General features: G+C 31.8%; 2 protein-coding genes across 2 annotated transcripts; both read left to right on the top strand.

Annotated features, from left to right (window-relative positions):
- The first annotated feature begins 12,325 nt into the window (after positions 1–12,325).
- On the top strand, positions 12,326–31,062 carry LOC123668718 (LIM/homeobox protein Lhx2-like). The gene is made up of 6 exons (XM_045602416.1): positions 12,326–12,408; positions 13,399–13,533; positions 14,974–15,210; positions 18,602–18,753; positions 28,818–29,053; positions 30,807–31,062. The coding sequence occupies exons 1-6, from the start codon at positions 12,326–12,328 to the stop codon at positions 31,044–31,046; spliced, it is 1,083 nt and encodes a 360-aa protein (XP_045458372.1). The 3' UTR covers positions 31,047–31,062.
- A 3,236-nt stretch (positions 31,063–34,298) lies between these two features.
- Positions 34,299–60,421, top strand: LOC123668825 (fer-1-like protein 6). The gene is made up of 32 exons (XM_045602518.1): positions 34,299–34,406; positions 34,787–34,927; positions 35,342–35,483; positions 36,017–36,143; positions 38,311–38,467; positions 38,565–38,751; positions 38,998–39,188; positions 39,257–39,365; positions 40,056–40,228; positions 40,438–40,668; positions 42,131–42,283; positions 42,567–42,746; positions 43,704–43,820; positions 44,826–44,957; positions 46,514–46,663; positions 47,345–47,484; positions 47,630–47,993; positions 48,691–48,936; positions 49,090–49,134; positions 49,270–49,481; positions 50,823–51,014; positions 52,047–52,217; positions 52,578–52,723; positions 52,911–53,065; positions 55,584–55,768; positions 55,934–56,051; positions 56,126–56,231; positions 56,342–56,514; positions 57,371–57,471; positions 58,198–58,249; positions 59,921–60,107; positions 60,279–60,421. Exons 1-32 carry the CDS (start codon positions 34,299–34,301, stop codon positions 60,419–60,421), a joined length of 5,034 nt encoding a protein of 1,677 aa, XP_045458474.1.
- Positions 60,422–72,089: the final 11,668 nt, after the last annotated feature.

The following is a 72,089-nucleotide window of genomic DNA, read 5'->3' as shown; positions in this document are numbered from 1 at the left end:
AAATGCTATGTGAGCTTGTGTTCCGAAGGGAGTGGCGAAGGGTGGTAGGGAGGCTGAGAGAAGCCGCCCCTCTGGGCGGCTCGGAGCGTACTTTTACCCTCATTCGCGATTTCGAATGCATTGCAGTTGCATATTTCGTCTTCAGATATTGTGTCCACAACTAAATATTATCGTTTTATGTACAAAGTAGTAGCGAAGTGGTTTATGTGGTTAGAAGTGATACCTAGTTGATACGCTCTTGAAATAACTCTTCACTTCTGTACGGTACCCGTATTGGAATTACGAGCAGGTATTCTGAAGTTAGTTTACGTGTTTATGTATCAATTTTTACATTTGACCTTACAACGATATTTAAAATTTAAATCATACATATTTATTTACACTGTGCGTATTGTAACTGACCAACTTAATAACTCTTTTTCGTAACTATAAAACAAGAGTTTAATCTAACAGGTGGATAATATCTTAAGTCTGTTTTAATAATAAAATAAAAAATAAAATTTAACTTACGTCGCATTTTAATTCCTATAATATATTACGCGAACATGTAAAGTTTTAATACCAGTCGTAATAATCTTAATTTAAAGTTGATTGTTTCAATTTAAATATTTATTTATGTAAATAAATTGATTAACTGTTTCAGCAAATTAAATGCTTTAATTACAATTTAAACGTATATATTATTTTCTTTAAGTAAATGGAAATAAATTAAAAAGAGCGGTTGTTACTAACTAGTTAAGGCCGTAATATCGAGTGAGCATATAAGCAGTAGATCACGCTGTTATCACTTAATAATAAATAATGTTTAATAAGTATATTAATTATTATTATGGAGCTTCATTCGCTTCATGTGACTAGAGATTAAAAAAATTACTTGGGCGTATTTTTTGTACACTTAGAACCTGATAGGCACTAGATATTAAATACAAAGCTGTGCCTCCTGTGACAAGTGATACAAGTCGAAAATCATCATTTTGCAGTAAAAAAAAAATAAGCTTTCAAGCAATTCTTGTTTGTTGACTAAGTGGCTTGAATAAAATCGAGTATTTTTTTTTGAGTATAACTTTCCGTTCCTATGTATATTTGAGTTATTATTTTTCTGCTAAATATTCATACTTGTACAGCTAAATTACTTTGCCCCTTAAAATGTCTGCGTAAACTCTAGAATAATGATCCTAGGGGAATGTTCCTCAAATAAAAGAAAAAGAGATTTAATTTTTTTTTTGTTACCACTATCTTATTTGCATATAATATAATTTACCTGAATTTTACCAGTTTACCAAAGTTTTTAGTTCAAAACGATATAACTCTAGATACATTCACGAAAAATGTACTGAAAATCAATATAGGCCTCCACATGTTTAACTGAGGTAAGGCACAGCAGGAATTTCCTGCTCAAAATACGGAGCAGCCCGACTGGGGTAGTACCTCGACCTTACAGAAGATCACAGCAAAATAATACTGTTTTCAAGCAGTATTGTGTTCCTGTTGGTGAGTAAGGTGACCAGAGCTCCTGGGGGGATTGGGGATTGGGTCGGCAACGCGCTTGCGATGCTTCTGGTGTTGCAGGTGTCTATAGGCTACGGTAATCGCTTACCATCAGGTGAGCCGTAAGCTTGTTTGCCGACCTAGTGACATATAAAAAAAAAAAAAAAAAAAAACATGTTCGAGCCAAAAATGGCGAGAACTCATGTGTGTTGCCCATAGTCACCACGCTGGGCAGGGGTTGGTGATCGCAGGGCTGGCTTTGTTGCACCGAAGACGCTGCTGCCACCCAGCGGATAATTTTTATCTTACTGAGCTCCTCGCATGCCTAGCGTAGTGACTATTGGCAACACACATTAGTTCACGCCATTTTTGGTGCAAATTAGTGAAGGCCTACGAGTGTGTGTGTATGTGTGTCATGTGTGTGTGTGTGTGTGTGTGTGTGCGTGTGTGAGCCCTCTGAAATGTGAAGCATTCGTTAATTTTTACGTTTTATATGTACGTGAGTACAAGTGTAATGCTGAAAGCTATATAACTATGAACAGGTATCATTGTTATTCCCTAGTGGAGTTGCATAGTATTAAGCTCGAACGCTACTACTTCATACAAGTGTATTTCCCGAGGTATTATGGCTAAAATTATCTGTACCTTACAGTAATTTGATAAACTGAATATTTACATAAAATTGTATATAATAACAACAAAGTCAATACCTAAAAAAGTATGAACAATACAATTATTTTCCGTACTTTGTTTTTTTTTTTTTTTAATATGAGAACATATTTTAAGTATGAAAAGAAAAAGAAATAAAAAGAATCGATTAAAATAAAATGTTACGACTATAAAACTGCGCCGACTCTCAATATTGGATAGCTACCTACTTGGGCAGCATAATTGCGCTGTAACAATTAATGTTAACTTTATTACTCTTAATTTTAAAACCTCCGTTTTAGAACACCCTTATCACAAACTAACAGCCACCATAAAACTATTTACAGTTTTAGGTTAATAAACGCAAAGGCTGATAAAAATTTTAGGAGCCATTTTGTTTCTGATTAGATTAGGATACAAATGACCATTTGCGCCAAACGTATCTGAAATAATAAAAAGTGTAACACTAAAAATAAATATCGATATTACTTCTAGATTGTAGCTTTATTGTTTTGTTATTTAAATAATGTTCACAGTAGCAAGATTTATGATTACTACATGATAAGTATTAATAAAAAAAAAATAATAAAATATTTTTAAATATCATTGTAGGAATTTGTTGAAAAGTTAATTGTTACCAGAGTATTTGTACGTCATGTTATACGTAATTATTTTCAGGCTCTGTCAGTTCGTCATGCATTCTGCTTTAAAGACTGTGAGTTATCACAATTGCGATATAAATTATAACTTAAATGTTAAACGTGAATTAAATCTTCTTTTTTATGAAGCCTCGAGAGAAAATGAATACTCATTTATACATTTTAAAAATTTAAAATAATTATCATAGAAGAACTTTGATATAACGATGATTTCTTAGGAATTTATATTTAAATATTTTAAACAAAAACGCGTAATTTTTGTTTCACGGCAGCAGATAAACGTAAGAGATAAGAAATGTTACGGTAGAACATTATTTCAACTAGTTTTATTTAAAATATTATTAAAAATAGCAGTTGTTTTAATAAAACAAAAAAATTATAAAGATAAATATAAACTATGACACTCACAAGATAACGGACACTAAGTCATTTAATATATATTTTTTTTCATTTCTAATTTAATCTGAAAAATTTAAATTGATAACGATTTAAATTCCACACATTTGTACTTTCATGTTGTTGCGTAGATATAAAATAGTTATGTAGCTTTTTTTAAATAGAGTTTTAATAATAGAAAAACCAGAAAGTTAATTCATAACGAATGAATATTTATTTAGTTTTACAGTTCTCAAAGGTGCGAATAAAGTTCGGATGATTTGATGTGTCACGTTCGCGAAATTGCTGGACAAACATTATTTTTTTAACTGCGTGGTCCAAGATCCCGTGAGAATATTGGGATACAAGGTATATGTTGCTATGTGATCACCTTTACCTTATTTTGGGATTTTAGTTGTTATTGCTCGCAAAAATTGTCGTTTTTAATGGTATTTTTTTGGCTATTTCTAACTATTTGGGCTATTGGTACTTACTTGCGCGCAGTAAATGCGCTATTCCGCGTAACTATTGATTAAGCGGGAATATCGGGACAAAAAGTAGCTTATATGATGCTCCACAGCCTCTTCTATCCAAGTTAAGGGGACCCGGTGGTCCAGAAATTTCGAAAAATGTTTTTTTTTTCATATTTCAAAAGTATAGTATATAAAAAATTACATTTGGTGACGATATTTTCAGTATTTCATGTTGTAAAACCTATTTTAAGGTCAGTGCCAAAGCAGGTAGTCGAGCCGGTCGGCCCAGTGAGTATTTCTTTGTTTGGCGGAACGCGTCTGCTTCGGATTTTTTTTACCTGAATAGGTATAATAAGTAAAGGGAAGTATTTTAGTTTCGAGAGCTGAAAAATCTAAAGAAATTGAAGAGTTTGAAGGGACTGAGGGTATACTATATGGTGCTGGAATAGCTGATTAATCGTAAGTATACGATCAAATTTAATTTTCTTCGGAAATTTCTTGACTAAAATATCCCACCAAAAACATTTTCATGTAAAATGTTGCCAAGACGAGATCATATGGCTCGCACTCTCAAAAAGTTATCAGATCTCATGTAGAGCCAAGCTTCTAACTCTACACGTCCTAACTCTACAAGCCCTAACTTCACAAACTCTACACCTTAGTCAAAATATGTGGCTTGGCCGTTTCGCTACCTTCACGTGGGCTTAAGGTGAAAAATTTATTAACTGTTTATTACTTTTCTGTTATACAATAGTTCTATTAACGAAAAAATAAAAAGAAGAAGAATAATTGATACACATATAATACAAATAAAAATAAAAAGAGAAAATATATATATATAAATGAGACAGGAAAGTCGTCAGCCGGTAGTAACGAAACGGCCAAGCCACATATTTTGACTAAGGTGTAGAGTTTGTGAAGTTAGGGCTTGTAGAGTTAGGATGTGTAGAGTTAGAAGCTTGGCTCTACATGAGATCTGATAACTTTTTGAGAGTGCGAGCCATATGATCTCGTCTTGGCAACATTTTACATGAAAATGTTTTTGGTGGGATTTCACTTCTTTTTGTAAGTTGCTTATGACAATATTATAGCTGCATTTTACCTCCGACACATTTTATACCATAAATATCATCCAATCTTCACCATATTCGGTTTAAGCACGCTGTTTTTGATTTTATGTTGAACTGATAGGCAAACGGACCTCCGCCAAAACTTAAATACCAAAATTACACAATGTAAATTTTCGACCTAAACTAATAACCGATTTTTATTTTTTATGTATTTTATTATTATTATTTATAACAAGGAGTAACTAGGAGTCCCTATATCAATTTTCAGACCTCTAGCATCAAAATTTGCGGAAGTCTCATACAAACTTCCATCCCCTAGTTTAAGGGGTTGGGGGGTAAAAGTTCCAAGTTTTGGAATTTTTTTCTTGTTTGTGTACTAATACTAGCTTACACACCAAATTTCAGCTTTCTGGGACTTCAGGAAGTACTCTAAGAATTTTGATGATCATCAGTGAGTGACGAAATCGGGGTTTTTTAGATATCAATAAAATCTAAAGTATAAGAGCTATGCAATTAAAACTTTATATGATTAATAAGTCTACTATTGACATCATATCCTGAGAATTTTGTTTATCCGGTATAATCCAAACCCAAGTTATGATGGTTCAAAAAAACGACGAAGCACTTCGAGAAAAGATAGGTAGTGCTTTTCGTTTTTTTTTTTTTTTTGTTTCGTCTTGGCGGGGGCACTACCGTGCCCCCAGATTAAACGCGGTTATCACGAAACAACTTTTTTCTGCCTGGCGCTAGGCAAAAAAAAAAAAACTATCCAGGCGATTCGTTTCAAATTTTAATATGTTATTTAATATACTAACAGCTATCACAAGACGAAAAATAAAAAAAAATTGCGTTGAATATTTTTATTTTTTTACATGGAAAACATGATTTAAAAAAAAATTTCACGCGCCATTTTTTCAATTTTTTTTATCGTTTTACGTCCTACGATAGATTTATTTATAATGATTAAAAATCCGTTTTGTTTTTTTATTTCAGACCCATAGAAGAACTAAATCATCGTGCGCGGCCCAGTTCATTTTTATAAGGTGACTGACTTCAACGTCGTCTTTAAAATAGTTCAAATATATTTTTTTTCTTTGTAATAATGATTTTGTTATCCTTGAATAGAAATAAAATAGTTCTTAAAAAGTTTCAAAAGTTTTGTTTTTCTTCAGTATAAAAAAAATGTTAAAACTCATGTCATTCTCAGCTTCTAGACCACTGGGTCCGGGTCCGGGTCCCTTAAGTCGAGTATTTTGTTCGAATAGGGCGAATGTTTCAGTCTTTTTAAACGGTTTTATTTAGCTCACCCCGTTTGTTTTTTTATTTTTTCTTTATTTATTCTTGGGTCAAATTTAGTAATTCAAATTTCACCCTCTTCCTGTCAACCGATTAATCTGAAATTTTGTATACACTTTGGATTTTGGTGACAATACAATTATGTTTATTCTTTATCATTATAAATTCAAGATGGCCGCCGCTACAAAATGGCGGATAATTTATGTTTTATTAATCCCATCAATATGGGTATCAAATGAAAGGGCTCAACAAGCAGAATACAATATACTATAAAAAATTGAAATCCAAGATGGCGGCCGCTACAAAATGGCGGATAACGTAGGTTTTATCGATTCCATCAATATGGGTATCAAATGAAAGGGCTCAACAAGCAGAATACAATATACTATAAAAAATTGAAATACAAGATGGCGGCCACTACAAAATGGCGGATAAGGTAGGTTTTATCGATCCCATCAATATGGGTATCAAATGAAAGTGCTCAACCAGTATAATCAATGTACTATATAAAATTAAAATCCAAGATGGCGGCCTCTACAAAATGGCGGATAACTTAGGTTTTATCAATCCCATCAACATGGGTATCAAATGAAAGGTCTCAACAAGTAGAATACAATTTACTATGCAAAATTGAAATATAAGCTGGCCGACGCTACCAAATGTCTGATAACAATTTTTTATCAATCCCACCAATATGGGTATCAAATAAAAGGGCTTGACAAGAAGAATACAGTGCACTATACAACCTAAATATTTAAGATGGGCCTTGCAATAATGAAGCACTAAATGAATTAAACAGAATGCGAAATAAAAACTAAAAACTAGAAAATAAAAATAGGTAAAAAAACTTTTTAAGTTAAACGGTTTTATGTTCAACATACATTGCAATGTTTAAGATAAATGTACTAAAAACCAAAAAAATAGGTAAAAAAACTTTTTAAGTTAAACGGTTTTATGTTAAACATACATTGCAATGTTTAAGATAAATGTACTAAAAACCAAAAAATAATAAAATAGATACAGTCGTGGGAATTATAAACATATGCATAGACTAGACTAAAATAAAACCGTGGGGCACGTCAATTGTCTACAATCGTTGATTAAAATGTTTGTTTTGTAATGTTACACTATAATTAGGCAGTTGTTCAACCGACAAAGATGGACGTGTGATAAGTAGGGCTAGAATGTGGAAACAAGCTAGCAAGCTCGATTATAAGCGAGTTTTAGGGTTTCATAGTGGTGAGCGAGTAGTACTTTTATCATATGTTTTGTCGATTAAAGACAAACTACGAGCAGTGAAACGATTCCTCGCCAGCCAGCAGTGTGAATGTCCAACGATAAACTAGTTGAAACATCTCTTTTATTTACATGGAGTGTATAACTATTGGAATTTCCATGAGCAAGAAAATAGTAAGTAATTTCCTCACCGTCTGCGGGCCAACTGCCTATTTTAACGACGAATTAAACGATTCTTCTATCGCACATTAAGTCGATAATTTGTAGACAATTGACGTGCCCCACGGTTTTATTTTAGTCTAGTCTATGCATATGTTTATAATTCCCACGACTGTATCTATTTTATTATTTTTTGGTTTTTAGTACATTTATCTTAAACATTGCAATGTATGTTTAACATAAAACCGTTTAACTTAAAAAGTTTTTTTACCTATTTTTTTGGTTTTTAGTACATTTATCTTAAACATTGCAATGTATGTTTAACATAAAACCGTTTAACTTAAAAAGTTTTTTTACCTATTTTTATTTAACTGTCACTTTACGGTATGAAGTATGTAAGTTGTTTAAGTAATGTTTAATATGGTGTTCTAACAAAAAGTAAGTTTTACTCTCTTTTTACAAGTAATACTATAAATATAAATTAAAAAAAAAAATGGAAAAATTTCTGCTATACATTTGATATATCAACAAAGAATAATTTTGTTCGGACACTTTTGTAAACAATACTGTAAATGTATAATATATTTGTTGCTAACCAATATTCATTACCCGAGTAGAAATTTTTTCGCCTTCCTTAGAAGGACCGGACCGGGCATGCCTGATCAGGACTAGATAAGGCATGTAACGCAGATGATTGGTCTGGACCTGATCAGGATGAGAAGAGATTTCCTGATCCTCCTGATCCTGAAATCTCATCTCATCCTGATCAGCCGGTTCGGTCCGGTCCTTTTAAAAAACACGAATGTATATTCCTAAAAAAATTGTTTAACAAAAAAAGCGAATTGATATTATAAATATGTTACTTAACATAATTATTTATTTCCGTTTATTTTTTCCAATGTATTATTTATTATTTATTTATGTTTTTACTTTAGATATTAATTATTTTTATTCATTTTTATGTTATTAATTACTTACGACTGCTCCACTGTGTAGAAATAGACTCCATGCTGGACTGTCCTGATAACTGTACATATACTAAGTGCGCTTAAAAACATTAATACCGCGATTCAGGCTCAGTTCGCGTAATTTCTTTCAGGCTATCCTGATCTGGACCGGACCGGGTCCTGATCCAGTATGCCTTACCATACTTGATTATATTTTACATCAGGCTATCCTAATTGGGGCCGGACCGGGTCCTGATTCAGTATGCCTTACCATACTTGATTATATTTTACATCAGGCTATCCTTGTCTGGACCAGACCAGGTCCTGATAGAGCTTGTCGGATCTGGCATGCCTCATTCTATCCTGATTCGGTCCAGATACATGATCTGGTTGAGCCTGACCCCTTTTCTAGTCGGGTAGTTGCAACAACATTCGGCATACCTACTATTTTGTACGAACACGTTCAAATCACATGTACATAAGTATGTATTCTAATAATATTGACCGGATAAGTCGCTGGACCTACAGCTCGATTAGTAATACCTATACATGATAAATCTATAATAATCAATGCTGAAATATGTTATAAATGTACAAATATGAAATATGAATATTGCTTTTTGTAATTTCAATGGTAGCTTGACATTGTTTGCAAAGTTATAAATGAAACCAAAATAATCTTTGCATTTCTGTTATTTTTTTTTAATAAATCACACAATAATAAATCACACACAAGGAGACAACAAATCACCTTCAAAGACTCCGGCTTGGACATTAAACCAGAAAGAAAATGTATAATTGATTTTTTATTCTCTGCCAGCCCGCGTAAAATAATTCTTAAGCCAACATATCACGGATAGATATTATTCGATAGTTTTACGACTTCTGTTCTCGATAGTGGTACAGATATGGAGTCGTTGTGCATCTCTAAACAATGTTTTTTGACTATTATGGATAATGTGGCATTTGTTACAGTTGGTTTTCAAACTATTCGTCTTAAAATTACATTTAGCCCGATGTTTGTTTGCGATAGAAGTATAAAGTTCTTTACTATCATCAGGTAACTAGAACGCAGGTAGATGTTTATACCTTTCATGATAGGTACTAAATTTCGTATAAATATCATATTAATGAGTTATTAAAAAAATTAATAAATCATTTTTTTCATCAATTAGGTAAGGCATAGTTTTAGTAGACCCATTTGGTGTCCTGCAATAAAGTCCTACCGTATTTTGGTTCTAAATCGTTTTTGAGCATCCAAAACTACATAGTTCATATTGAACTTTGCAAAGGAACTCCGAAAAAGTACACAAGTGGCTTTTAAATTCTTCTTACCATTCAGTTCAGTTTGTTCTGAGCGATAAAACCAACTGAAACCGGGAGTAATCTCAGACATTGTAATATGATCACCCGAAGTGCTAAGATATAGAACACAGCTCTGTTGGTTGGATTCAAAAACTCTATGAATACTGCTATGTTACTGCATCTCAATTTCATCATACTGTCTTAAAAAAAATTAAAAGTAGTCACAAGAATGAAAGGAGTGAAAACAAAAAGGAACGAATTGTATTGTGATACAATTGAATAACCATTAGATGGACTCGTCGGGAAGATAGCGAAGAGACAATTTTTTTTATATACTAGGGCAATAAACAAGCGTACGGCTTACCTGATGGTAAGCGGTTGCCTTATCCTATATATTTGGAACACAGGAGGCATCGCAAGCGCGTTGCCGACGTTACCACCAGGTTTAGATGTGCTCTTCTGTAAGGTTGAAGTACTTTGAATCCTGATCTATTTCTACCTGATATATTTGTTTTAAATTACACTTAATACAATGGAGTTTTGTCTGGCTTAAAATTCAGTATACTACGAAGAAAATATTCGCTATTGAACGAAAATAAGTTTTCTATATTTTAATATTATGCTGTCCCGCTACTCAGGTGCGGAAAAAGTGAACGAAAAGTAAAAGTTTCAGATATGTAAGTAAGTATTGACAGAGCCATTGCCACGCCAATGCTTTCTTAAGGAACGAACTTCGATGTTAAAATGTTATAAAGTTTTAAACATAGAAATCTATTACGAGTTTATTTTTATTTTATAGAAGTAGTTTTGTAAAAATATAAATGCTATATTTATTATATATATTATATTCTATTTTTAGTCTCTAGCTGGCACCAGAACTGCTTGTTTTGCTTTAAAGTGATGTGATATTTTTATATCGATTATTTTAAGTTAGAGTCTAGGATATACAATTTCGCAGGAACAATCGGAGGAGTCAAGCACTGACAAAAAATTTAATAATTAAATATAATTTAATATTTATGTACGCCTTTTTAATAATTACAAAAGACCATTACCTCAAATCAATATTGATTATAGTTAAAATAATCATCGCCGACGCATGTGTACATACTAATACAAATATTCTTTTTTGTTTACTATTATATAATTAAACGAAAAAAAAGAGAAGAATAGAAGTAACAGCATATAATGTAAGTGTACAAAACGCGGTCTTATCCCTAAGCGATCTCTTCCAGATAACGTTCGGGCCTCTGACATGAAGAGAATAAAGCGGAAAGAAAGCGTAGCTATACCAACGATAATTAAAAAATATAAGTTTGTAAATACCGAATATATTTATGAATATTTTTGATTTATTTATATATATTTAATTATAATAAACATGTTCATATTGTTCTTATAATCCTTAGTATTCTAAGGTTCACATTTTCATTATTTACAACAGAGTAATAAAATATTATTATATTCGTGTATCACAAGAGTGACAATTTATTTTTCATTAAAAGACAGTACTAAACAGCAACTAAACTACAATTACCTTTGGTTATTTATTGTTTGGATTGAATTTGTGCATGCAATTACTAGTTTCTGTACTCCATCACAACCGAGGTCGTGAACCTTACGTCTCTATTACTAAGTAGTCATTGTTATAGCTCGTGATTTTCTCACTCACAACCTTATGGCTCCTCGTTAGCATCTACGTCACTATTGCTTACAAAATAATGTGTTTAACTTTATGAAGTATTTAATGTTACTTTTATAGTCGCTTAGAAATTATTTACGGGACGAGAGAGTGTAGATATGTTTTGTGAATTACTTACAAAATATATTTTAACGTTTTGATATTTTGATTTTCATTTACATAAATATCACATACATCATGGTACCTTTATAGTAAACAGCAAGTCTGCACTCGTTTTATTTTAATTTTGCCGTTGACATAAGTCAAATAAAACCGTTCTTATTTACTCTATTTTAATGTCCCGTTTTATGTTTAAAAGGTATGCGACCGTCGTTCTCGAGACGGCAGCAAAATAAAAACACACAACAGCTTCCATTGTCTTCCAATAAGCTGGACGTTCTAGTATAAGATTCTACAGAATCCTATATACATGTATGTATGTCCCATTGTGTACACATGCTGATCTGCGCCAACATTATAAATTATATGCTAAAGAGGCAAGATAGCGTTTTATATGGAAAAGTTATGGCTCTGTATTCAAATTTATTATTATAGTTTTTTCTTTATATCCTGATGTTGGGGATGTAGTTTTTATTTTATTTTTATATGAAGGATAAACTAGTAAATAGCTGCGCTATTGGCAGTTGTTATGTGATATAAAGAAAAAATGTTGTATCTGTTCTAATTTGATGTACATTTTAAAATAAGTTTCAAGCAAGGCTTTGTTAATTAATTAAAAACTTATAAAATTTATGCATATTAAAAAAATTAACAATTCTACAGCAAATATTAAAAACTTTTGCGAATATTTTTCTTATCGATTATGTTTATAACGTCAAAATATTATTTTAACAGGTTTAGAGCGATTACATTAAAGAGACCAAAAGCTATGTCTGCTCTAAATGGCCAAGAGACGCTCCAAGGGGAAATGAACCTAGTTATTTGAGAAAGAGAGTCCAATCCGGAGAGCAGGACGGAGAACGACACGATGCTGAAGGAGAGAGAGAGTTCGGAGGGGTCACCTGCTACCCCAGACGAGTGTGCGGGGTGCGGAGGCAGGATACAAGACAGGTGAACTATGTATATTGTCGACGTTTTACGATACGGTTTTATCTGTCATAATTATTGCTGTATAAAGGTATCAAAAATAAACTTTAAAAATAGCTACAAGTGCTTTTTCATATTTTATTTGTTTAAGAATAATTCACAAGACTGTATTGATATATGAGTACGATATTCGCGAATATTACAAATTTCATCATTTGAAGGAAAGCGTAGCGTAGGTACGTTTATAAAGAATAAAATTATATCAGAATCTAATTATTTTTTGCTTTACGAAGACTCCCGAATAAGAATTCTCACAAGGAGTTTACTTGAGTCCTAAGTGTTTTAGTAATAGCGATAAAAATTTACGAAGACTCCCAAATAAGAATTCTTGCAAGGAGTTTACTTGAGTCCTAAGTGTTTTAGTAATACGAATTACTAAAATAGTTTTTGTTATTTACAAACATTTTTTATAACAATCTCACCAGATTAACTCTATTTTAATTATAATAATAAATAAATCATCGGTTTACGTAACAATCTAAGTGTTTTGTTTTGAATTCACCTTAAAAAATACATGATAATTGAAAGCAAATATCATCGTAACTTTACGTTAGTATGAAAAGGGGAATATGTTTATAGTTATATATAAGTTTTATACGTCTCCCCTTCGTCCATGTGGGTACTCATAGAGATTCCAATTTGGTATAAAGTCACTTATATATTTTCAACTTGATCATAATTATTAGTATTAATGGAGTTAGTATATTTCGTAACCAATCCAAACGTTATAACACTTATCAATAGTGTATTTTAATATACTTAAACTAGATTGTTACACAAGCTTTATTCAAAAACAGAGAATAGAAGAAAATACATTTGATTATAATCTGACATCGAAGCGACTTGCAATAGCACATCATTATGTTAATAAGAAATTTATGAAATAGCAACGAAGAGAGCCAGTTGATAATGGGCTATTTTGCACTACCTAATAAGGGTTATTTGTTAAAGCAGATACTACCTGTTGGCGGTCGACCGTCAATGGCACGGCTCCTGCCTCCGTTGCTGTGAATGCCGTCTGCCTTTGGATAGTGAGTTGACCTGTTTCTCGAGAGACGGAAATATCTATTGTAAAGAAGACTACTATAGGTAAGAAAATAGTTATGAAGTATTGCGCTTAAAGTAAAATTGTTGTCGTATTTTTAAAATTATTCAATAAAAAAATAAAGCAACAATTTTGTAACAATTAAAGAATGTTGGCGGTCCCTTTTTACTTTTTGTGCTAACACTGGAATGGTTCGTTAGAAAAACTAGCAATTTGAAAGCTTGCGTTATTTTATTTAGCTAAAGCGAATTTTTTGCGATTGTGAAATCAAAGAGGCTAAGCGCTGACATTTAAATGCTATATCTTTTTCAGCTGATACGTTTTTAAATAGTAGAAATAGTTTGAAAATGTCTTGTCATCGTTTGTGTAGTTATAGGTTGCAATTTTCATACCGCTTACCATTCGCATAGTGTAGGAATCGTCACATTAGTAATATTAAGAATATCCATCTCGCAATCTAATCAACGAATTTATTGTAATATTTTTTAAATACGTCAATGACGATGGCTGACTTGTTAGTTCGAATTGTCAAGACCACGAAGGATCTAACACAGAAGAATACAGTGTGTCCAGAGACAGTTGTCAGGTGTCAAGTGTTGCAATTAAGGGGGCGGTGTATCCACGTCACTCACGATCCAGCGCACTTGCTCGGTTCACACACCTGTCCGACTAAATACATTATGCATCTGTTTGTGCGTCAATATGCGCAAGTTTTACTTGAGCTGAGCATTCTACTATGGGTTGGATGTTTAGGTATTGGTTGTTAGAAATTGTTGACTTGACTTGTTTGATTATTATTGTGGCTGTTTTGGTTATTAGTGTTACTGTATCAACATGCCTACAACCTTCTTCCATTGCTTATGTTAAAACTGGTCGTTGTGGTTATTGACCGGAACTGTAAGCAAATTTAGTTTTATTGTTAAGTAACATTATTTGTGTTATTGTGAAGGAAAATAAGTTTTTGTTTATTGTCATTCTTCTTTTCGTAAGGCAAAAAATTTTTTTTTGCCCCATGGGAATATTCATATTATGTTTTTGTTTTATTTTTATTACATTACATATACAATAGTTTATACGAACTTCTGGTTTTATTAATATAGGTTCTCATTAATAATAATACGAGGTGTGTAGCGCCAATACACGAGGGTTATACGAATTTTGACATTTGAGAATGCGACTTGACATGATTTGTCAAACATCCTTCCCCTTGTGGCTCGTTAGAGCCATTATGGCTAGCATATGGTATAATTGTCTTAACCAAAATATAGGAAATTGTTTTATATTTTGAAAAATAGCTCGATATTTGTCTACACTTAAAACCATTAGTCGAAAATACATACTATAATATCGTAAGATATTATTCACTAAATTATTTTCAAAAGAGAAGATTTATAAAAATAAAACTAAAATTATATTGCACGAGCATCTTAATTAAATTATAACTAACTTTAAAACTCTCTGAACAAATTCAGAATTTGTTCCAGGCTATTCTGCGTGAAGCGATGCGCGCGATGCGGTAATGGTATCACGGCGAATGAGCTAGTGATGAGGGCACGTGACATGGTCTTCCACCTCACTTGCTTCACTTGTGTCACCTGTGGCACCTTACTGTCCAAGGGTGACGTTTTCGGTATGAGGAACGGTCTTATATACTGCAGGCCGCATTACGACAGCGCCTGCATGGACGATTATTGCGAAGAAGAAGTTAATAATATTTACAGGTAATATATCTCACTCTCTACGTCTAATCTTCTCTTCTCATCCCTCCTCTAAATAGTCACTCATAATGGATTAACGTAATTTTATATAACTTGTAAATATGTTTGATTGAACGTTGTGCAATTGTTTCATATTAGCCATTACTTAGGTACTGTACAAGCTCTAGCTTTTTATGTAGCAACCGGATGTGAAAACTTTTAAATGGTGTATTTTTATTTTATTTTTTATGTAATTAGCTTTAAACTAAGTCTCTGTACACTGTCTGTTATCCAAATAAATCAAAATAAATAAAATAAAATAAAATAATAGAGACGTTCTAAGTTCCTCGATAAGTCTAATTTGATTCAATTTAAATACTTAGGTTTTCAATACAATGGCTAGCGTTGATATTACCTTTACCAAGCTACATAAAACTCTTTCCAACACGTTGAAAGTTATAACAGTTATAAGACAAGTATTTAAAATAAATCCTTTAATAGCAATTTCAATAGTATCTTTTATTTATATCCAAAAATTTAGATCATCGCCGTGAAGATATTATGACTAAAAGCGAGTTATGGTAATATTACACGGAAACTTCACGGCGATTACTATTTTAAAAATACCTCGAATAAATAAAATAACATTTAATTAGCGGTACGAGTTTAGTAATAAAACGTAGAATCAATTTTGTTAGTCTTAATAGGCACACATGCTAAATCCTTTCTTATTCCGCACACAGCGATAGGCACCACAATTGATAGTAAATTATATTGTATTAGAAATCCTTCTCTATTCCATCCGTGTTTAGGGTTAAAATTAACTGAAAAATCCACTAAACGTCCAGCTTCCATGTAACGATTAAAGAGGGATGGTTTAGTGTATAATCTGCAACAACGGTCCATGTTTTTAACATATTACTTCCCTATTAAGAGTGACGATCGTTATCAGACGTTTGTGATAGGAATCAAGACTCATAGATTTACTTACGAAAATACCCAGACTAGAAATAAATATTTGCTAAAATACAAAAAAAAGAGTGTTCTCTAGACCACATGACTGAAGTAAAACTTACGAAACGCTTCTTTCTTTCTATCTTTTACTAACTTATATCTCCCTCTCAATTTCCATTGGCCTCACCCAATCACACTTTTCGTAACACGTTTTTGAGGGTTGAATCGAAGACACCACCGTCGGTGGTTTATGAATGTACATACGGTAGTACAGTATGGTAGGTATGAATAAGAACTTAGGAAATATGTATTTTCAAAGTTTATCAATTACACACAAACAAAGCTTTATTTAAAACTAGCGACCCGCCCCGGCTTCGCACGGGTGCAACTCTGATACTAAATATACTACAGAATGTCTTTATTTATAGTGTGAAGCTAGCTTATAGCATGGTTATTATTAACATAATAACAACAACATTCAAATATGCGTCGTTAGATTACGCGTTGTTACAGAATGCGTTGAAGAAATAAAAGTTCACTGCTCGTTCCCCGTAAGGTGATAGCGTGATAATATGTAGCCTATATCTTGACCCGACTTCCTAATAATATTCGTGCCAAATTTGAAGTAAATCCACGCAGTACTTTTTGAGTTTATCTCGGACATACACACAGACAAACAGAAAAATAGACATAAATTCTAAAAACCATATTTTTGGCTTCGGTATCGATTGTAGATCACACCCCAAGTATTCTTTAAAAAAAATATTCAATGTACAGTTTTGACTTTCCTACCATATTATTATATGTATGTTCATTCATCACAATTTGTGTTTAATTAGTATTAAGATCAAGCAGGAAATGCTACTGGCATTCTCGGCAGTATAGTCAGTAGCTAAGTAATTGTGGTAATAGTAAGTACCCACTACAGTTATCTTTCAATATTTAGTTTTTTTTTCAGTTTTCAGCATCGATGTACATAAAATTGTAAAATAAATATTTTGTATGTGAGATCACGTTGAGATCACCTATTTTATTAAAAACTAGCTGTGTCTGCGACTTCGTCCGCGTGGAATTTACCAAAAAAGTTATTGTTCAGTTCGCAGAGTTATAAAAATGAACAAATTTCTAAAATAAAAGTAGCCCAAGTTACTCCTTTCTACACTACCGCTTTTTACTAAATGCACATGGAATTTCACAAGCAGATAGCTGATGTAATAAAGAGTAACTTAGGCTATTTTTATTTTAGAAATTTATTTATTAACCGACTTCCAAAAAAGGAGGAGGTTCTCAATTCGACTGTATTTTTTTTTTTTTTTTTTTTTTATGTATGTTACATCAGAACTTTTGACCGGGTAGACCGATTTCGACAAATTTTGTTTTAATCGAAAGGTAGTGTGTGCCAATTGGTCCCATTTAAATTTATTTGAGATCTAACAACTACTTTTCGAGTTATATTCAATAATGCGTTTTTACTTGACGCTTTTTTCGTCGACCTACGTTGTATTATACCACATAACTTTCTACTGGATGTACCGATTTTGATAATTCTTTTTTTGTTGGAAAGGAGATATCCCTAGTTTGGTACCGTGATAAGGAAACCACGATCTGATGATGGGATCCCAAAGAAATCGAGGGAAACTCTCGAAAATTCGCAATAACTTTTTACTGGGTATACCGATTTTGATAATTTTTAATTTAATCGAAAGCTGATGTTTATCATGTGGTCACATATAAATTTTATCGAAATCTGATAACTACCTTTTGAGTAATCTTTGATAACTCGTAGTTGCTTGACTATTTTTTCGTCGATCTGCGTTGTATTACTTGTCGATGTAATTGAAGTCGGTTTTTTTTTTCGTTTGCGCGCAAACACTTGTTTTATAACTCCTCAAAATGCACGATAACTTATTTGTTCAATTCCACGCATACAAAGTCGCGGGCACAGTTAGTATAATAGAATATAGATTATCACTTTATTTATTGCTAAATTAAATTTAAAGGCGTTTTGTTTTATATTAATAAATGTTCTGTTTTTTTTTTGTTACGATGAGTTGTCTGGTTTTAGGTTTAGTCAAAGAAGTGAAATTAATATAATAACTAGAAACATACAGTTTTATCGTATACAGGACCACAAGGTCGGACTTATAATGACATGTGATAATGATCATTAAGTAATGTAATTATGCATCGCCATCTGTTTTCACCGAAATAAACAAAATTCATTAAACTTCGATCGTTAATTAGTTTACAATTTAAATATATTTCATAAGTATAAATTTTTCTTTAATTAATAAAATTTATTATTTATAGTAAAGCTTCGGGTAGTAAAATAACTAAAAATAAAATAACAAAAATACTTGAGCGTTTCTTTTTTTTTGTAAATTAATTATAATAGTATATGATTAACTAACAGCTAATTTTATGCGTTACAAAAGTACACGTGCTATAATTTTACTATCAGGTGTCAAGATATGCACAGTGAGGGCGGTTCGCCCAATCAATTCTACACTGGAGGGCCGAGTCAGAAAGGGCGTCCGAGGAAGAGGAAACTACCACAGGGCTCCCCAGAAGACTTGCAGGTCCAGACCATGCGGATGGCTAGTACAGCATTAGGTAAGCCAATCGCAATATTATTTACTTTAATCGTTAGAAAGCCGCATTGCGAATTTAACTTTTCAAGGCGAATTGGATTAAACTGATGTAAGGTTGTCAATGTAATTAAAAATGTCAGCCTCTTAATTATTTTTCTCGTCCGACTTGGAAAGCGCTTGTCAAAAGTCCATTTACTTTCCCTCACTTCGCTTTATCGAAAAAGAATGCCGCCCCACCCGCTTCCCTTTGAATTATTTCCCTGTGATGTTCCGCTAGCGATTTATACAGTCTGCTTTACGTAACGCAAAATAATATGGGCTCTCCCATGTATTTTGCAAACTATTTTCTACAATGAAGAACTTTGGCATTGAGACTTTAGGGGACATACGGGATAAGTTGCATATTTTATAGAATACGACACTCGCTTATAATTTAGCAAAAACCTCAGAAGGAAAGCACGAGGACGGGTTCTCCGCGCGGGCGTCCCAGATGTCAATTCATCCCGGCTCGGCCGTAATCACAACTAATGAATAGACGACGCGCTCTTAAAACTGTTTTTGTCTCCTTTTCGCACACGGTAGCTTCGTAAGTTGGAGTAGGAAAAACGTCGTTGGATACAGTGGACCCCTAGTCGAGCTCGGCCGTCTGGATTATTCTTTATGGCGTCGAAATGTAAGGGACTCATTGAGGTGAATTCAGGTTGTGTGACTCCTCGACCCGATTAATCGTGGCGCTAGTCTGAATGGACCACAGAATGACACTTCGTTATTTTTCTCGCGGAGCACACAAAGTTTAGGCGTATCGATAGTTATATTTACTGCGGTTACAAAGTTCGCTCGTAATAAAATAGGCGTCAAACTTTTCACATCGCAACTTCCGCGCGTTGTAGAAATATTTTGTAGTACGATTTTATATTTTAAAGTTATTACGTACGAACTTGTGAATAACGGCTGAACTTTCCAATACTGGTTTAACACTGTGGTTAGGTTGTTTAGGAGTTTTATTTTTATATCAGTGTCATAACTAATAGCTCTTACTTTTTTAATGACTTATACATAAATCATTAAATTTTATATTTAGCGATAAAATAAATTAAAGAAACGTAGTAATTTTACTAATTATTACATCTGATAAGATTACACGATAAATTCGGAATTCTAACTACTGGTTATCAATTAGTGTTTTCCCGCCGAGTAATTCGCCATGTTTGCAAACAGTAGATACCACTAGAGACGCGCGCGTGACATCGATAATGGGAACTAAGGACTCTTGAAAATGTTACGTGCCTTATCGATATTCGGAATATTGATCATTGAAAAGTCACTCACTCCAGCTTCGGTTCTACACTAATCTCGACTGTAGATATAAAAAGGCAATCGTTAGTTTTTGTCTTCCAATTAACTTACCAATACCGTTTGGTGAGTTTTGTATATCTGTAACAACTTTTTTACTTTTTTATTTGTCTTATATTAGTTATTAATTTAAAGTTACTATATTAAATTGAATCAGTAAAATAAAAGTTAATAAATACAAAAAGATTATGATATAAATTAAGTGCTTACTTTTATATTAATGTTATTTTTTTCCTATATTGTAGTCACATAAAGCTCAGACATAGTATTATCTATAATATAATGTTTAACGTTGACACGACGCACATATCCGACAAACTGTTTAACGTAGAAAATTAAATTTTTAATTAATAAATTTCATTTAATTAAAGTAAAAAAAGACTGGCATCGCGTGGAGCGACGTTCTGTTGCTTATCTAAAACCCAATCGTGAACAAAACTGAGCATGCGTTAAAAGAAAAACGTAAAGAAATTTGAATTTTAATAATTTATCAATAAATTCGATTTTTGGGTATCGTTTCAACTCTTCGAGTTATCGTAGATTGAGTCAAGCCGCGCTTAGTAATGTCAATGCTAGAGTTTTTTTTTGTAATGGAAAACATAAATAAGCAATATAATGTGTTCGTTCGAAGCGCTTACTTCGAGATTTTGGATACCGATAAACTAAATATGCTTAATCGTAAATGAACATATTGGCAAGTAATTTATTCTTAATTCTCAATACTCATAAATATTCAATGAAAATGTTTTTTAAGTGTTGTTATCACGTAATATTATGTTAGATATGTGACATAAAATTTAATTTTGGATAAATAATTAAATCAGTAATATAATATAACCGTATCGCAACGTCTTTCTGTTTCACATTTACATAGACACCACACTTTTTAAATATAAATCCTCATTTTAAATTATGGTTAAAATAAAAACTTACGAAGCGCCTTTAAAACATTAAGCAAATATATATTCTGACATTACATTCGACTCCAAACGCATTAATCATGGTAATACTATCGTTCAAAACGTTAATTAAAAATTAATGGTCAAGTTAAAAAGCCGCCAAAACAATCCTCACAATAAAAACAAAATTAGAATAGTAAACAAGGGCATCGTTTAAAATATACGTCAAATGTGAATCGTTTATACGTTGCCCTAAATGTTCGAAAACTATCACCTGTCGAAAAAGGCGGCGTTTAACCTCCCGGAAATTTATTTTTGATTTAAGATTAGCGCTTACGGACGGTGCTATTATCGTTTATAACTTTTATCAATTTCTGTACTTTAGCTGTATATTAATGTTAATTATTATGGAATACGTTGTATTCGAACGTGATTTGCTTCCGTTTGAAACTCCACTGCAAGACAAAATAGTCGTGCTATATTTTTTCCCTTTGTGAGTGTTTCTTTTTTTGGCACTTTGGTATATATTTAAGAGATAGATTTTTGTAGTAAATAATATCTTCAAAATGGTTCCGTTGTTATAAGTAGATAGAGAGTAATATCGATGCTTACGATATTAATAGTTCATTTATTGAAAATCGATTAATTTTATATTATTATTGTCGTATATTATACAAGTTAATAAAAATAAAACATTCATGAATATTCATATTATTTATCAAATTGAATCAATGAATTCTTTACTAATCACTTATTTAACAATCTCTACGTAAACATTAAACTCGGTAAATTTATGAAAAGTGCCAGTCGGACAAGATGTCTGTACCCAACACCTACGTCTAATTATTTATTACTCAACGCAGGCTACTAACAACTTTATTGGTCAGATGTCGTCAGATAGTTTGTGTAAGATAAGCGGCATTCCGATCAAGCGATGGATTTACTATCAACGGTGGCAAAAAGCACCGAAAAGGGTTTTCTCTGATATCTTATTCGTAGTATGATTACGCTTACTTTTTGTGTTTGTTTATGAGATTTGATAAGAGAAAAATTAATTTTAAATTCACTCTTCTTAATGAGTCGATGATTGCGTCTTCGGTGCGACAAAGCCAGCCACCAACCAATCCACCTACCGAGCGTGGTGACTATGGGCAACACACATGGGTTCACGCCATTTTTGGCGCGAACTTGTGAAGGCCTATGTCCAGCAGTGAATCGCGATTGGCTGAAGTGATGAATGAGTCGATCTTTATAAAACTGTTTGAAATGGAATGAAATAATATTGTAAGAAAAGTTTACATTTCGTACTATTCAATCGTATCCATTTTTAATAAAATACATTTAAAAAAACACGTAACAGATGCTTATAAAAGCCCGTGTGCACACAATCTCAGGTCAATCTTAATAACGTGTAGTTTTGTCAGTTACAAATGTAGTCATCACTTAGTAAATAAACTTTAAAACCTATTGTAATTTGTTTAATTGTGGTTTAATGAAATTATTGTGGCAGTGGCACTCTTTTAATGTTGCTGCGTGAAAGTTTTGTATTTATAGTGTTTGATAAAAATTACACACTACGACGCTTAATATATCTGCAATGTGTAACCAATGGATTGTGTTTGCAAGGTCTAATAAAGTTATTGAATCAACAAAACGGACTGTAATTAAGTTTTCAACTTTAAATAGATTAAATTTACATATGTTTTATAATTTTATTGCAGAGCTAATCTCTTCTTACTTAGTTCAATTAATGACAAGTCTTATTTTAAAATTCCGCTAATTAATTACCTTTATATATAATGATTCTTCTTTTAATTAGAAACATTTAATGTGGTCAAGTGTTACTTTGATGCTATTATTATATCATAATATGTGTAAAAATTAATTGATATTTGTCTATAATATTTGAAGCAATTTAATAATACTTAATAAATAGTACATTAGTAATTTAAATTTAAATATTTCTTATGACGAGCATATTATTTACTAACTCGTGTCATATACTTCGGTGCTTTTACGTATATAGAATAAAACACGTATTACGTACAGCTCCTTTATTTTTATAACCAATCGTTAATATCGAAGCTTTTACGACTGCGATGCTTTATTACTGGGTTTTCGAGAGAAAAAAGAACGATTTGAAGTAAAGTCGGTAACATGTTAATTCTGTCAATAAAATCTCGTCAGTTAATGGTGAGAGCAACTGGTCGCGATAGCAGAGTTGTCAGTTCTCTTTACCGTATTAACGTTGACTTTTTTAATGACCAAAAATACCTTTATTACTTATAAGGTGATCAATTCAATATTACTTTGAGTGAATTTTGTGTCGATTGAGAATAATATTATTTTTATTGTTAATAAAAACTAAGAAGCTAAGTATTTGTTTATTATGAAATAAATTACCCTTATGTGTGCACCGTTAAAAGTTCTTGTTTTTTATTGTTAAAAAAGTTTATTTAACAAGATAAAATCGAAAATAATAAAGATAGGTGGTTAACTTTAAAACGAGGATCTCCTGCTGATAAATATAAAAATGTGAGAACAAACTTAACGGAAATATTTCTTAAAGGTTGTCTTTGAAATGGGGTGGTAAAAATAATAAAGTCAAGTTTTGTAATATTTAATTATAAATAATTAGCTTGGCTGCACCGACGCGCGCAACCACAACCACCCAAGTGTTTGGGGTGAGAAATTAATAAATTATTAATTAAGCCAATGGGGTTTTTAAGCCGACATCTTTAACGTTATCATATCGATCGAAACTTTCCATTATCTTAACATAATATATATCATTGTACGTTGTTTGCTTGGATGGCTCTGCATGTAACTGTCGAATACCCATTAATTTTTTTTATTATCATAATATTTGAATCTATGGCATTTATGAAATGAGTCTGTTGTGTTATAGAGTCGACAGCTATTTGGGGTTTTTTTATTATATAATGTAATGAATAATGGTACGCCAATTTGCTTTTTTATAAAACTCGGTATTACTTTCTGAAACTGAAGCACAAAAGTAACAGGAAACTGTTGTGTTATTGTTAAATACTTTTTATGTAAACAAAAAAGTAGGTATCAGGAAAAACTGAGGGTATGTATACGGTGTTCGACTTCTAACTGCGTTCCTTCAAATGGGTGGTTCAATAAGTGTTATGGATCACGTTCGTTTCACGTTAAGTTTTTTCAATTTTACTTTGTCTTAATATCCGAGATACTCGGCAATAAACTTCTGCATAACCGTCCAATACTATTTTTCTTAAGCCAAAAAACGTAGAACAATTAAAGTGAAATGTTAATAATAAACATGTATAAAAGGATAAACAATTTTTACACAAAATTTTTGCGTCAATTTGTGATTTAATTACCATTTAATTTTGTTACATAAATACCGTATTTATATTTACTAGCTAAACACGCGAATAAAAAATAAAAGAGAGGATATTAAATTTTTTTTCTATGAAATAAAAATAGATAGATACAGTGATTTTGTATGTAGGAACCCGTAAAGTAATCCTTTTTTTCCTGAAGATCTAGGTAGATTAAAAACTGTAATATTAGTGAAATAAGTTTATGTAATTAGTAATTTATACGCCTGCAATGCTAGGAGCATTGCAAGCGCGTTGCCGGCCCCTTGCCCTCCCCAGGACCTCTGGCTACCTTACTCACCGGAAGAACACAATACTACTTAAAAACAGTATTATTTAGCAGTATTTTTTGACTAAAAAGTTTTTTGAAGTGTTATTTTGGCGAAGTAACACTTCTACGTACACACACAATATAAATTATTAATGACAAGTAGTTACGATGTAGATATTGAGCACAATTATTATATTTTTTTTAATAGAGGAGAAAGTGGTGTGTGTTCATTACCTAATGCCTTTAAAACTTAATCAAAAGTACGAGTAAAATAAATGAATATGAAATATAATTTTATGCACGCACTCGCATCATACTCACCATTGTAACCTTTAGATTGGGATTCGAAACAACATGTAAAAACAATAAAAATACAGGAAACGAACGGGAATCGAAAACGCAACCGTCAGCGCAAAGGCCGTCAAAAAAACGTACTGTCACCGCTGCGTTATTTGTTTAAAATGTTATTCCTCCTGAAATAAACGTAATTATTTTCAAACAAATTTAAAACAACATTTTGAGTGCTAGATATTGTAAAAAAAAGTAAGAATCGTTGCAATTTGCGTCGACCGCAACCGGATCTGTAATCAGATGCAGCATCAGGCCGTGTTATCCCTGTCACCAACTGTAAAAAAACTGTAGGATGTGGCTTAGACTACCGGAGATAAGTTCTATTGAAGATTTCTTTGCTTTTATTTTTCTAACTTTGAATTAGTATTGGTATCGTTTGTAGAAATTATCACTACAAGACTATTTTATTCTGAAGTCTAGAAATATATATTTCTTTCTTTTTTGGTACACAGTTCCATATCTACTTGTGGTATCTTTTATTTATTTAACAATTTTGCACATTATTTCAGTACATACTATAAAGTATTATAAAACATATAAACAATTTATACTATACTATTCGATATATAGGTGTAATATAGGAATAATACAAAAAGAAAATAGGTAACGTATTTATTCTTGACTTGCATTCTAAGATGATAGAAAACATTTCTGTTCAAGGTAGAACTTTGAACAATTCACCTCAAAAAGTTGTAAAAGAGACTACTTCGTTCGAACTGATTATGCAAGCTTTCGATAAAATATAATCGGATATCCTTTATTTATTATAGACTAGCTGTGCCCACGACTTCGTTTGCGTGGAATAGTGATTTTGGACAACATTTTTTTGATATATCTTTTGGTTTATTTTGGATTATAAACAACGTCGTTGGATATTTACATATTCAATGTGATTCTTTCAATTGGCATGACTTTTTTATTTATAAAACGATTGACATGAAATAAACACTAAATATTAAGTGAAGCTTACCACAATATTTTAGTGAAAACGACATCTAAATCGGATATGCCGTTTCTGATATTAGCGTGCACAAACGCACAGATATATAGAGAATACAGACATATAGACAAAAATTCTATAATCATTGTTATGGACGCTTTTTGCGTTGATAAAGGTTCCAATAATATTTGATCTCATATTTTATTTCATGTACAGGCAGTGGCGATCCGATACATTTTTATTACGTGTATTGGTGATGAAGAACGACATGTGACGAGACATTTTTCTTTTACAAACCACACTATGTACTTCAGGAACTAGTACTTGCAATTTAAGCTCGTAACATAAATTAATATTAAAATACGTGTGTATTTTGAAATATATTTTAGCGTAATGAAGTGCACATGATACTAGGCATTAACGCTTAATTGTAATAACGAAATGAACGCTACGTACATATTTGAGGTTGTAAATCTCTCTGAAATTAAATCAATATCTATTTATTAATACGAGAAGCGTAAACTTTGTACCCCCTTTTTACGAAAATTGCACGGACGGAGGAAGGAAAGCAGAATGTTAATATTTTATTTTTTAGTTATGCATAAAAAACACATTAAATCAGTAATAAAACATTACACACACTACTCGTACCATGTATTTGACACACACACGCATATATACTATTTTGTTTATTATTATAAGAAGCAAAGTAGTATATAAGATTTGACAACAGAACCCTTTTTAACCCACTTCCAAAAAAGGAGGAGGTTCTCAATTCGACTGTATTTTTTTTTTTTTTATGTATGTTACATCAGAACTTTTGACCGTGTGGACCGATTTCGACAATTTTTTTTTAATCGAAAGGTGGTGTGTGTCAATTGGTCCCATTTAAATTTATTTGAGATCTAACAACTACTTTTCGAGTTAATCTAATAATGCGTTTTTACTTGACGCTTTTTTGGTCGACCTACGTTGTATTATACCGCATAACTTTGTACTGGATGTACCGATTTTGATAATTCTTTTTTTGTTGGAAAGGAGATATCCCAAGTTTAGTACCATGATAAGGAAACCAGGATCTGATGATGGAAAACTAGAGAAATCGAGGGAACTTCTTGAAAATCCGCAATAACTTTTTACTGGGTGTACCGATTTTAATAATTTTTAATTTAATCGAAAGCTGATGTTTGTCATGTGGTCACATATAAATTTTATTAAGATCTAATAACTACTTTTTGACTAATCTTTGATAACGCGTAGTTACTTGACTATATTTTCGTCGATCTACGTTGAATACAACTTATATTACTTAGTTTACTTACTCGTCGATGTAATTGAAGTCGGTTTTTTTTTTCGTTTGCGAGCAAACACAATTATTTTACAATATTAGGTCAGCAAACAAGCGTACGGGTTTTTGGTCGTTTTTTTTTTATTTTTTTATTTCTATACCCCCGATATAGAGGTCGGAGTCTGTGTTTGCTTTGGTCTCTTTCATGCCTGCTATCAGTTATTTGTTTGTAATACTTTCCTCTTTTACACTTATTCCTTTCATTCGTCTTCTCTCATGCTCAGGATGACTTCCTTCTATTAATGATGCCATACTATCATCTGTATCTTTTAACTATTCTATAATGCTTGTTTGTAATCTAATTTTGCCAATCAGCAGTCTACATTACTTGGCTGGTTTGTTTTACCAAATTGTGGTCTTTAATTTAGCTTAATTATATTCTTGTTAATCTATTATTTCATTTGTACATTGTTCTTGCCTATGTTTGTGCCTGACTTAGTTTTTATTTGTACACATTTTACTAACAGTATGATTTATCTGTGATCTTCTGTAAGGTCGATGTACTACACCAGTCGGGCTACTTCATATTTAGAGCAGGAAATTTCCTGCTGTGCTCTACCTCATTTGACCTTACTAATGTTCAAATTTATAATTTAAATTAATTATTGTCGAATTTAGACCACTAGTATATATTATTATCAGACTAGCAATGACGGTGAACTGTAGTACTGCTATATTTTTCGTTAATATTACGATACTTTTTCACTTTTTTCTTTATACAGAACCTTGTCTTGACAGTAATGAACACATAAAAAGAAGTACCTGTGTGACCGAGCTTAGCTCGGTATTTTTAGTAAATCGATAAATATTATTTATATTATATCAATACATATTGATAAAATATAAATAATACTTTTCGATTTTACCTACGTAATAATAAAAAATATGAACTGGCTATTTAAATAAAAAATAACGAGTGCGATTAGAAAAAAAAGAGAAAAAATAGTAATCGATCAGGAAACATGAGGATTTGAACCGTGGTCTTGTCGGTCGATCGCGACCGACCGATTTCCCACCTAAGCTATTACAGTTTTATTCACAAGTGCAAAATTTACTTTCGTATTCTAACAATATTATAGCCATTTCTTCATTGCTGAAATCCCTGCATACTTAATTTCATGAAAATCGTTGGAGCCGTTTCCGAGATTCAGATTATATATATATATATATATATATATATATATATATATATATATATATATACAAGAATTGCTTGTTTAATAGTATAAGATTTATTAATTCGGCGTAGTAATATGGAACTAAATCGCATATATATCATTACATAGCATAAAACAAAGTCGCTTCCCGCCTTTATATGTTTAAATCTTTAAAACTGCGCAACGGAATTTTATGCGGTTTTCTTTAGTAAATAGAGTAATTCCAGAAGTAGGTTTATATGTATAATACATGCATAACATAGTAGAGGAACACTGATAGTTTTTGCAACTGTGCGAAGCTGGGGCGGGTCGCTAATATATTTATATACGAGTGTCGTTTGTATTATACTAAAAATTTTATTTTTTATATTATTAGGTATTAATATGAGTTTTCTTTTTCAGAAATACTCCATCGAGGTGATTTATCGTCCTCAATGGAGTCCCTAGCTTACGACTCATCGGTGGCGTCGCCGGGAAGCGTCTCGAGTCACACTCAACGAACTAAGCGCATGCGTACTAGCTTCAAACACCACCAACTAAGAACAATGAAGTCATATTTTGCTATAAATCAAAACCCCGACGCTAAGGATCTCAAGCAACTCGCGCATAAAACCGGACTATCTAAGAGGGTTTTACAAGTTAGTATACTAATTATGTACCTCTTTGTAATAATGACACTTACTCTCGGTATTATATTTGTTAATTTGTCGTGTTATAATATTAAGTCTTTACCTATGAAATTGGCGTTTCTTCGTACTGGCTATTTCAAAACAAAACAAAAAAAAATCGCCTAAAATTCGAATTTCAAATTATTTTTATTTTAAAAATATAGAATCCTTTTTTTATAATTAGTCATTTGTTTAATGGTTAGCGTTCTGTTTACATCGCATTTGTATTGATATGTTAAAAATTCGAGTGATTATGGAGTATGAGTTCCGTTGTGGTAGCCAAGCGGCGGAAGCGGCATGCAACATCCACGACGTTTACGGTGCGAACACTACTAACGATCGTACCACTCGTTATTGGTTTGCTCGCTTTCGTTCCGGAAATTTTGACCTAAGAAATGAACCACGTGGTCAGCCGAAAATGTTGTGGTTGACAATGATGAATTAAAGGCGATTTTAGAGGCTAATTAGGAGGCAATATTGGTCCATTTGCGTCAAATTGGCAAAGTAAAGAGCACGAGACGTGCCTTACACTGCTCAACAGACACACAAACGAAGGCATAGTGAATCGCATTGTTACTTGTTCAAAAAATGGATTCTATTCGACAATCGCAAGCGCTCAGCTAGTTGGTTAGATCCTGTTTCAGTACCTAAACAATGCCCTAAACGAAAAATGACCCCTAAGAAAGTGATGGTAAATGTTGCTGCTCCTGCACGACAACGCGCGACCTCATACTGCACAGCAGACGGTATCAGAGTTACAAGAGCTGGGGTTGAAAGTTCACCGTCATCCACCGTGCTCACCAGATCTTGCCCCTTTAGACTTCCACTTTTTCCAGAATTTGGATAACGTCTTGGCGGGAAAAAAAATCAATACCCGAGAGGCAGTACAAAATGCTGTTGAAGAGTTTGTTGCCTCCCGTCTAGTAGAGTTTATCAACAAAGCCATAAATAAGTTATAACTACGTTGGTAAAAATGCTTTGATTCCATGGGTAATTACTTTAAATAATAAAAACAAAAAAGTATATAAATCGACTGTCCCTACGTATAATATCCAAATTGAAAAAAGGCACTTTATATTTTTTTACGCTGAATTATTTGTTAAGTATCGATATTGAGTATAAGCTCATGAAAAATATGATTTTATAGCATTTTCTCTTTTTTCTTTGAAAATATACATAAAAAGTAGTTTTTTCATACAATAAAAAAAAAAAAAAAATAGAAAATTGTCAGTTCGATACTGTACGTAGGGACAGTCGAAAAATATTATTTCATCACAAACGACAACTTCATAGGTAAAAGACCTATTATTTGTGACTATTTATACAAATAAATCGAATTGGATTATCTGTTAGTAAATACTAAAATAACCGCTTTTTACTAAATGCATATATGGCTGTATACAGTCTACATGTACGGTCAGGTAAAGTCTATATATATAATAAGATAATATATATTCTATAATCTTTCATTATTTTGTTACATTTCAATTGTTAATAATTAACTTAATATCTTATTAATCAATTTTGATAGATTTTGAACTTAATTTCGTGAAATATGCCTGTTAACTCTCTTAATAACTTCAAATAATTATTTTTCTTCTATTTTTCTTGATACATAATTATTATTAATCAGTTTAGTTTGGGATTTTTGTTTAAATAATAATTCTAAACGCTATTTAACAATTGTCGGTATGGTAATAGTATTTTTTTTTTTCTAAATCAGGTATGGTTTCAAAATGCTCGAGCGAAATGGCGTCGTAACATGATGAGACAGGAATCGAACCAACACGGTCCCATGACGCCGAATGGTAACCCTGCCCACACTTCGAACGGAAGTCTCGTGAGTACTGCCGTTCCTCCGCCGAACGTTCCAGGCGCCCTCATTATGTCTGATGCTTTACAGCCCATGGAGGACATCAGGGTTCACACGCCTCATCCCTTGAGCTTTAATGATATGTATTGACAAACAACGGATAAAATAAAACTGTAACTACCGTGATTGGATTTTCTTTGTAAAATAATCATGGTGCTGGATACCAAAACAGTAACATAGATATTTTTTGTATTTTAGTTATAAAATTGGATTGTTTTCATGCTCTTCCATCAGCTACATACTTATTAAAGAGGCGATTCAATTGTAAAATTAAAGTTGTACGAGTCCTAAATTCACATTCCGATAAGAAATAAAAATATATCTTATAGGTAGAGTTTACAAGGTTTTTCGCTACTTTTGGGAACTTTAACTAGAATTATTGTGGTAACTTGTTTTTATTCGCCAGCTCGACTTTTTTTTTTAAATTTTTTATAAAAATTATAAAACATTGTAAGCTCTAAATTAGTTCGGTTATTATTTCATTTTTTTTAAATTTTTTATATTATAAGACAGTTTTCTTTTATATCAATTGAAATAGACTAATGAATATAATCCATCGTTAAAATTCTGTTAAGCTTTAGGCATGTATAAAAATTAACTGTACACTTTTTATAGTATATCAAAACATACTCTTGTGTCATTTAAGACAATATGACAGGCACTTTTACAAATGTGGTTATAGAATAAAAACCGTTTCAAAATCATACTTTTTATTCTTTGTTCTGGATGCTTGAATGAATTCCATTTATTATTATAATAATATTTTACCTTCGTATACCTGTCATGATTTTTATAAGTGATACTAGTCAAAGATTAGCTTTTATAGTTTGAATAATCTTATAAATACACAGTTCTACTTAAAACTGGTATGTACCTAAACTTTTTCTACGTGTGTTTAATCATTCTATTTAGAACTTATTTTTAGCTAGTTGTGTCTATAAAATGTATAGTAAATATATAATTAAACATAAATCATATAATTTATTATTAAATTATCTCATTTCAAAACGTGTACCTATTTTATTAATAAATCAATAACTCTACTGCTAAGTGTAGGCAGAAGAAGCTACATAAGTACTTACAATTGCAGCTTGAGACACAGTCGATATGCAGTTTTGGTAACGTATTATCATTTCTCCGGTATTTCTATTCCACAAGTGTCATATAAAGTGTGAAACTAACCTAAAGATGTGTAAATTACGATTATATGTATTCTTCGAAATCTTTCGCAGTATTATTTTGCGATATACACCATATTCAAGCGAACTTGAACTTGTAAAACAATTCACAGATAAATAGCTACGTAGCGGCTTTATTACCATCATTTAAAAGTAACTATAGTTGTGTAAGCAATTGAAGTGTGAAGAAGTGTGAAATCCTTCCATTTCTTTGCAATAAATTTATTTTGTATGTATATCGGGCCTAATTGTGTTTTAGCGTAAACAAAGTACTTAATCGTCGTTCTCAATCGACAAAACCTACTTAAATATCAATAAACGTCATATTTTTTTACTATTATGTTAATAATTTGTTAGATGTAGTTTAGTAAATAAATTATTTATTTTGTTTCTTTACGTTAATTAAGCACTGAATTGCAGTGTCTAGTTTATAAAAAATGTTATATTTTGAACGTTACAATTTATTTTTATTTATTACTTCATGTATTTTTTCATAGAATATTCAAAACTAAAGAAAAAATGGGCTATAATAGTAATATCAATTTATTTAAAAATGTACGAGATAAACTTATAAATGATAAATTTATCTTAACTTTCTTAGTAAGTTTAGAATAGAAACTACTTGAAGCAGTCGTTTACTATTTTATGACTGAGTTTTAATTTAAATATATGTATAAAATGGTACTATATATTAGTGACACTATCTACAATAGGTTGAAAGTTTAAGTTTTGAATGTACATGAATAGTGTCATTGCAACCGCTACAAAGTTATACTTGTAACATGTGTAAAATATATATGCGCCACCTATTTTGTAATTGTATATTAAGTGATAGGTACCTAATATCGTACGTGTATAAACCTATTTATGCTTTAAGAGTAATATATTGAAATTAAAAATAATTTTGATGTTTTATTGTATTTTCCATTTGTAAATTAAACAATTTGTACAAAAGAATGAGTAAAATTTATAGCTCCAATCCTTCTTCAAAATGGAGGCATATGTTATATATTTATTATATATGTTATATATTTATTATATGATAAAGGCTGTAGTATCTATCTGATATTATAGTATCTAGTTGACCCGACTTTATGTAATCATTCTTTATATATTTTTTTATAAAACCTTATCCTCACATTAACGAACAAAAAAATAATTACCAAATTAGTGTAGTTATTTTGTTAGGAAGTTATGGGCGTACATACATTTCAGGGATTCATTTTTATAATATAAATTATATTTATACTGGTACAATCGAAACAAGTATTATTCGTATCATAAGCCCCTTTAAAGTCGAGTCGTATGTAACTTATACAACATTCGCTATTTCATTGAATCAACTCTGGCTGCCGATTGTTTTTTTTTTTCGCAACAGTAGCCAAAGAATTCATTAAAATGTTGACACTCCGTTATAAATCTAGTAAAGATATTTTAACAAGATGGCATAGCGCGCGATTTCTGTGACTGTTACGTGTGACCCTACGCGCGCCGAGATAAATCTTCGAATATTGTGTCAATATCTTAAGGTAGCCGATATCTTGAGGCTATCAACTTAATACGCATAGAGGTATTTTAATGATCCCACGAACAATGATCGACTTGAGACTTTTCGAACTCGCTGAACCCGACATCGAATCCGGAATCTTAGTTATTTAATAAGCCTAATTTATTCAAAGATATAATTATTTGTTGTGACATGAAATATTACATTTTGATATAAAATAATAAATACAGTGGCGCTCAACTTATGCCGACAATAATTAAAAACTAAATAAAAAGCAAGATTATCAATACGCTTAAGCGTCTGTTTATGTAGGAATACTATTACAGTGAAGCTCATTGATAAAATATTGCTAAAAACTTTTATTACCCTTGTGCAATAATATAGGTAATAATTACTGGCGTATTTTCGTAGATTTGTTAGAATTTATTTTTCTATACGTAAAAAATAATAATAAAAAGTGTGTATTCATCTTAGGAAAAAAACCTACACATCCCAAAAATACAACGTCAGAAGTCGTCAAATTCTTATTGTCATTCACCGCAATCAACCTGTCTTCAATGACGTTTTAAAAGAAACTCGGCTTGCCTTCTGATTTATTTATAACGCAAAGTATACACCGTTTCGACGCATTGATTCATTAAAAAAATATATAAAATCATGCGCTCGAAGTCGCCAGAGAAGCGTGGAAGGCAAAAAGTAGTCCGGACGCCGACATACAGAATCGAAAACGAGTACAATCCGGAAGCGATGCCTCAGTATTTTCAGGTTATGTGTACCGCGATTCTTATGAATTATTTATTAAGGACCCTTATTGGTAGGAGCGCGCGTTTATCTTTTTGCTCAAAATACAATGGATGCTCGTCGTCGTTGTGCGGACCAGTGAAGTCGATGTAAATTATAGTGCACGGGGATTTAATTGAATGTTTTTCATACGTGACGTTTTGTCATTCGAAAGACAGCTTAATGGTTGTTATGTTTTTTTGTGAAAAATATTGTATGAAACAGGACGAACTTAGCGATAACTAAAATTTTTCAAATAATTATTTGGTATTGCAGCAATATGAACGAACGCCGAAGAACACATTTTATAGTTTTTCTATAATTATTCATACCTTTGCAAATTAATAAAATTATATATTAAACAGGTAGCAGTTAATGTACTGGAAGAAAGGAATCTGGCATGGACTAATCCTCAGTCTGCTAATGCGTATATTATTGTATCAATCGGTAAAATGACACAAAAAACAAGCATTCGGAGGAATATGCAAACTGTATGCAATAAAGAAGTAAGATTTAAACGTGATTTATCTATCGGGCCTGTTAATAATAACTTTGCTATACATATATAGGTAGGTGCTTACTACGTTTGAGCTAAATTTCATTAAATGGATGTATGATGGAATGGATGAATGTATGATGGAAAAAAATTGCAACCAACAATAGGTATAGTTTCCAAATTCGCCCAAACACCTCTTAATTTTCAAATGCATTTGTTATTGTGGCTATAATTTGCTATCCATAGATATGGAAAACATCATGAGTCATGTGTAAACAATGAATCGGTGCAGCGATTAGAATGGCATATCTGTTAGATGTGTGAGGTCGCCTTTTATTAAACATTGTTCACTTTAAACTCATAACCCTGCGAGTGCACGTTTTAGAAATATTATATTGTATATTAATGCGACTTTCGATTTTAGACTTTTGTCTTCAACATGCATCTACATATCTCTGATCTTCTACAACGAAACCTTAGGATCTGTGTTGTGGAACCAAGATGTAGAGGGTCTCACATAGTAGGAGAAATTAGCATGAACCTAGGAGGAATTTGGGCGGAACCAAGTAAATTTACTTCAGTTGCTTGTTAAAGTTATACCACGTAGCATGTAGGCAGGCTACATATAAGTTGTAACTTTAAAAGTAAGCTGGAATAATTAGTACAATTTTAGCTTAACTTTTATTGCGTAATATTTATGATTACGAACACACAAGTATGAAAAATTCAGTTTAAATTATAGCGTGTTTCTTTTCTTTTTCTACAGAAAAAAATTCAGGCCTTCATTAAGCGCTTGAAGCTTAAGCTTTTATACCTCCTGCAGCTCCACCACTTTATATTTTACTTTTTATTTTTTATTTTTCAAATACTTCGCTGAAATTTTACAACTTAAATGTGTGTAAAATATATTAATATGATATTAACAAGAAGTTTCTAAAAATTGTAATTGTAATTAAATATATAAATGTAAAAAAAAACCAATTTAATTTCTATAATCTTTATTTCATACGATATTGATTTAACTTTTAGCACATCCATAGATGAGAACTGCAGTACCTATCATAATATAGCTTTAATATAATGTAATAATATTTTACAGACCATCAAGTTGTTCATAAGTGGGTGCAATTAAATCCGACGGGATTTTTAAAGGTCGACGTGACAATCATATTAAGGGGTGAATTACAGATAGTACCAGTCATCATAAACGACCAAAAAATACAAGAGTAAGCAGCTTTTTAAAACATTATTTGTAATGATGGAGTATAATTAGAAATAAGGCACGTTACATACATACATCGGTTTCTAAGTTTCATAATTTACAAAAAAGGTGTATAGTACTTGGCGATAAATATTACAGATCGACCTTTGAAAAGAGATAATCGTCTAGTTCCAACTTCGTTGAGCGTTATGATCCAAGATTCCACACCCACAGACTTTATTTTTATTTTCTAGTGGGCAAAGTGTATACAATATAGTAGTGTATGTACAGTTAACATATACACACCCACTAGCTGAAGCTGATGGTCAATTTTTTTATGTATTATCTGCTATATGTACATAAAATTATATTTACTACTAGCTGACCCCGCAAATGTTGTTTTGCCATAAATATGTTATTAACCCACTTAATCCCCCCCCCCTATAACTTAGGGGTATGAAAAATAGATGTTAGCTGATTCTCAAACCAACCCAGACATAAAAAGGAAACTTATTATCTAAATTGGGTAGGTGGTATAAATTTACTAATAGTTACATCATAATCAAAATTATATTAACGAAATTTCTTTTTTCGTCTCCTTTTTTCGGAGTTCTGAACTTAATTGCAATAGAATGTGTTTCAGGACTGACTCTCTTCTTAAAATCCCAGTGCCATTTGCAACTCGCTCTTGAAACTTTTTAAAATAATGACTTATATCTTATTCTTCATAATTTTTAATCTTGTGGCTTTGATAACAAAATAGCATTGTAAACGTTTTCTTGTAAAGTATTTCCCCTTTTTTCTAAAGATGCCAACTCAATATATATTTATTGAACTGGGTGCGACTGCACCCTATCGTACTTGAACAACGACTGATAAAACGTCATGTAGGTAGTAGATGCCAGAGACAATGCTCTACGAAGCTGAATTTAGCCGATTGTCTCTTTCCAAAGATCGATGTGCAATATTTATGGCCGGGCACTATATACTACTTACTGAATGTTCCTTGAGTACGCAGTTTTATCCGCGTTATGTCACCATAATACTTCTCCATGCATATTTGGTATAGGTCGATATTTTGTGGCTTATATCCATCTGTACCTTATAGTGTTCCTACAGACAGTGAAACAGTTTTAGATATACCTACGTAGGTCTCTGGATGTAATCTTTAGCTTACAATGTTTATTAGCTATAATTTTGACTTGTGTATCAGCATAAATGACAGGTAGATTATTAAATAACACTTAAGACTCAATAGACTATTGTCATATCGACTTTAATTGGATCAAATCAAATCTCGATTCAAATTTTCAATCGTGGCATTTGATTAGTAAGTTACCAATTTCTTAGAACAAGAGTATCTAATCTACATAATTTTAAAATTAAAATAAAGCGATTTGTACGTGTAAAAAAAATATTACTCTTTACTTAACTTTACTCTCAATAATATTATTTGTTTCTTTGCTGAACAACTGTCATGTATGTAACTTCAACTATAAAGAACTTAATAAACCACGTTAAAATCTGAAAAAGTTGTTTAACTATAATGAGTGAAATTCGCGTAAACATTAGAAAAAAAATTCAACTATAAAGATATTAGGTACTTATTTTAGTAGGTATCTATTTTATATGTGTAAAAATATAAATAGCATTTTATACGACATTTTTTCCTTTTTTTTTGAGAAAAGTCTCAATTTACAATGAGCCCAGTCACAATATTTGTAGAGCATATTTAATGTGGTTAGTAGTTTACCTAAGATGCCTGCGACATCAAGTGAATCACAAGCGCGTTATTGACCCTGTTTTTATTTTTATTTTTTTAACGTGGGGAAAATCCATCATGGATACCCTCTGGCGCGGGGACATCAGAGGGTTATATCAGACTCCTACTGTATAAAAAACCACCACGTATGAGCAGTCGTCCGCCTGGGTGGGGCGGGATGGGGTCGCGCTAGCATTCGCCACCTCGCCTCGGTATTGACCCTATACCCGAGCCTCTCCAGAACCTCTCCATATTTTACTTACCACGGGAACACAACACTACTTTAGAGCAATACTGTTTTCCTGCGTTCTTTGTGAGGTGGGAACAAGTTATTTCATGCTGTGCCCTACTTCGATAAAAAGGACCGTTACATTTTCAATTTCAAACACATTTGTTTGTATATAATTTATAAGCGTGAACTATGTTTTAGCAGCGATATCCTGTCAATTGGTTCGGAGCTTCAATATGCTAACTACGTCATTACTGTTTACGGCGCGTTCAGCTTACCAAATAGCTATTACGAAATCGATGAACACTTGACAAAAGCTCCAAGCACATTCCTTATGGTTTCATTTAACGGTCTATCGGTATTTATTAAGCGATATTTTAATTTTCAATAATTTACGAGTATATTCGTATATGTAACGCACGTCGTATTGATTACAAAATTTTGTAAAATTTTAGGCGAAAATAATGATCCAATCCGTAACTAGCGACCGAGTGTCTTGTGAACAAATATCAATAGTGGACACGTTTCCGAATACGAATCGAATTATTAAATTTGACGTTTGTTCTAATAAAGGCTGCTTTAATCAGATTTTGGGTAGCACACAGCTTTGTTTACGGGACATTTCGCATGATGGAGAGAATGGTATAAATTGTATCCATTATAATTTTATACGTAATTATAATATATATATACGTTGTCCTGCCCAGAAAACAGCTACCAAATTTGATTGCTTACATACCGATAGCAGCGTCATCTACTAGGTCCAATTGAGATAAAAACTACCCTATCTCCCAATTTACCAAATTACAGATGCTTACATTAGATTTGATACAAATTGGTTCTGTAGTTTCGGAGTTTATCACTAACATACATTTCACAATTCACAAGGATTTCTACCAACGTTCGGGCCCTTCCCATTACATATTTATGCGAACTCCAATACGAGTTCGATTGATCTGGTCACTGGAGAAAAACCTTTTCATCGTGGCGCTCTTCTAGTTGCATGCGATGTAGTAGTTCCTTACCATCAACGTCACCCCAGGACTATTTTAGTGGAACCAGTACCATCTATTCGACTTGTAAGTTTCTGATATTTAGTATTAAAATAGTAACCAATTGATTTTATAATTTGTAAAATAATTTGTAGCAAAATCTCTGGTCATTTGAAGATTTCTGCATTTACTGCCCCATTTTCGAAGTTTCGATGCTCGATCGCAGTACAGTTGGCCAGTTTTGTGGTGTTGCAATTACAGTTGGTGAGATGGAGCTAGATTACAAGTCACATGATGGTACCAAATTTTATAACATTATATATTTGTATGTTGAGTTGCTATTAATTTTTCGACAAATTATCAATATATATAATAAAAATGTAACAGGTCAATGTTTGTACATTTAAGATATATGAGATTAAATATTATTGGACCTTTATCAATGCAAAAAGCATCCTAAACAATGATTGTCAGAATTTTTGTCTGTTTGTCTGTGCGTTTGTGCACGCTAATCTCAGAAACGCTTTATCTGATTTAGATGCGTTTTTTACCTATATATTGTGGCAAGCTTAGCTTAACATTTAGTGTTTGTTTTATGTCAATCGGTTCATAAATATAAAAGTTATGCCAATTTAAAGAATCACGTTGAACATGTAAATACCCAAACGACGTTGTTTATAATCCAAATCATGTTGAAAATGGAAAGTCACTGTTCTCTTATTCTGCAGATGAAGTTGCGAGCACAGCTAATAGTTACCTTGTATATTTGGCAAAATAAACCGGAATATGTTACATCTAATCTATCTCTCTAAATCCTTTAATAATATTTGAAGATTTTTTTTTTTCAGATTTTGTACAAATGATGAATGATTTAAGTGAGTTTATTTTATAAAATTAATATGGTCATGGTAATGTACGTTGTATGATGTAGAAAATGCATTTGTTATTTTATAGAATTTCGGAAATTGCATTATACGGGCAGCATGAGAGTAGTTCAGAGCGAGAATGAATATGGTTATCTTGAATTTGGCAACGCTCTTCCTGTTTTACAATTTGCAACCATGCTACCCGATTTTAGGTTTAAAATGTACAGAAATAATATGATATATCAAGCTGTTAATAATTTGGTTTGTATGATAATATTCGTATTAATTTGGACAACGTAGGCTTAAATTAGAGACTTTGATATTTGAAACATTTATGGATAATGCGAGTAGATTAAATTCATAGTAAAGTGTACATTTACAAGTAAGTAACGTAAGGCGTAGGCGTTTTAATGAACTCTTGTGCACTTCTCGTATGATATATGGAAAATAAAATTTATATATTTACACAGGAGCTAACTGTAATAGATGTGGAACAACATCTAAGATTCTATGACTATTGTTGTACGGCGGAACTTGTTAACCAGTTGGTTAAGGCGTTGGAAGGTGCAATTGAAATTATTGTAAAATTTCTAGACATGGTACAGCATTCAAACTCAGCTCATCCTAAAGATGAGGATAATGCAAGACAATGTTACACGGTATTGGATCAAAAACAATTTACTCTGCAAGAAGAGGTACTTGTAAGTAATTTGTATATTCTTATTTTTATTCATATTATTAGCTATTTTGGAACGTAAATAGTTTTCAAAATAATTGTAAGTTAGGTTAGATGCCTTTTTTGTTGCCTGCCTTTACTATATTGTTGTTCTGTTACAGAAAATCTTAAGTTTTATTTACTTGTATAGGTTAGTTATAATTTAAATTTAAATTGTTACTACCCCTAGAGTGAGTTTATTGTCACTACCAGATAATGATGTCTAAGATGATCTGAAATAAATGTTTTATTGTTATTAATATAAAAAAAATAATCCTAGATTACGTTCCATTTAATTAGGAGCAGGTACAGAAAAAAATTTCGCTGAAAATTAAATCAGTTACAAATAATAACATGAAAACGTTAGCCAGAGCTAGTTCAAAAGAAAGTAACATCACTAGAAAAATGGTGAAATCTTTGCTTACAGATACGAGGATAATTTACAACGAACTAAAGGATATTACTTATAAAGTATAATATTTTTTTATTTTTATTTTTTTCACTTATAATAAGAAATGTATTTTACTCTGTGATATAAAGTGTCGATTAGCGATTTGGTTATTTATTTATTTATTTTATTTTATTTAAAATTAATTCATGAAATTTCATTATAGACTAAACAATTATACATATTTTAATTTATTTATTTAATACTTTACGTACATTCAGAACAATACTAAAGAAAATAACAACATTCTAACGTAAAAAGTGCAAAGGCGGTCTTATAATTTAATCTCTTGCAGTCAACCTTATCAACAAAGAATATATCATTATAGGTACTCGTATTACATAAAACGAAGTCGTTTCCCGTTGTCTGTATGCTTAGATCTTTAAAACTTCGCAACGGATTTTGATGCGGTTTTCTTTAGTAAATAGACTGATTCTAGAGGAGGATTTATATGTATAATACATGCATAATATAGGAGAGGAACACTGATAGTTTTTGCAATCGTACGAAGCCGGGGCGGGTCGCTAGTTATTTATATAAAGAATAAAGCAGGAAAATTAATTATTTATAAATTACATAATATAAACATTACTCTTGAACAGAATAAATTAAAAAAATTAAATTAAACTAATATGTGCCCGGTTAAGATAAAAATTATACACAAGTGCTAAGAGAAATTTTGACTACTTAACGTGGTAGTTAAACGAAAATGTCTGTTTTAGTTATTGAATATTTGGTTGTCCTTTTAATCAAATAAACGAACAATTTAAAAATAGGAATCACTGTATATAATTTATACACTGAATACTATATCGATATATTTTACTACATTAAATAATTAACTAATTATACTAAATTACTTAATTAATCTCGTCCCCATAATAGATCAAAGAAATCATTAGACAGCTGTTTAACAAGTTGCCTAGTGAATAAAACGCGATTGTATTTGTATTCTCATATAACTTCATTAATAACTAACTGAGCATTGGTCTTCACTTAGTCCTTACACGGATGGCCAGATATTGTTATTTGGCTACTGAGCAGGGGATCAAGAGTGGCGTTTTGTAAGATATCACCAGTGGATGTTATTTACTCGATGATACCTGAACAATGTGGCAAAGACTGTGGCCGAATACAATCTATTTACCTTAATGTAATACTATCCTAATACAACTGTAATTGAAATATTTTAAAAGTTTCTCTTTTTAATTTAACTGTACTTTAAGATCTTCGAAAAGATAAAATAAATCTACGGCTACATTTAGTTTTTATAAAAATACGTCGCCCACGACTGCATCCAGTTTTACTCTTGTATATTTTATTTTTAACAATCCTACCATTTTTATTTAGAAAAGATTAAATAAAAATTTACAATTTTTAAGATATTTTTCTTTCTTTAATGTAATTTAGTTTCAAAATGTATTGTAACCTTTTAGCCCTTACAATGTCCTAAGCATGCCAATAATTTCTCGAGTATTTGTCACTGCTACTCTGGTAAAGTCGATGTACTGATGTGGATGGGCTTATACAGACATAAATCAGCGTTTGATTCTTGCTTGCTCGGATATAATCTGAAGGTCAAAGATTATGATATGTGCATAAAATCAGCTCCTATGGTTAGTACATCTGTTAACGTATGTTGTAAATAATAAAATAGAAAGTACATTCGAGGCTTAATCTTAGTTTCTGATTAATTTCTACCGAATACATCATTTTTATTTTAAAATAGCTGACCCGAAGTTCCGCAGTTAGTCCGATCTTGCAAACAGTTACACGTGAAATTTTAATATTCGTTACTTTTTTGAATTTTCCTAAATTTTTACGTAATTTAACTTGTTTTTCATTTCATTAGAATTTTCAGTGGAGTTAGAAACTTTAGTATAAATATTTGTTAGATTTAATAATACCGTTCTCGAGTTTTGCGCTGAAATTTTTATTTATAGATATAGATAAGTTAAATATTTAACCGAGTATAGATGACTATATGTATAGAATTAGTACTAGATATGGTCTGAACATTTACCTAAAAGAAACAAAGATCATGATAGTCGGTAAATCGCAACCGATCATAACACCAGATTTAATCGTACGAAACCAGACTGTACGAAGAGTCAATACGTACAAGTACTTCGTAGTTGCTTCAATATAAAGAGCTTGTCCAAATTACTTTTGACAACTTACGTTTTAAGGTTCTGTTTATATTTGCTTGAAAAATTATTATTATTTGATGAATTCCTTTCCCTGCAATATTTAATACAATATAGTTCTTGTAATAAAAAAAATTACGTTACAACTTTTGAATAGGACAGTCCAGTAAGCTCTCCTTTAAGTGACTACATTCTAGAATCTAGATAGTGTTATGTAGCGAACGTAAATTGAACTTTCCATTTTCGTCAATGTTAGGATTATTATGCTAACTTTTGATTAATACAAAGTATGATAATAAGCATATGATATATTAACGTTACTTGTAAAAATAATAATGTAATATACTGTTTAACCGATGCGTATAGCACCGATACGAATATATAAATGTCAATCACGTACTAATAAAAATTTTAATATATTTTCAGATGGTAAAATATCGAGCCTTTGTAAGCAAGGCAAAGCTGAAAGGCGATTATAATTATCTTAATACTCTACAAACACATTTAAGAATAAGTGTATTAAATGCCGTCAAAGAAACGAAGGTACGATAGGTGCTACAAAGAAATGTATACCTTATTTAAATTAAAATAAATACTTATAGAGAATGGGATGAGAAGTAACAAAGTCCGATACTTAGGTCTGGTGCATTGTGTTTAGTAAATTATAATAATATAACATATTTCGACGTGATAATGATTTAGTTTATAAAGAATCTGTTCGAGTAAAATCATTTTTATATAAATTTTTATTATATTAACGAGTAAACGTGCTTCTGTCGGTTTTTGTCAGTTTACCAGTGGATATGATAATTTATTTCAAAAGGAATAACAGTCTATAGGTATCATAATATATCGTGTGAAAATCTCATATATCAGTATATATTAAGAAGACTAATATGATGAGCATCTTATTATAATTACTCTTCTTAATATACACTTAGCAATATATACTAAACTATCAGCTAGTTTAATATATATTGCTAAGTAAATATGTTATTACCCCCCTTAATTCCCCACCCCCCTTATAACTTAGATATGTACACAAAATTTCATAAAGATCAGTCCAGCCGTTTCGAAAGAGTATTGTAAGTAAAATTGTGACACGAGAATTTTATATATAAGATTATTCACTGAATTTTTCGTTCAATCACAATAAAATACAGCCTATGTCACTCCTGATTAGTGTAGCTTTCTGTTAGTGCAAGAATTTTCGTGATCGTATCAGTACTTGCGAAGATTACCCCTTACAAACAAACAAAGTTAGAAACTTTACCTCTTTATAATATTAGTATAGGTTGTAATTATAATAAGATGCTCATCATATTGCTCTGTAATGGGTTAGCGATTATAAAAATATCCTTTTTTTTAAATTGAAACAAGAAAATCTTATTTCTTAGAAGGCTTACATTAACTGTTAAGTAAAAGTTTAATTTTGAATATTTTTTCTACTTATACAGCGCTTAATAGTACTTTTATGTAGAAACCATATTTACTGAAAAAACCCAACGATCCTAATATCAAACATCATATCATAGTAAAACTTTACAGGTACAGTGTAATACTCTCACACCGGCGTGGAATCAAGTTCTCGAGATACAAAAGACGGTTTTTATGACCCCGGAGAGACTAGCTAACTGTCCCGCTATTGTTTTAGTCGAAGTTTACAATACGGGATTATCGGTTAGTGTGAAAGGTCAAATCGATCTCTAGAATTTCGCCAGGGATATAGTTCGCCTGTGGTTACAATAGATGCTTTTGACATTTTACCTCGTACCAAACATTTCAACATAAATAGGCAATATTGTATTTAATAATATTTAATTAACAAAAAAAAAACATCGAGACATACAGAACTTCTTGTATTTACACTATTATACAGTCCACTACTAGATATAGGCCAAATCAAATGCGCAAAAAATGGCGCGAACTCATGTGTTTTGCTCATAGTCACCACGCTGGGCTGGCGGGTTGGTGACAGGGCTGGCTTTGTGGCACCGAAGACGCTACTGTCCGTCTTCGGCCTGTGTATTCTAAAACCAGCAGCCACTTATTCCGCCATTAGTCGGCTTTTTAAGTTCCAACACCCACGGAAAGAGACGGGGTGGCTATATATTCTTTACTGTCGTAACCACACAGCAAGACTCAGACAACAACACTATTACTATTACGTGTAAAATAGAAAAAAAAATAAAGTCTAACAAACAATATAATTTTAGGTTTTTTAAGACATTTTACATATATACATATGAACGTAATGAAGATAACAATCAAAATTTTTCATTTTTAAATCATATTATGGATAGTCATTGGGTTTTTATAGTACAAAGCTTTTAACTTCGAATTTGAAAATATTAATTTAGTCGTAGTAGTTAATAGTAGTTGTTAGTAGGCAGATTCGGACATTTATTAACTGTCTTATCGCTCTATATTTCCCGAAAAAAACTTGTGTGGATATTTTCATATAGTTATCCCTAAATTTACGGACTTGACTTGTAATACAAATTTTATTAAAGAGCTGTAGTGCGTTACAAGATCATATAAAGCAAACATAAACATAAGTATAAAAAAAACTTATTCTTTTTTGTTATTTATAGCATTCAAGCTTTAATAACGTAAATAAGATTTCAAAGGTAACAAACAAGTTTATCAATCGCAGGTTATTTTTAACATTATATTTTAGTTATTTTATCTTTTTAACAAGCAGGATGATCTTCGACTTTAAATAATCTTTGGACTATATATATATGTATATTTTTGATTTGAACGCTGACTGTTAAAATTTAAACATAAAATGGGTGCATGATTGTATTCGATTATTCGATACCAATTAATTTCTCAACTAAACATAACTACAAATAAAAAAAAAGTACCACTAGACTTTTTTTAGACTTACTTTTATTGACTTTTTAGACTTTAAATTAGTCCGTCGGCGCAGTTTGCAGTGATCCTACTGCAGGTAGTTGCAGTGACCCTACTGCAGGGCATAGGCCTCTTTCTCTATGTAGCAGATGGATTGGAGCTTAATCCACCACGCTCCTCCACTGTGGGTTGGCGGAACACATTACCGGAACACATTATGAGTAACGATCGCTATCAGGTATTTATGATACCAATCGGGACCGACAGCTTAACGTGCTCTCCGAGGCACGTGTTTAGTCATCTACACGGTACACGCACCACTACACCAGAGCAAGTGTTTAATGTATTTCAATTACTATATACTCTTTTTATTTTAGGGAGAGTCAGAATTAATCGGTCGTTTTCAAGTAAAGCCAGCGGTTACCGATAACCAAGACCTTGAATCTGCTCCTAAGTTACAATGGTACGACTTGCTCAGAGGAAATGACAGCACTGGTCAAGTCCTTATGTCTGCACAACTAATACAGGTTACATGTTACATTTGTTTATTCTTATTTACTATTATTTTGAATAAGGAGTTGATAATAAATTTTCTCAGATCCGATCAAATAAACAGATAATATTTTTTTGGTTTAAATTTAGACTAATTTGCTTTTGCCTACTCTTAATAGAAAACGTTGATATATCATTAGTTTGATTAATATAATAGGAACCTATTTATTTTCATATATTTTAATTTTAACTAAAATTAATGACTATAGATACGAGTTACGAAAGAGAGCATTTACAAAATGCTTGAAAACGCCATCTATCATTAGTGTTATGTACCTCGTGGTACGCGCATGGGTTTCATTGTTTCTCTCATCGTTACAAGATGGCGTATGCTCCGTAACGAAAAGCGACACAAGAACTGTTCCTATTATAATTTTTATTATGAGAAAGACAATCTATTTTAGCGTATTATTAATTGTTTCGATTAACAACACATTATGGTAAACACGATATTTATTTTTGTTCAAGGACAAACATCCAAAAAAGATATAAATAGTTAAAACATAAACCTATTTACATATTACTAAGGTGCGCCCTCTATGAAAAAATGCACTATATTGAACAACGCCTTTTGCAAAAACTTTGTGGCCGTTAAGGAGATGTCGTTAGTATGATGAATATAATTGACGAGATAACTTATGTTTTATTCATTTCAGATTCCTGAAAAAATACTTAAAAATATAGTTTATACTCCAATAGAAGAAAGTTATATCGCAAATGATTCGAGAGAATTGGGTTGTACAGATAATTATACGCCTTTGCCAAAACATCTGTTTCCAACTTCTACTTGTTACAAGTAATTAAAATAACAAATATACCCGAATATAGGTTTTACAATGACATTACGTATACCTAATTAGTTGGAATTTTACTTTGCCTTTCATTTTTCCTGTTAGCTTATAAAATATTTGTTTTATAAATTATACGTAAAAACATTACAGAGTCGACGTTTATTGGTGGGGACTTCGTAATATTGAGATAAGAAAAAAACTGGGAGTTATCTTAGAAATTGAAGAGTTACGTATTAAATCTGATATAATCCTCGATAAAACGTCGAATCGTAACTTTACAAATGGTCGAAAATCACAAATATTTGAAGCCCCAATTAGCGACGTTTATTGCCCGATGTTAAATATGAGACTATTCGATAGTAATACGTTTGGTAGAATGGAATACATTGGAATGAATATTGTAAAGAATCCAAACAAGTATGTGTTACGTTGGGTGACTAAAACTGACAGAGAGGATTCACTGAAGCGAGCTTCAATAACGTCGTCAGAATTCATTCAAGGTTGCGATCGTAATGTAACATGACATGATATAATTTCTTTTGCTGTATGAAACGTATTTCTCTACATTTTAATCCTTTTATTTACTTATTTAATAATTTTATTTCGCCTTACTTCACATTTAAAAATTATAAAAGAAATTAAAGTAGAAAGTATTTTTATTTTATGGGAAAGCAATACAATGCATTATACACCTTTTTTTATCCAGCTAGTTCGCCAAACGAGCTCCCCTGATGGCAAGTGATTACTGTAGCTTATAGACACCTGCAACACCAGAAGCATCGTAAGTGCGTTCCCGACCCTATTCCCCATCCCCCCCAGTAGCTCTGGGCACCTTACTAAGTCATCATACAAAACTACAAAACAACACAACACTGCTAGCTAGCAAGTATTATATGTACTTATTTGAAATAAAATAATAGCTTATTGTAATTATCTATATAAAAAATTGGAGTGCCTATTTGTAATATTAAAATAACCGCTTTTTACTAAATGCATATGGATGTATACAAATTTTTATTTTGGTATATGTACCGTGTAACACATACATCCATATGCAGTTAGTATAAAGCGGTTATTTTAATATTACAAACAGACACTCCAATTATATTTATTTGTATAGTTAATTATTTTTAAATTCCACGCGGATGAAGTCGCGGGTACAGCTGCTAGTTGTTAATATGTTTCTAGTTAAACCACAATTGTTTGTGAAGAAAAGTTCAGAAACACGTAGCAAGAATACTATTGTATATGACAGTTGTATTTCGATGATAAGTTCGGATTTAATATCAAGGTCTAAGTTCTCGAAATGGAAATATTTATTCCGACAAAGGGAGCCTGATGAAGAAGAATACACATTGCTGCCTTTATTTTCAACGAAAAAAGATAGCAAAATAGATAATAGTAAAACAGATATTAAGAAAAAGGAATGGTGGATAAAATATTTGAAAGCTCAGAAAGTAAGAACAATAACACCTACCTGTGAACTATCTTTTTATGTAATAAATCTTTATGTTTTCTGTCAATAATAATAACAAGTATTTAGTTTTTTTTAAATACTATGAGATATTAGCCATTGTGAAAGATTTAATAATTTCACATATAATTTACAGTGTAATGACGACGATGAAAACGTTTGCGTCGCCGATAAATTAATTGTAAGTAATAAATAGAATATAACTAACATATTTATTGTTCAAACGTCACCACGTTCTGACTACTTTTTGTTATCGTACGCTATTTAATAAATATGAAAAATTATAATTAATTAACTAAAGCTTATGTCTACGTAGATTTACGATTCAGAACTCGAAAATCAAGCTGTGTTTTCAAAGTTCAAAGATTGGTGTGCAACACTGAAACTTTATAATGGAAAGAAAACAGGCATTCCTGAAAGAGACAGGCAGCTTTACTGCGGTTTGTTAAAAGTCGGACTAGCGATCTACAGATGGCCATCGGATAGTAAAACAGCTGTTACTTTTAACGGGACTGAACTTATTAAAGGGTGAGTTAGTGCTTAACTTTTGCTTATAACAGTATAAGTCTAAATTGGTTTTGATACAACAGATAATATGCAATGACCTTTTTCTTTGTATAACTTATGAATTTAGACGTTGTAGCTAACTGTAAAGTGATTCACATAAGTAAACAAAAGTTACACGTAGACAATCCTACTATTTTATAATAATCATAATTTTCAAATGTGAATTATATTGACTAAATAAATAGTTATTAAGTAATTAGTTAGGTACTAACTGAGGTCACATCATCCTTTGGTTGACTGGTAGTTATGATCGCCTTGTCGATTTCCTTTATTAACCATAACTTGTTAGTGCACTAGATAATGTGTATTTATATTTTAGATATAAATGTAATTTTTCCTAATATTACGCTTAGTAATAAGAAAGCAAAAAATGGTAAGGTGGTTTATTATAGTATTATTATATTGATTTATACCTATATAGCTATCTGTAAATATTTAGTCCTTAAGATGTAAATTGTAAATGTGTATAATAATATTGTAAAAGCTCGAAATAAATGAATAATATTCCATATTTTATTTGAATTAAAACTGTAATGCAAGTTGAGGTTCGACAAGTCCTCCCAATTGCATGTACGTCAATTTCAGATGTAGTTCCCGCTGGTGATGTCACTTTTAGTTGTGTATTATTGTTTTAGTATGGTTTTGAATAAAAAATGTATTTCTTAAAACTTATTAAGTGCTATCCAACACAAAAAATATTTTTCATTTTAAAACATTAGTTAGATTAGCGCGCTTAAACAAACAAAGAAACTTTTTGGTATTTTAATATAAGTATAAATTTGTTCCTAAAAATTCTGGTATTTATAAAGAAAGTTTGGTTATTTACTATCTATGTGTACTCGCGCGTAGACACGTTTTTTTAATCCCGATTTCACGGGAATCCTGGGATTAAAAGTAGCCTTTATGTTCTTCATAATCTTCTCTATCTTCTAGTGAAATTTCCATAAAAATCGGTTCATTGAATCTACCATCGGTTGGAAATGTAGATTTCATATAGAAGAACAGACAAGAAACTCCGCAATTATTCTTAAAAAAAAAATACTGTGTTTTTATACAAATTTGTTTATATATTGTATACAATATAAAATACAATATGAAATACAGCGTTAATGAGAAAGTAATAAAAGTCAAAACTTGTATAATATGTGAAATCACACAATTTTCACAGCTCTTATACTGAAGGCTTTTAGTTTCACCTTAATATGATTGTTAATATGATAAGCAAGTAGAAGTCAAGTATATCTGTTAGTGTAAAATAAATTACAAAACTCAAGACTAACGAATAACATTCCGCTTGTTCAGATACTTTGATGATCATCCAAGTAACGATCCCGCGAAGTTTCTGGTTCGAGTTTACATTGTTAAAGGAATCAATTTAAAAATGAAAGGGTTCATTGGGAAAACCAATCCTTACGTTGTATTGCGCTGCGGAAACAAACTATTGGGGAATCGTAATAACTACCTGCCGAAAAAATTGAATCCTGTATTTGGAAAGTAAGACTCATGCACAACGTTAAAAATAGTACAAATGTATTTCTTGAATTTTTTTTTTGTTTATATGGATTTGGGTTTATTATCATAGTTTTATTTCGACGGGTGCAAAGTAAAGAAAGTTAACTACAATTTTGAGATTTTTTTTTTATTGCAGTAACTAACTAAAAACTTTATATTTTACAACATGGCAAAATAAAAAATACAAATATCACCACATTTCTTGTACTTTTGTCAAGTAAAAGAAGACAACTACTGCTGTTTTGTAAAATTACACGACGTACATGCGTTCAACTACCACCTGGCCGCTTTTACGCAGTCCGCACGGGGGGCGCACGTTCATTCCTATTGTGTCATCAGTCAGATGTCATGTGCTTCGCCGGCCGGCAACAATGTTTGTTTGTTTTGGTTTTTTACGTATTAAGGTTTGTGTGAAAGTGTTATCATAATAATAAACCATTTGAATAGATCACAATAGACATGGAAAGACGTTTTTGAAAATGTTTGGAATTGGAAAAGTCATACTTATAAATATATGAAACATCTTTATTAAAGCCAGATTTATTAATTCCTATGTAGAAACGACCAAGTGGTAGTTAACTCAGTTGTCATATTTTTAAGCACAATGTAGAGGCAGACAACTGCAATATCTCGTAAATTAAACATAATTAGATGAAATGAAATATACAATTGTTTGTCTTTCTAAAAAATATAGCAGTGATGAAAATTTCAACAAATTTGGTTTGAAATTGACAAAATGGGAGCACTTTTTCCTATTTTGCGCTCTCCTGAAAAGTTGCTGTTTTGTATATAACTCTTTTTACTTTGCACCCGTCGATTTGATAGTGAAACTTACTTGCACTCGACAAGGCAAACACGCAGATCTGGTAGATCCTGGAATTGTTCCAATGGGATATGGAACCGACGGATGCCAATTTACTTTCGTCAGAATTCTAGCTATATTAAATTTAATGTTAGTATAATTACTACAATTAATTCCGGGGGAACTTGATAATTAAATGCACCCTTTTTCAGAATGTACGAAATGCGATGTAGTTTACCGGAAGATTACATGCTTTCAATATCACTCTATGATTTTGACGACAACGAAGCAGATGAGTTAATTGGTAGCACAAAAATTGATTTAGAAGATCGAATTTACTCGAAGCATCGCGCCCGAGTCGGATTGCCGTTTGAATATAGCCTGTACTTATTGACATTATTTTAAAACATAGTTATGTCGTACATAAAATACAATACAGCCTGTAACATTGCACTGGGCATAAGCCTCTTTGTCCGAGTAGGAGAATTGGAGCTTAAACCATCACGCTGCTCCACTGCAGGTTGGCAGACGTAAAATAAATAATTATCATAAAGGCAGTAAGGGCAATCAGAAGTATCCGTAGTCGGTTGGTAGCCGCGATAGGCAGCAGCTTCACAGTTGCGAAAACTGTGGAACTGCTGCACATCCCGTTGCCCAGGGTGCACCACGGAGGTCACCGACAGTTGGCATCCCCCTAAGCCTTACCTAACCTGACCTAAGAATTTAATTAATTTTCTCTATAGGAACGATCTATTGAAATGGCGGGATAACACGAAACCGTCTACAATACTCGAGGAAATATGTTCTAAAAATCATCTTTCGCCACCATTTTTTATCGATAGCTGTACTCTTGTAGTCAATGGAGTCGAGTACAAAGATAATATAAGAGGTCAAACAATTTATTCTTCTCATTATTTTGATGTTATGAATTATAAAAATGTATTTTACTTCTTAAGTGTATTACTGTACATATTTACTCTAATTGCTTTGGAAGTTAGTTGACACTTTACAAGTTTTACAGAAAAACTATTTGTTGTTTAGACATTCGGTGTACATATACAAATTCGGTATTACAGATATAAATTTCACTTCGAGTCTGGAACGAAGAGAAAATTTGTGTTTGAGTATTTTACATAAATGGTATACTTTACCTGTATGCGGGTATCATTTGGTTCCAGAACATGTTGAAACAAGAACATTATATAACGAAGACAAACCGGGAATTGAACAAGTAAAATTTTATTAATTTTATAGTATTATTACTTTTTGTTTTGCAAATAATTGAATCTCACGACATCGCTTGCATAAAATGGATTGATTTTGATTAATCTTTTACTTGCTTACGGTATCGTGTCCTCAACAATGATCGAACACTTTTTGTTTTGACCAAAAGATAAAATATATATGTGTATTTTATATATATTTGAGAAATTGTAGAATTTGTACCTTGTAAAAGTATTAAAGTATCAACTCACCAGTGTGACTTAATTGTCTGTGAGACCGGGTGATACGAAAACTACGAATAACTTTTTTTATGCAGGACCATTTTTCGTCGCGGTTTCGAGTAGCGGACTTATTTTACGATATCACTGTTTTAGTAACTGTTGTTTCTATTTTACGTATGTTGTTATAACGTTCATTTATTTTCATGATTGTAACGGAAAACAAAATATATAGTTGTGTAACTGACATCTAGCGCAGTGCAGGGTAGGCAATAGTTACGGGTTGATGTCCACGACCATGAACTGGCTTAGTAGAAGAAAATACATCGGGTTATACGTTTTATTAAAAAAATACTTCCTATATACTTTTGATTAAAAAACTCACATCAAAAACCCGGTGCGTTACACCGACATTATCAATTACGTAAGACAAGCTTATGTCACCAGTGGCGGGTTAATAACATTTCAATAGCATATCCCTCTAGTCTAAAAATCTGTATCCCTCTAGTCTAAAAATCTGTAAATTAAAATATTTTCTTATCTTTATAAATACAAAAGACTTGTGTATAAATCTTTAGTATGAATATATAATACACAAACACACACACTTTATCTAACGCGTCACTGTTATTGCTATTTCATCTTCTCAACTTTTCATGAGTAAACCTTTATACTAGAATACTAAATTTATTTCATACTTATACGAATGTTAATAACTACAGAAATTAGTATTCATTTATAGTTTACATCATCGACAATGACGAGACTTAGTCAAGCGTAAAAACAAGTATTATACATTTTACATACACATAAAAAGCGGAAATCGAATTTGTAAATTCCGTTATCATTTCGTCAGATCATAATTATTTCAGTCATAATTTAAAAGCTAATAAGTACTTGCAAATATTAATATAAAAGTCAAACCAAATAATCATATAATACGTAATACCTTTATTGTGCACAATTTTGCTGTGTTCACTTGAAGTAGCATGTTTTAATTTAGCTTTTATTAAACTTATAGTAACTAATATAATTTAGCACTTTCGTCTTTGGTATGTCGTTTTTTAACCGACTTCAAAAAAGTAGGAGGTTACTTAATTCATATATATGTATATATTTTTATGTATGGTCGGGGATAACTTCGTTGTTTATGAACCGATTTTGATAATTCTTTTTTTTTGTTGGAAATGAGATACCCTAAGTGTTGTACCATGATTAGAAAACCAGGATCTGATGATGGAATCCCAAGGAAATCGAGGGAAACCCTCGAAAATCGTAGTGACGACTGTATTACTTGTCGATGAAATTGAAGGCGGTTTTTTTCGTTTGAGAGCAAACACAATTTTTAATAAATATAAAAGTGTTCTAGAAACTAATTTATAATGTCTCAAATGCCGTTATTTCGAACAAATGTCCCAAACGTAAGTTAATAGTTTTTGGTTTTTTAATATTGTGGTTTTTTAGAAAATACTTTCGAGCAACATTAAAACAATGCTCTCGAATATCACTCCTTTCAAAGGTACAATAAACGTATAAACTATATTTATTTACATAAACAAAGTAAAACATTTAACATGTAGGTACATTTAAATCTGTAAAATAATCTTACACAAATGAAAATGAAACGCCAAATGTATATACCCGTATAGCTTTTGAATGTCTGCATCAAATTAAACTATTATGTTTTTGTATTTATTATTGTCAAGACAAGGTATAGAAGAAAATTAAAAAAGAAATTGAAATACCTACCTAGCCAGGAAAAAATATGGTGGTACCTTCTATGTTCGCAAGGTCAGATAGCTTATTATATCAATTTGCAATATAAATAAGTGTCTGTTGACACACGTCCCAGCGACGCTCAGTGGCGTAGCGAGAGGGGGGGGCAGGGGGGGGGCTTCATGCCCCTTGCGCTTCTCACAAAGGGCGCCAAATGGTCCACAAAACAAAATATTGCTGGACATATAATATGGTTTCCGAATTGGGCGCTAAAAGGTATCGTGCCCCGAGCGCGAGTAAAGCTCGCTACGCCACTGGTGACACTCTCAGCGTCATTGCTGTGTCACACAATTTCACTTCCCGTATTATTTTATACCGCGCGCATTTTATTGTTTCTTAAAGAGTAAGCCCTAATAAGCACGCCAAAATCTAGTACAAGGGATCAATATTCAATGAAACATTACATGATACGAGAAAAATTCAATCATTAATTAAGTGAATAAAGAAACACCACGACTTCCTAAGAGTCGTTGAAAGTAAATAATAAATACGTAACATGTATTAACTCATTTCCTATTCAATTAAATTCAGGGCAAGCTACAAATGTGGGTAGACATTTTTCCATTGGATATTGGAGTTTATATACCTCCTCCTGTCGACATTACACCTAAGGAGCCTGAATATTATGAACTTCAGGTTAAAATATACGATATTCGAGATAAAAATGTCTCTTCCAATAGTTGGGGGCAAAAATTTTCCGTTGGTTACGTAAGAGCGTGAGTATGAAATGGAGAAAAATAAATGATTGACACTATTTTATATCGCTTTGAATTTCTTTCACAGAATCGTTAAAAATAATTTAAATATTAAAACAATATGTATGTATTACAAGTTTATATATATTGTTTGTAATTCATATATTATCTTTATTTTGATTTCAGATGGATTGGATTTACGGACATGACTCAAAATATAGATGTTCAGTATGTAACAATAAAAGATAACAAACATAGTTCACAAATGATTTTTAAATTTCAGTATCAGCCCGCCACACGAGAGGTTTACAGACGTCAAAATTGTACTAATTTATATAAATGTAATGAAATTTATTAATAATTTCGGTTTTGTTCTAGATTGTATGTAAAGACAAATCCGGTGCTTTATGTCAAGAAAATTTGCCGACAATCCTCAATATCGAACTAATGGATAATGAAGCTTCGCCATCAGACGAATGCTTAGGTATGGTAACTTATCTAATTTTTAATGAAGGTGACGATGTTAAAACTCTTAAGAGTTGAAGAATGTAGGAAACATCAACGATAATATGCTAGAAAATTATGTCATTTTAGGTTCTCTGATGTTAAACTTGAATGAAATACCTCGAGGAGGAAAGCGTGTTGACGAATGTGCATTAGGCGTGTTAGTCAGTTCCACAAAAGTAAACCTGTTCTCTGCTATGTCCTACCGTGCCTGGTGGCCTATTACTACTAATGATCGTTATTCTGATGATAAATTAATTGTTGTGAGTTTAACTTTTGTGATATATATTTTTCATAATTAGCTAATTATATATATATTATATATATACTATATAATATATATTATATAATATTTTTGAAGAAGTACTTTTTTATAACTATTACTTAATCGTTGTGACACAAATCGTGTTACATTTTTTTTGAATAAAACGTTAAATTTGATTGGTACCTTTGACCTTTCTCATCAACTTAGAAGGTAACTATGGTTACATTCTCGCATCTTTTGTTAGTTCACACTTACCTTTCATATAAAAATGTTGATTTCGTAGATGAAGAAAGATGTTTTCGTAGTAATGATTTTTTTTTAATTCTGCTCTGTCTTAATCGTGTCAATTTCGAGGTAATTTTATACTTATAATACTCGCTGACCCTGCAAACGTTGTTTTGCCATATTATATGCTATTAACCCCCTTAATCCCCATAGTTTAGTAGTATAAAAAAATAGACGTTTGCCGATTTTCAGACGTACCCGATATGCACACAAAATTTCATAAAAATCGGTCCAGCCGTTTCGGAGGAGTATGTTAACTAACATCGTGACACGAGAATTTTATAAGATTTCTTTACACAAATTTAGTTTGCTAGATTGATTCCCGAGATTTTTCCTATGGAACTTGTGTCTAACTTATATGGGTAGTAAATAAAAGCGAAGACAAAAGCCTTTTAAAAATTCTACTTTGGGTGTGAAAAGGAGCTAAGAATAAGAATGGCAAAGGCGTCATTTTCGAAAAAATACTGTATATTACTTAATATCTGTAAATTATCACTTACGACTTTATCATTAAAAATTTATATTTTAGCTCTATTTTCCTATGTATAATGAAAAAATCTGAATTTTAGAGTATAATTGACTTGGAAATGAATCTTGTACCTCGGAATCTAGAAAATTCGATGACTGATGAAACAAAAAGAGTACCGGTTGCTTCTTTACCAAATCAAGAGTAAGTTTTATTCAACAAAAGCAACAATATAATATTTATATTTCATCCGAACTAAATATCTTTAATAGTAACAAATATTTTAATAATCTTTATTGGATAGTAGACACAAAGTCAGTCACACAAGTCAGTTAAATATTCAAGTTTTTTTTTATTTACTTGAAACAATTTTATCGATATTTTAGTTCTTAGTGAAAGATTATTATTCTTATAGTTCTATTATAACCGCTAGTTATTTATTATTCGCAGTTTCCATCGTTTTTATTATATTGTATTTACTAATTACAGACGTCAAATGAAATTATTAACCTGGTTCTATGAAAAAATAAAAAATTGGTACCATACACGGATAAACATTATAGTTCTGTCTGTATGCATTTTATTAATATTAGAAATAATTTTGGCTCTATATTTTGAACTTCCCGTGATCTTGCTGGAATACTGGAGTTAAATTAAAACGACTAGTTAGGTATATGCTTTTATAATTATTTATTAAAAAAATACGCCTTATCTTCTCCTACAGTAAATTATTTGTCTTTGATAAATAATGTTTCATTTCTAATAGGTATATAACTTACCAGTTTGATATATATATATATTATTTTAATGCTGTTGTTACTTGATAAACGAGGAGAGAAACTCGTTGCAATACGACAATTACTTCGCACGAATTACGAAACGCTTAAGTAATGCGTTTTCAGACACTTTTTGTTGCACATCTATTAACAGATTAAACATCAACCAAATTATTATAATCCCCTCACCGTTCCCCGGAGAGCACGTAAAACTATCAGTCCCGGTTGTTATCATAGATAGCTGATTGATTAATTGTTACTCGTTGTGGATATTCCAACTCGCAGTAAGAAGAAAAGGAGAAAAAGGTTTTGCTCAACAATGGAACGTTACAGGCTGAATCATCATAAAATTATTTTATAAACTGATGTTATCCTATAACTACATTTGTAATGTTCCTGGCATTATCATGTATGGAAAAAAACGTGTAAAAAATTCAATTAAAATTTAAAAACTTTGCTGAATTTAAATATAAATATTTGATTATTTTAATTTTAAAATATATTATTAAAAAAAAAGGAATTTTAATTCACATTCTCCATTAAAACTTCGTTGTTAGAAGTCGTTATTAACCGACTTCCAAAAAAGGAGGAGGTTCTCAATTCGACTGTATTTTTTTTTTTTTTTTTATGTATGTTACATCAGAACTTTTGACTGGGTGGAGCGATTTCGACAAATTTTCTTTTAATCGAAAGGTGGTGTGTGCCAATTGGTCCCATTTAAATTTATTTGAGATCTAACAACTACTTTTCGATATCTAATAATGCGTTTTTACTTGACGCTTTTTTCGTCGACCTACGTTGTATTATACCGCATAACTTTCTACTGAATGTACTGATTTTGATAATTCTTTTTTTGTTGGAAAGAGGATATCTTTAGTTTGGTACTATGATAAGGAAACCAGGATCTGATGGTGGGATCCCAGAGAAATCGAGGGAAACTCTTGAAAATCCGCAATAACTTTTTACTGGGTGTACCGATTTTGATAATTTTTAATTTAATCGAAAGCTGATGTTTATCATGTGGTCACATATAAATTTTATCGAGATCTGATAACGACTTTTTGAGTAATCTTTGATAACGCGTAGTTGCTTGACTATTTTTTCGTCGATCTACGTTGTATTACTTGTCGATGTAATTGAAGTCGGTTTTTTTTTTCGTTTGCGAGCAAACACAATTATTATAATTAAGCTCACGTACTTTTTATACCTACAATAAAAGACAGTAAAGATCACATATAAGGCAATCGTTGCCTATTAATCATTAGTAACTTAGTAGTTAGTAGTGCAGACATTTAAGCTATAAGAAGAGGTCAATGTCTGAACGAAACGAAATCAGCTAAAAATTTGTATAAACACTTATTTTAATACTTCAAATGTTATTTGTAATGTCTCTCTGAAATCCCCATCATGACTCGAATATAAATCATGGTGACGCGATGTAGATGTCATACAAGATAAATTATTCTTAATGTAATCAATCTCACAACTACACTAGACCGCAAAGAAAAAGGGTTGGCTAGAAACTCTTTAATATATTCAAAAGTAGCTGACCTACCTTTATGAAATAAAGATGTATAATCAAATAAAATAATAAATAAAACTTTTTTATTTATTTAAGATAGTCGTATAAAATCTGAAAATGTACTATAATAGTCGTTTTTCCATTTAGTACCAAAAATTCAAATCAATTATTTCGTGTTTGTTTTAGTTTAAAAATAAAAAAGTCATAAATATGGTGGTTTCTATCTTATAAATTTTATTATTCTAAGGTCATCATGCTGTTACACCTGGAGAATGTACCAGGATCCTGACAATGCTTGAAGATGGGCAAATTCAGCGAAATATAGCGAGGATTGTTGATGTGATTCTTTCTACAGTTTAGCGAGTATATCAGCAACATTTCCATGAAACTGGATCCAATTTTTGAAGACCAGGAACAGGCCAAAAAAAGGAGCACGATGGCGCAGGAGGATCGCTATAAGGTGTCAACAATTTTGAGAAATCGCTTTTACACGGCTGTTGAAGTAAAGAATTATCACTTACGAGCTCGAGGAAACAATCTAAGTACGAATATAGTAAGGCGGTGTCTGGTTGAAGCAAATTTAAGGCCATTATGACCTGCAAATGGTTAAAAACTAGAAAAAAAAAAACCACAGGAACTCGAAATTCAGTTATGGTAGAGAGTACAAGACGGGTGTTGTACTCCGAATGACTAATCAAAAGTTATGTTTCCAGACGAGTGTAGATTCTATGTATACAAGCACCACGAGAGGAAAAGAATGTACAAAAAAGTGGGATCGCGCTACAACCAAGCCCTGTATAAGAAAAAGAACACTATGGCGGAGGCTCTTTCACGTGTGGTCTGGGATTTTCTCTGAACGCCGCGCTGAGCTAGTGGTGAGAGAAAATGGAAGTTAAATGCAGATAGATACGTCACTGAAATTCTGAATGAGTACGTTGGTCCATTTTAGTGGCTATGGGCGAGAGTAGCGTTTTTACGCAAAACAATACCCGCCCGCATACAGTTCGGATGGTGTTTGCCTTTTTTTAAAAAGTCAGTATACGTAGAGTGGCCAGCACGCAGTCCTGACTTAACCCCCTTGAACATGGTTGAGACACACTGAAACGACGAGTACGCCAGCGGGATCCGCCGCCAATCACGCTACGTGAAATGAAAGATGATGAGATATAATAGAGGAATGGCAGAATATTTCAAACCACATAGAAAACCTAGAATATAAAAAACCTAGTAGAAAGCATGCCAAATCGCATAACAGCAGTATTTGAGCTCACGGAGGCAACACAAAGTACTATTACTGACTTCAATTACATCGCCGACTAATACAAAGTAGGTAGACCGTCGGTCCCGGTAGTTGTCATGTACACCTGATAGCGATCGTTACTCATAGTAGAGAATATATCCCCCAACCCGCATTGGAGCAGCGTGATGGATTAAGCTCTGATTCTCAGCAGTGGGATATTACAGGCTGAAGCGATTCATTTACAGACAAAATTATATAAACTGGAATTGTAGTTCTAAACATCTGTAATAAAAGACGAAAATAGTATATAAAACTCTAAAAAAGAAATTTCAAACGCGTTTCACTCTAATAATATAGCAAACATTGTTGAACAAAAATGCGAAAAGTCTTCAAAAGCTACGGGATAAGTTCGGGACTTCTCGTGATATTACGAACGTATCACGCATGCCTATTAAAGGTGGATTCGTCGTCACGTCGTTCTGTTCTTTTGTCGCGCGATGACCGAGGCGACTGGTCATACTCGTTGTTGCGTCTGCAATCGCTCTGAAACTTATTATTTTCGAGAGTTTTTGTAAATAGTCTTTTGAATACTGCTTCCGCGTATGGTAAGTTACAACTATTTACTTCTTTTTGATAAATACTAAAATAATACATCATACTTCTAATACTTCAAATTACTTTAAAATTTTATTTTATTTTAAGTGTTTTGTTTGTATACCTTAATAGTGGAAGAAGTAGAAGTAAAAATAGGTTTTTAGTTTTTCATATTAACGCAATGATATTTTAAAATTCAATAACATAATTTTAAGTAATGTATTTAGGTACAAAATATTTAAGAATGAAAATATTTTTTCCCAAAATTTTGTATATAAAATGTTAGGTAAAATCGATTCTAGTAAGAATTAGAATTTTCTTAATAGATATTAGTAAAATATTGTTTTACCGGCAAAATTATACAATAACACATATAAATTAGTCTGTCTACAATTTATATATATTTCTATCTGTTTATCTACATTTTGGTATGAATATATATTCATAATCTTAATAATTAGTTTACGAACAGTTTTTTTTTTTACATAATTATGTCTATTGGTTTACCGATTGTGTGAAATAGTTCCATATCTAATGTTAGTTTTAAGCTTAAATATATTATAATAATATTTGTCGGTCAGTATTGAAAAAGCTCTATCTTACGCAAAATTTTGTGTTTTATTTAAATAAAGATCGCACAATAAATCGTGATGGCTTCGTCGATTAATGGAATGTGATGTTTTGCTTCTTTTGTTGTTTTCTTTGGCATTGGATCAATGGGGCGAATTAAAATGAAAGATACGTCTCTACCTATATCCAGAAAATGGGGAGTCCAAAGCGTAAAATATTCTGCCAGTTTATTGGCTGCCCAAAACTTAGACAAAAGACTACTATATGATAATGACTCGGTATGTGTAGAAATATAAATCATTTATGTTTATGCTAATTTTTTCCAGACTTTAAACATAGTTGATAGCAAATTTATTCGAGATGATTATTCATCAGTATTAAATTAGATATAAGCGAGTATTTCACAATTCCACGTAATATTACCGATTATTTCATCTGTCTATTTCGTGGTAAAGTTTCCAAAAATTTATTTAATGAGTACTATGTGACTCAAGCCATATATGTATAAATGTTAAAAAGAGAGAAGATCTAGAACTTTTCACATAAACATAATAATAATACAACCAATCCGAAACCATTAATGAGTAATCGTTCGACACACAGGATAAACTATTTCAGAATGTGGTGTGTTTATATGTTTAGGTGCTAGCCAAGATAAAGGACGATAATATATTTTGATACTGTTGTACGAAATATGTATCTATTTAGTTATAAAGTAAATGAACTGTATACGTACAGAGGTTTTCTTTACGCAACATAAAGTAATAAGATGATAAAATGGAATTAAAATTGGGTTATTAATAATGTACATACGCTGTGTTTTTTGTGTAAGGTCCATAGCAAGACTTATACTTAGAACTAATAAACCATTTATTGGCCCCTAAATCCCCTGCATAGAAAATTTCATGAAAATCGTTGGAAACAGTTCTGAGATTCAGTTTCAGATAGTCATTCAGAAAGCAGTTCCGAGATTCATATCACTTAATATACACATAAATTATTCGTTAAAAGTTATTAGATATGTCATAAGTAATTTTGAAGTTTTTATTATTATTATTTTTAAATTCTGCCGAAGGGTCATAAAAGATGGAGCACCAAGCTCCATCTTCTACGACCCTTCAAAAAAAGGTCTCTTGTCGTAGTCATGACAGATTCATCTGTAATTTAAAAAAAAAAAACTAGAAAAAAATCTTTTAATAGACGCTTATGGATCGTGCTTGAACGAAAGAAAAAAAGTAAAAATTTTAATTTTTGACGATGTTGTTTTTTTTTTTTTGTACCAAAAATATCATTTTTTAGTAAAACTTGCACGCTGAAAAATTAAAATAGAGAAAAACCATCTTGATTCAAGGAGTAGAAAATATTATATAGAAAAAGTGTGCAAAATCGTGACTACCGATTCCACTCATAGAGTTTCGAGAATTTAAGTTTAACATTCATATAACACGAGAAAAAAAATTGTGAATGTAAATAGGGTCGTCGATTCCAGTACCATATAGTGAAGAGCTTACTGCAGTAGCAATATCCAGGGCATCCTTTTGCTCTTGTGTCTGTCGAACTCTTGCTACTCGAGTCAGGGCATCAGCTTTTTATTCTGCTATGACTATGCGATTCTCATCTTCCTTCAGAGTATACTCGTGCTGTTTCAGCCAAGTTCCAAATCCATACCATGCATAAAAATTAATAATAATAACGAAATCTTTTTTGACACGATAAAGTGTATCATCTAGGCTCACAATTTTTGCACTCCATCTTAATTTTAAGATTTATGTATTTGAATTAGTGGAAGACTACTCAAAATCACATTTACCGACAAAAATGTAGCGGTAATGCTTTGCTCATATCCTTATTCGATTTTACGGTTATTAACAACAAGAAAATATACTAAGCAATACGATTATTTAATTTTTATCCATTAAGCACATGGGAGAATATCATGCCTACTTCATTTTTTTTTATATCACTAGGTCGGCAAACAAGCGTACGGCTCACCTGATGGTAAGAGATTACCGTAGCTTATAGACGCCTGCAACACCAGAAGCATCGCAAACGCGTTGCCGATCAAATCCCCAATCCCCCTCAGGAGCACCTTACTCACCAACAGGAACACAATACTGCTTGAAAAGAGCATTATTTAGCTGTGATATTCTGTAAGGTCGAGGTACTACCCTAGTCGGGCTGCTCCGTATTTTGAGCAGGAAATTCCTGCTGTGCCCTAGCTCAGTTATATTCTTTTCTTCATTTCTTAGACTATAATCTTTTCTGATGTATTTACCTGTGAAAGTAAGTCTAGTTTGATGTTTTTGACGAATTTCCTACATAAAACGTACGAAAAAAGTTTTGAAACAATGAGCTGTGAAAAAAGGTTAAGTTATTGTAAATTCCACAATTTATTTGTTTCTTTAAAACGTAAAAGTAGACTCATTACTTGACAGGTCTTTAATAAATGAAATGACTTTAGGAATTAAACAATGAACAGATTTTTATTTCATATCAGTCATTTTAGCTGTGGAAGTCTGAATTGAAAAGTGGCATTGCAATACACTAACTTGAACGATTTTTGGCATGATGCTATGCTTAGGCCGCCGCATACGTAACGTGTACGGGACGGCATTAGAACGTGAATGGGACGGGGACGGAGCGTGGTTAATAAACACTGACGGGGATTTTTAATGCATACGCACTGTGACAGTAACTCAGTAATAATAGGTGTTTACCTACCCTTCAGTTCCCTAAAGTAGGGGAGCAAGTGCATTGGCACGTACTTCCCTACTTTAAATCCCCGGAGCCAACGAAGCGACTGTGCACACGCAGCGAAATCACGGACGGGGCGGAGAACGCGCGGGACGGGACGTGGTAAACACCAACGATTTTTTTTCCTCCCCGTTCGTTTTACGTTTCCGTCCCGTCCGTGCATCCGCTACGTATGATCTTTCTACGAAACGATATTTCCAAAACATCACCTCCCTTTCCGTCCGGGTAAAAACACGTTACGTATACATCGGCCTTATATATATATATATATATATATATATATATATATATATATATATATATATATAAATAAATTGATGACCTATTACGGTAATAGACGGCGACAATCGTTTGTTTTTGGACAATGTAGGCCAAGACTTTCTCCGTGTTGGTTTTAGATCATCATTCAAGTTTTTAATAATCACATAATCTCAGAAATGTATTCTCAGTTTTGGATTATCTACTTATATCCAGATTTTTAATTCGGTCGTGTAAAGATACGCCAAGAGTCACGTTTTTAGCGAGCGCTAATGACTATAAGCCATTTTATAAGATTGGTTAGTTAAGTTAAATTTTAATGAAATTTGGTTTTAACTTATTTATTGTTTGAATTTATCTATTCTGATACAATGTATTATTTCTGTAGATCTAGGCGCCTCTTATGATTCATACACAGTAACTGAAAACTCCTTAAATAAAGCTTGAACAAATATTTATAAATCATACTCCAATAAATCTCAGATTATAAAAGTATTAGTTAAAACTTTGCTCTCGTGATACTTAGTCATATGCAAACATTTTTTTGTAATCAACTAAACAAACTACAATTTTATCACTCGTTTACACTAAACAGTTGGTATTTTAAAGACAACCACACGCATTTTCTAACCAGTAGCTTAATCAACTTAGCCTTGCCCAGTCCTCAAAAATGTAACTTTTATACAAAAATATTAATTTTCGTTATAATATTCATAAAGATATTTAAAAAACAGAGAAATCAAAAATGGAAGTCACAAAAAATATGGTTCATACTCTTGAAACAAATGGTAACGAAACTGAAAAAGACAAGACAGAATCAAATAAAGAGATTGATCACGACTTGTTGCTTTCAAAGGCTGATGAATTTGGAGTTTATCAAGTATTTTTGTTTTGCCTAACATTTCCGTTTTATATTTTCGGTGTATTCTCCAAATCATTGGTGTTGGATACCAGAATTAGAAAATTTTACACAGAATGAAAGAATAAACCTAGCAATACCTAAAGATCCTAATGCATTTTTTGGATATTCACACTGCGAAGAATATGTCGCTAATTGAAGCGAAGTCTTCTTAGCAGAACAAAAATCCAACGACACGTGGAAAACAGAATCCTGTAAATTCGGATGGGAATTTAACAAAACTGAAATACCGTACTCAACAATTTCAAGCGAATTGGGTTGGGTGTGTGACAGAGATAGTTACCAAGCGACAGCACAATCTATATTTTGTGTTGGATCCATCGTTGGAGGATATATTATTAGCTGGATTGCTGATCGATTCGGTATAATAGCAGGTGCTGTACTAAGTAACTTAATTGGCCGTATAGCGGGAATTGCTACCATTTTTGCGAATAATTTTATTCAATTTTCTATTTGTCAATTTTTTGTGGTGTTTTGTTTTATACGATAATTTCATGATGATGACATACCTTCTTGTGCTAGAATATGTCACTCCAAGGTGTAAAACTATTATTGCAAATTTCAAATTTTAGTCAAAATATTTTATAATAATTTCAAATGTTTTTTTTTTACTGAATTATAAATTTTTGTGTCAGATTATAATTATAAATATGCTATAATGTTTGCTTAGCTTTTTGTTGTTAAATTGATTATTTATTATTAACTTTTTATTTAATCAGTTTTAATATTATATTATATTGTTGCCAAAGTTGGGAATGAATGAAAGGACAGATGTTTATGTTACAAGCAGTGTTTTACACTACTGAAATACTGGATGCTTTGCGATAAAATAAAACTTATAAGAAATCGTTGGCGAAATGTATCAAATCAGTTTATTTTCAGTTCCTAAATTTCTAAAATCAATCTCCATTGGTCACAGCTACAAGTAGTAATTAATAAAAAATTATAAAGATTTAAGTAATGCTGGAGTTATAGTTGTAATATAGAGATATTTTTTGGGAAAAATAAAACACTATATGTTTATTGATCACAATTGGGAAATTACGTTTCTACAAATATGTATATGAAGATTGAGTTTGAAATAAATGGCAACGTAATAAATAAAACATTAAATACGGGTTGTGACTGTTTATTATGATATTAATTTTTACCGATCAAAATAACGTTACAAAAAATGCAATATTAATTTCATTTTTACATTTTTAAATCAAATCGTATTATCAAACAAAGCTACCTGCCACGTTTATCTGTTCACGACAAACTCAAAAACTTCTTAACAGATTTACATAAGCTTTCACAAATAAACAGTCTGATTTATGAAGAGAATCGGGTGTATAATTTGTTGCGGTTTTCTAGAAGTTAATTGAAACTCAATTACAGTTGTTGACAATGTCGGAATAAATAAAGTCGCCTGGGTGCTTTTTAATTAGTTAATTAAAAAACTGTTCAGATGGAAAAATGTAGTCCAGCCTATCAGAAGATTCTGTGGCTATATTTTTTGACTCTAAGAACCTTTAGATATTCAAATAATCCTCTTTTTTATTATATTTGAGCTTTTTGATCGTAATACAAATCTATAATGGTATTATACTCATATTCTTGTGTAAAAGCTAAAGAAATATTCCAAAATACTCGGAAAGTGATAGCAAACAATATTTAGCGTCAGGTGATCTTGATCATATTGTCAAACGACATCTAATAACACAACAACTAACAATAAGTTGGAATACAGAACTCACTAACTGTAAGCAAGACAATAATATCAAACTAAAACTATTCTTTTATAGTAAGCATTCCTTGATTACTGATACCCATTTTATTACCTGAGACATATGTACGTTATACGCATTTGTTGACTGATATTTTTTTGAATGTAATCAATTGTATCTATATTGGTATAATCTAAGAGCGGTATTTCGCTTCGGCCTGTAATATCATCATATATATATCAAGGGCATAGCTTTCTTTCCCTAGGCAGGAGAAGGATCAGAGCTTAATCCACCACGCTGGTCCAATGCGGGTTGGTAAATATATTCCCTACTATGAATAACGATCGCTATCAGATGTACGTGATAACAACCGGGACCGACGGCTTAACGTGCCCTCCGAGGCATGATGGGAAGACCTACAAGGACTGCACAAACACCCAGACCACGGCAAACATCTGTACTGCCAGTACAAATGTTTGTCAAGTGCGGGAATCGAGACCGCAACCGCCAGCGCAACAGTCACATACCAGTGCTGTGACCATTGTGCCGACACGTCGTCCCGCACTTGACAAATATTTGTACTGGCAGTACAGATGTTTACCAAGTGCGGGAATCGAGACCGCAACCGCCAGCGCAACAGTCACAAACCAGTGCTGTGACCATTGTGCCAACACGTCGTCAAGAGCGGTATTTATGATTTTTCAACAGTATATTCTGGACGAATAATTTCGCCTGTTTGAATATAAAAATCAATCTTTCGAAATTCATAATACGCCTTCTAGAACGTTTGTTTGCTTGTTGTGTTTATTTCTTCGTTCCATTTTTTCCTTTTTCTAAATACTACTGGAGAGGGTAAACAATTCACCAGATGGTATGCAATTGCAATTACCTTAAGACGCCTGTAACAACAGAAGCACCACAAACAAGTTGCTGAACATAACAATGTTGCTGAACATAACAATGTCGTTAACAAAATGCATCCCCGCCAGCTTTGGCTCCCTTCAACATATGAATAATGGTATTACAACTTGAAAGCAGTTATCTTCTGTAACGTTGAGGTACTTCCTCAGTCGGGATACTCCAGATCGTTCGTCGTTCTCTAACCCCAATACTTCAATTCCTAAGTATATCTTACTATAAGTATATATATGTATAACCCACTAAACTATAATGAACTAAAGTAATGAATTCAGCATAAGCCCTTTTTCACAAGGCCTCTGCTAGAAAGTAAAACATTAATAGCCTGTTTCTATTCAATCTTCTATTTAATCGATTAATTTCTATTATATATAATAGCTGCTCTTGTTATTGGGTTCTTTCACATATTATTTTTCAATAAACAATATTTTTATTAAATCAAAATAATTGTATTCTTTTTTATAATCAAAAGTCAACATTGTAATGACTCTTAGACTATCCTTTTATTCTACTTATCTGATTTCATTTGATCCTCTCGCAAATACGACCAGATAAGGATAAACATAAATGGTATTTTATTGGTTTGTACTTGAGTACTTTTTTCGTAGCTGTACGATTAATGTGTAAAATTTAGTAGAATTTCTATTTTTCATTAATAAAATTTAACTTAATTAACACAGATATTTATTATAATAAACAACTAATTAAGAAAACGAAAACTTATACTTGCAATATAATGTAGTTTTATTTTATTAATTTATCAATTCATTTCAAGATTCAACTTAAAATGTTAAGTAAAGTAACAGTCATTCAGTTTAAAGTTTCCTTTAATTTTCTCTATCGAGACCCGGCTGGATTATCTGCAAAGATGTCATATCGTCTAATGATATATCAAGGTACTAGATGAATGTACCACGCGGCTACGATGACCGTCCATATTCAAGGATAGCATATTGTCTGTAGTCGCGGGGTAAGACAGGGGGATGTATTGTTTTCGTCACTGTATACCACTGCGCTCGAAGGTGTCTTTAAAACCTTGGGTTGGGGGGACAGGGCATCAACGGCGCGAGGGCGATAGGGCGATAGGACGATAAGGGCGATAACACCTTCGTAAAGCACTATCTATCTCAATACACTCTTACACGAATAATTAACATATCGATCATCTTACACGACGACTTTGAGACTGCTTACTTTTTGAAAGAAGTCGGAAGTTTGTGTTTCCAAATATCAAATGCGGAAAATTACAAGAAAAAAAAAAGAAGACGGTGACATGCCTCGTTACTTAAATATCATACTACGAGACTTGATTGTAGCGAAGTGTTCAATAGCAAAGGTTATTCTGGTAATGTTGGCAGCAGGTATTTCCTTATACCTAACTATTTTGTAAAATTATGTATAAATATAGGTGTTCGCCTTGGAACTTAAGAAGCCGACCGATGGCGGGATAACCGTCCAACTGCTGGCTTTGAAATACACAGGCCGAAGACGGGCAGCAGCGTCTTCGGTGCGACAAAGCCAGTACTGCGGTCACCAACCCGCCTGCCCAGCGTGGTGACTATGGGCAAAACACATGAGTTCACGTTATTTTTGGCGTAAACTTGTGGAGGCCTATGTCCAGCAGTGGACTGTATAGGCTGTAATGAATGAAAAAATAGGTGTTCGCAGGAACAATGTAATAAAATATTGAACAAACATGACACAAAAATTGTGAAGTGGTTATTTTTTAGGATTGATCGAGATAGTCACTTACGTTTCTGGTTTTTATGGTCGAAAAATAAAAACATAACATATTCTTTTCAATTCACTGCAAAACTACTAAAAAGGACTTATATGAATTAATAAAGACTTATATAAGTAAATTTAAAGATAACGGATCATCCATTTAACTAAAGGATTTTACATAAATTTTATCACTTCACGGTAGGCATTATTCCGTTTCCGAAAGATATGCTGACATAATTCGCATTCTGAATACTTACGCTTTTATTTATTCCATTCTTTTCACAGTATTTTGACATAAAACTGTAGACAACTTAAAAGGTAATAGAGGGGACATAAAAAATAGTTTGTCCAAACCCCCTTAACTAATAATAACTTAAATAATTGTGGCATTTTAAAACTAAAAATTAACTTAAGTTTTATATATATTTATCAGATCGTCAACAATTTTATGACACTCGTAAATAATTCGGCGAAACTACCGTGTTTACATAAGATTTATTTGTTTTTCAGGAAAACGTACTCATAGACCAATTTAGTTTTAGTTTCATTCTCATAACTATAGTGTTCGCACGACATTTTATTTGTTGCCAATTTTTTTAAGGTTACTCTCAGCAGTTATTCACTATCAATTTTGAAATTTCAATTATAAAAATCTCTACATCCGTATTATGATTCTATACATAAAATATATTTGTGTATTTGCATTAAAATCACCGTATACTTAAAATGGCACTCTTTCTTGTATACTCAGTCAACATCTATAAATCACCTTTTTATTATTCAAATACTTTGATAAATTTGAATATTTGAGGGATGCTTCCGTATCAAGGACATCACGAAGTCATCTACTGAGGTTGCCAATGCACAAAAGTAAGTTCTTCAGACAGTCATTTACGGTTAAGTATAAGTCATTTATTGTTAAGCTGACGCGCACTTTTCTAAGACTTTAAAGTTGTATCAAAATATTGTCTATGTGTTTGTTTGGCCATTTAAATATCTGTACTTAGTTACATATTTTTATAATGGCATAAATGATTGTCTAACACCAGAATCGGGACATTTTAAATAAAACATACGTAAAATGTTTTGCTACATTATTACATGCGCATTTTTATTATTTACATTAGTAAATTGCACACGTGCGAATTGAGCGCGGTACGACTGTAAAATAAAAACAGACAGAAGTTTCAACATTCAATTAAATATTAGAGTAATTTAGGTATTATTTATTTTGTTCCTCGTGGGTGTGTGATATGAAAATATATTGAAATTAAAGGATTGTACATCTTCATCACCACGGGGTTTCAACGTCGAGTGTTATTAACTTTCTCCTACCACGTAGCCCGTCGAGGTCACGTACATCTCGTGTCATGTTAAAATGTTGTGTGTAGCGTAATTTAGAATGTTTTGTAGAAAGAATATCAATATGAGAAGAAGTCCTCATTTCTTAAATGTTTTCGAATAAGAGTTATGACGTGTATGTGGCTTAAATGTTGTATTCTCTGACAAGCATTATGATTTACAATTGTTTCACTTTTTGATGATTCTTTACCAAAGATCTTGTAATATCTTTAATAAGAAATACAAAATACTTACTTTTTATAATTTATATGAATAAATATCTTATCACGGTATGGTATTTTATTCAAAATTGTCATTCCTCTGCATGTTAAAAATTTCTATGTATAGTACACGACTAACGGACTACGTTAAATTTTATCATATAATATATAAAATTAAAATTTGAAAATTATGAGATTTATTTATTTCAGTTTTTTTTGCAATAAAAAACTTTTAGATAATATTTCCAAATTGTCAAATTTCATATCTTATAAGA

Source organism: Melitaea cinxia, chromosome Z, assembly GCF_905220565.1.
Source record: "Melitaea cinxia chromosome Z, ilMelCinx1.1, whole genome shotgun sequence".
Taxonomy (NCBI): Eukaryota; Metazoa; Arthropoda; class Insecta; order Lepidoptera; family Nymphalidae; genus Melitaea; species Melitaea cinxia.
Note: the sequence above shows the minus strand (reverse complement) of the source record. Positions and strands in the feature narration are given on the sequence as shown.

Bases quoted from the DNA above. Each gene is read 5' to 3' on its own strand.
- LOC123668718 (XM_045602416.1), top strand. From the start codon at position 12,326: ATGCTGAAGGAGAGAGAGAGTTCGGAGGGGTCACCTGCTACCCCAGAC. The intron at 15,211-18,601 runs GTAATATATCTC...TTTTACTATCAG, and splicing joins GAAGTTAATAATATTTACAG to GTGTCAAGATATGCACAGTG. The intron at 29,054-30,806 runs GTTAGTATACTA...TTTCTAAATCAG, and splicing joins TATCTAAGAGGGTTTTACAA to GTATGGTTTCAAAATGCTCG.
- LOC123668825 (XM_045602518.1), top strand. From the start codon at position 34,299: ATGCGCTCGAAGTCGCCAGAGAAGCGTGGAAGGCAAAAAGTAGTCCGG. The intron at 43,821-44,825 runs GTACGATAGGTG...AAAACTTTACAG, and splicing joins ATGCCGTCAAAGAAACGAAG to GTACAGTGTAATACTCTCAC. The intron at 60,108-60,278 runs GTACGAATATAG...TTATGTTTCCAG, and splicing joins AGCTCGAGGAAACAATCTAA to ACGAGTGTAGATTCTATGTA.